At 39.0% G+C, this 60948-nt stretch overlaps 1 protein-coding gene across 3 annotated transcripts; it reads right to left on the bottom strand.

Moving 5' to 3' along the window:
* Positions 1–708: 708 nt before the first annotated feature.
* PKIA (cAMP-dependent protein kinase inhibitor alpha) lies at positions 709–45030 on the bottom strand. 3 transcript variants are annotated; one of them, XM_069004983.1, is made up of 3 exons: positions 44883–45030; positions 8303–8480; positions 709–3248 (listed from the first exon to the last, which is right to left on the bottom strand). In XM_069004983.1, the coding sequence occupies exons 2-3, from the start codon at positions 8451–8453 to the stop codon at positions 3169–3171; spliced, it is 231 nt and encodes a 76-aa protein (XP_068861084.1). In that variant the 5' UTR covers positions 8454–8480; positions 44883–45030; the 3' UTR covers positions 709–3168. The 3 variants fall into 3 exon arrangements, with proteins under 3 accessions (XP_068861084.1, XP_068861085.1, XP_068861083.1); XM_069004984.1 differs by lacking the exon at positions 44883–45030 and adding an exon at positions 44728–44793; XM_069004982.1 differs by lacking the exon at positions 44883–45030 and adding an exon at positions 44114–44468.
* Positions 45031–60948: the final 15918 nt, after the last annotated feature.

Raw genomic sequence — 60948 nt, 5'->3', positions numbered from 1 at the left:
GAGTGACAAGAACACTGAAAACATCCATCTAAAGAGACAGCAAAAGAAACTGCCAAAAATGAAACAACAAACCCACCACCATCCCATCAAAGCCAAACCTTTTAAGGATAAGGAGTATTCTATTATGCTGATATTTCAGTCCTGACTTCGTTATGTTTATATAGCTTTCTGGCAAGATCTTTTTAAGATAATCATGGATTAAACAGACATTTAACTCTCATGAACACAATAAAATATAAAGAAGATACTGGAACAGAAGCCAGAGAGTCAGGTTTGCTGAAAAAGTTAACAAAAGTAAAAAATAACCCAAACAAAGTCTGGTTCTACCATCAGTGTCCCTGCTATATGATGCAATTACACAGCAGTAAAGGTGTGAATATATTTAAAGTAGCTCTTCTGTAATTGCTTTGGTAACAATAATACTCAAGATACAGTGTTGTGATTTGGCACAGGTTTACATTATGAGGCCTGCTTACAGATGCTACAGAAATATCCAAAATTAAGACAGCAAGCATAGTTCAAGTGATAAAGCAAGCACTCACACACTTTTGGGGGAAGAGGAACATAAATAGCCTTTTACTCCACTAAAATTAACAACGTTATTTTCATCACAGAGAGATGTATTTCAAAAACCAGCAAAAGCCTCCATAATTTGTTGAAAAACTAGAGGAAAAAAAGAGGAGAAATAGAAGAAACAAGTACAAAATAGAGAGGAAAGGCTGAAATTAATTTTATTTAACAACACAAAAGAATTAAGAAGGAAAGTATACTGAAATAAAGAAAAGCACTGAAGGAAAATAAGGAAAACCATCACTTTAATATACTGTAAATACTTATTTCACTACTGTCTTTTTCTGCAACATTTTACTGATGATGTTTCATAGATCATCAATAAAGTAACACTATAAAAAAAATCTAGAATCCTATTTCCTTCTGGCATTTGTGCTAGACTGAGAGTAACTAGTCCATGACAAAGGGACAACCAGTTCAGCTTGAAGACTTGATGCAAGAGCAAAAGGGGGAGAAATAATTAAAAAAAAAAGGTCAATAATAATGTGTTAAGTTTGAAAGGAACACCAAGTGAAACAAATGAATAAAAACTGTTTAAGGATAACAGTATTTTCAAAGCAAATGGACTACTTCTCTTACCAAGAAGACAGGGCATTTGACAGCTAGTAAGACAGCAAGGCATTCAGCTTCCAAACACTAAAAGGTGAGAGTTAATATTACACGCATGAGCCACAAGCGTACGGCTGGCTTGTTTTTTATTAACACTAATAGATGATCTCATAATACTGATCAGAAGTGGTTTTTTTTCCTCCACATATCTCACAAAAGATTTTCAGGTGACAAGTACTATGATACATATGGTAGAAACAAACAGCTGTGGCCACAAAGATGTTTTGTTAACTGATGATTAATATATTCAGGAAGCTATCACACTATTCATTAGTAAAAGTTTACAAACATTAAAAAGTGCATAACATTTGAAACCAACAACACAAAAATATATATAATATATATATACTATATATAAAGTGACATCACCTCCTATTAATAAAAGAAAACAAATCTTCTGACCTTGTGATTGGTGCTTGTGTGATTGCCATGGTTTACTATCAGTCACTCTCTTCACTCACCTTAGTCACACAGAGGTGTGGCTGCCCCATTTTGCAGCATTCAGCCTCCTGTATGGCCTTGTCTATTGGGGCAGGATGAGGGGGGGAAAAAAAAAACCAGTCAGCAACAGCTACTGCAGAACAGGTTATTAATTTGTAGATATTTTAAGTAATGTCCTGGATGGACAAGCTATCCTGGTATTTTGATGAAGGCCCAGTTTGGACTGTCATTTTGGAATAGATGAAATGGGAAAAAAACTAGTCTTTGGGTGCTAGAGTCTCTCACTTCCCTTTCCAACTTGAAGCCAAAAGGCTGCTGTAGCAGATTTTAGCACTTGGCTGTTCTGGTGCATCTGTAACAGGTTACTGGCTGTGCAAACTCAACAGCCTGATCAACTGAGGCAAAGGCAAGGAATAGTAAAAATTGAACCCCTTGCTGGATCTAGACCAGGATCCATTCATTGGACTATACTGCATTCTAAAACTCATTCAGAATACATAATTGGCAATAACCTATGCCAGTTATTTTCCCATGTGTAAACAAGGCCTGTCTTTTGCAATGTGAATCAGGAAAACCTCTAGCACCATGGAATTAGTTTGAATTTTAACCCATATAAGGTTATAAATGTATTCTTAAAACTACCATAACAATAAAATACTTGGATCAACATTTTAAAAAAATATCTCAGAGAAAGATTAAGAAACTGGGACCAAAATTAGAAAAATGGGGAAGAATAACATAAAAGATTCAATTTGAGTCTCTGATATGCAACTAACTACAGGCGAGTGGCAAAACTGTACCAAGGACACAACACACGCTCAAGTATTCACATTAACAAATCGTTTTGAAGGCTCATCTAGTAACAAATTAGTGTTGCTGAGTCATTTAGGTTTAGGCATGATCAATTCAGCGGCTGACGTTTAGATCTATCATGTGCACATCACCACCTTATGCAAAAAACCAGCCCTTTCAAAACGTGTGGTAGAAAAATTCACAGTAACAGAAATATTCTTCATAAGCAGTTGAGAAGGGGCAGTGTGGAGCATCTAAGTTGTACAATACAAAAACCATTGTAAATAACAGAGCTGTAAAACAGATGCAAAGTTCTAAAAACAGTGCTTTCTTTACAGTTCTTATAATGGGCAAACACTTTGGCCAGAGAATTTTAAACTCTGAGGATCACACAAGCCTTTGCTTAAGATACACAATTAGATCCTCTGATGCTTCAAAGGCCATTTGCTACAAGATTTACCTGTTCTACTTTCTAAAAGTGTTCCCATCGAGTAGTCATTATGAAGGGATCCATCTGGTGACACTATCCCAAAAAATCAATACATGTTCAACCATTGCTAATGACAGAGGTAGAGAAAATTCTGTCTTCTGTCACAGCTTGTACCCAGATTTTTAGCATTGTGTTGAGTGGGTTCCAGCAGTGAAGACACATGCACTTTCTTTTCTACCAGCTTGCTCATGGAAACAAATTTGTTCCAGCACGCTCTTGTAGCCTGAAAACATCCAGCAGCTGCTCCACTCGGTCAAAGTCGGATGTCAGCTTTCTTGCTTTGCTGCCTCCCCTTGGGCCTCCCCGGTTTGCTCACTTGGATTTCGTTGTGCATCTCCTTCTCCTTCTATAACACAGGACAAAAGGATGAGTAATCCACCCTAATATAAAGAGGTCTTGCTACCAGAACCCTGACTGTTCATCCATCAGTTTCATAAACAAAGTAAAAAGAAATTGAAAGTGAAATATGAAACTCTTTACCACTAAGATAGCTATACTTTATTTTTGAAAGTCTTTTGAGATGCAAATTTCTACTACAACCAACAGTATCACTTTAAGTAAAGACAAAAGTAGCTAAAAAATAATGAATTTAACAAAAACAGCAGGGTATTTTTGAAAATGTATTCACTGTGATGCTGTAACAGTATAAGAGAAAAAACCTCATTGCGCCAATCTGAACAAAGTTTGCTATGAAGAGAAGCAACTTCAATAGAAGCAATTGTTTGTTAAAGCTGCTTCAGTTCTGTGCGTCTGTTTTCAGCACTGTGTCCATGGTATTCAGTCCAGCTGTCTCACTGCAAACCACAGAAGGACTCGAGGAACAGATCACATCCTACAGGGGCCCACTGAGCAGGCAACTCACAGTCTGCCTAAAGAAGGCTAAGAAAAGCATTGGCAAATGCTTTTAGTATCTATATGCAAAGTATTGTATTTTACGTAACAATCAAAGACCTCACAGGTTCAGGCAACAGGAAGGTAAGTGCAAGTGAGACACAAGTCCCTGAACACCAGACTGATCAGCTATAGATACATAACAATGAATAATGTTAAGACATACATTGTCTCTTGTACCTTGCAAGGATTCAGAGTAATTTGTACTGAACTGGCTTAATAAGTTAAGAGAAGAAAATTCCATGGCTAGTTGTAAGGAGGTCTAGACAGAGGTAGTAGTGTCTCTTATTTTAATCTACAGATCTTTAGAATAAAGGCAGGGTTCTCAGTGCAGATACTTATTGTTCCCTCATTTCAGATCACATGGTACATCTGCAGATTTATTTCTGTTTATAGAAATAAGCATCATAAACACCTTCTCTTTTCTGAGTAGAAGAAAGAGCACACTGGTAGTGGAAAAAAGTTCTTTGCCTTGCAAAGAACATTGCAAGCAGCTTAGACATGATAGCTGTGTTTTGTGAATGCACTGAGTATTTAGGCAGGCAAATACCTCAAAGGGTACTGTGAATTATCACATTCAACCTCTTAAAAACTTGCATGGAAAGCTGATTAGCCTATAAACAGTGAGGTTTGTTCTGTTCATTATGGGTTGAGTAATAAATACACAATTTTTTTGCAAGGCACTTTTTCAGAAAACTCTTCTTCAGTTTCATCTCTCAAATTAGAAAGGATTCCATCAGGATGGATCTACATGTGATTATTTACTATTGGACAGAAATCCCTTTTACCCCAGTTGTCCAAACACCTTCTACAAAACATCCCACATTTGTTCTGATACTGCAGAAGACCTGATGAGTGTAATCTCGGGGTTTTGTTACTTTTTTGCCCACTCTGCCCTCCATCTATTCTGACTACTACTGTGTGGGCAAGCCAAACTTTCCTGGTAGAAATCTTACTAAAAAAAAATATAGGAAAAAAACCCCCAAAACTGAAGAGCAAAAAACACTCTTGCAAGGTATTTGTTTTTAAAAGAAAATTCATTCCTGGACAAAAAGCCTAAGTATTTCACTACCTTAGTGTTAAACATAGAGCACAGAGGTTCAGGGAAAGAGCACTAAGGCTTTAATACACCACTTCTTGAAAGATTCTTCTCAACTTGCTGAAAAAATTCACTAATCTAAATCCATTTAATCTGTAATACACTATATGGTACCAACTTTTTCTTTCTGTTGGCAGAGCTCTCCTGCTAAAGGCTTTAAAATATATTTACAGAAATAAATTTGCCTTTAAGTTCTGAGAATCCCAAAACTGCTAAGCACATTGCTATTCTTCCTTTAAAACTTGATGGCTAGACTCTCTCAAGAGCAAGACTGTAATTCTTACACAGCATTTTGAAACCAGCAGGCAGTATTAAAAAAAGAAACAAAACCGAAAAATACCGTATTCCAAGCCACCATACAGTTGTGTGAGTTGGTCAGCTGGCTATAGTTACCAGTCCTGCTAATGTGCAGCTTTTATCTCATTTTTCTTCCTGTAACATTACTGACTTTACAGTGTCTATCACTATTCCCCCCACTTACACCCAAAACATTTCTACCGTGGACTAAAATCAATTTTTTTCAATCACTAATTTCTACAGCCAGTTCTTCATTCCAGTTCCGTATGACTTCAACACCCTATTACCCCCATTATTTGTAGATGCTTGGGCCCCTACAACTTTTATACAGAAACGTCCTTTTCACTCCTGTGTTCTCTAGCACCTAGAAAACCAGCAGTTTGTTTTAGAGATTAGATCTCCAGAGATTTGTTCTCATTCTTCAATGTACTTTCTCCTCACTACTTCATTTAGCTACAACCACCTGTAAGATGATCAAGTTTCTTGGATTGCACTGGTTACCTTGAGAGTGTTGAGCAGGAGAGACACCTGCTGATTTCCCTACTAAAAATCTTTCTTTTGCTTCTGTTTTATGATTTCTCTTCCAGTTTTCTATCTATCAGATGTACACAGTGTTACTTTTACTTAATTTAGGTAAAACGTGTTGACACAGTCCTTGGAATCTGTATTTTGGGGCTTGAAAAATATATCCATTCCACAGATAATAACAGGTTGTTAGCTTGTTATGGACAAAGAAAACTGGGACAGCTGTTTTGAAGGGAGAAGTATCATATGTTATTATACATAATTATGCAGTATTTATATGTTATTATACATAATTATGCAGTAAACTCTTGATTATTTGTCATTGGCTCATTAATGAGGGGATTAACCAACACTCACTTCAGGTATCAGTTACTGAGTAACAGAAAAATACATTGTCCTTGAATAAGCCTAGTGTTGTTAAAAGCTGTTCTGGTTTTTTACAGGAAATGTATCTGCAGGCTTTTCAAAGTGAATGTACTAAATATGCTTGGGTAGTTTAATTCACATATGTTTTATAACGACCTTTTTTTTCTTTAACATCTGCATTATCCTACTCTGCCATTACTCCACGCAGCTGAAACCAAACACACTTGCAGTTTTGCTAGAAAATACACACAGCTGTAATAAGAATAAAAGAAAAGGAAAGAATCAAAACTTGATGTCTGTATTTATATAATTAGGTTGTACTTAGCATAAATTGTTTGACACGCACCTTGAAAGAAATAAGATATAACCCCCAAACATGTGTTTTCTTCTTAATCCTGTCAGGTGTGATGCACTTACGCATCCTACAAGCACTAATATATTCTGAACTGGGATTTGACATGCAAAATAATTTTTAGCCTCTCTTGGTTTGGAAAGACATGACGTGATAATGCACTAATACCCACATGAATGCTAGGTAAGACAATGCCTTTTCCAGTATTTTTGGTTTGGAGGCTTTTACTTAGCCCCTAGTTGCACTAATAATACAGAATTTAAATGTATTTTCATTTTATCTAATGGAAACTGCATAACCTCCTGAAAAAGCATGCAGGCATTTCTGTGTTTCTACTATCCAAGGTAATTTTATGAGCAGCTCTGCATACTTTTCTGCATTGATGAAGTTACCCAGGCTGCAAAAGGGATCACCAAGAAGAACTAAAGAGACTCCTGAATTATGTATAAAAAATTAGCCTAACAGTTACCTAAACCATTCTCATCATTACACAGCTAACTGCACGTACAAAATGCGTATCAACATATGTTGCAGGCAGAGAGTCCCTTTTTTTTTATAGCTCACAAAAGAACACATTTCTGGCTTATAACTACTCCACTGTTTAACTTAAAATTTGGGATTCTTTTTATCTTCTAAATGGACAAGATCAAAGACAATTTTGAAAAGTGTAAATCTGAGACTGAAGAAAATTAAAGCATGAAGGAACATTGGCCTTATGCCTTTCAAACGTCACCTACTTTCCATTTATCCATTTTACACCTGTCCCCACTAAAATAAATAGACACACCTACACACATACTTATAAAGCATTTCTTTTTAAATAGAAATAAACTAAAGGTCCTGCCCAGATAGAATTCCATGCATCTAGAATCTATAGGTCCCCTACTGGCAACTGCAGAAAGAATGACTTAGGATGTACATTAGTCCAGAAGCCAAAAACAGAACCCCTCCTTCAAAACAGCACTACAACCACCTCAACACCATGCTGCCCACATCTGACTGTGCTGAGAAGAGACTCCCTCTCAGAACTCTCGTCTTTATCCCTGAGAAAAGTATGTGCACAAACAGGGCGGCTGCTTATCAGTGGTTTCTTCTTTGCTGCATTTGTTTTCTTCTGCTATTATTAAAATAAGCAAAATCACCTCTTCCCTGACATCTGAAAAGGGCTTTCTAATATCTGTAAGATCCATTCACCAGCTGCTACTCATGTAACATAAAAATAAATACCCAGTCATATTACTATTTTATTTCTTGTAGGGTCCACTCTCCCTCCTTCCTCTCAACTAAATATGCACAAGCATTTAAAAATTTTGGTAATATTAAAGATTTAGGATTGCATTAATGGTTATCACCTTAAAAGAAGGACAGGTATCAGCAGAAAGGAGAAACAAAGATCCAGGTAAAACAAACAACAGTGCATTCCTATTGCTCTTTCCTTTGGCAGCTGAAAAAAAGTTAACTTCAGAATAACCTTTCAGCAGACACATGGCTTCTCCTACAGGCTTCAAACCAGAGAGCTCCCATTAAAGGATATTATGAAGACTTGGGTTTTAATAAAGATTTTCTTCTTTTCTTCCTTATATTCTACTTTTTCACAAAATTTATCCTGATTTGGACCGTGCCACTAGGAACCCACTGCAGAACAACTTTTCTCAGTGATGTGTTGTACTTGCAAATAACCACCCTTCCCATTTATGAAATCTGTGGTTCTTATTGCAGGCAACCCATGTTGATTAGAAAATAAAATATTTCTGCTGCTGAGGGACAAGGGAATTATGTGGGCACATAAACCATGCTTTGTGTACTAGTTCTTCTCATTTTAGTTTTAAATAAATATAATAAATATAATAAAAGCCCAAAACATACTCACCTGTTTTGTTTATATCAAGTTCTGATAACTTTAAGGCTAGTTCACTAGAGTTCCCACCGGGAGAGGACACAAGGATGTCATGTAATGCATTTCTTCTACCTGTTCTTCCTGAAGCAATAAAGTCTGCATATGTAGATTCCACATCAGTCATTGCTAACAAATATCCACATAGCAGTACCTGGATGGGAGGAAAAAAAGAAAAACAAAAACCACCACTTAGACCACCAGAAAAACAGAGGACTTTATGGATTAGGAATATAACTGGAAGGAATATAACTGGATATATCCCCCATTGTGGGATATATATATATCCCCCATTGTGGGATAGATAAATCTTCTTTTACTGGTTAGCCAGTCTCAAAATTTGGAGAAATTAGAGAAGAAACAGAGAAGCAAGAAAAAACACTGTGTGTATTTTATGCCATCTGTATTCAACAGTATTTTAACCAATTTCATTTTCCATGCTTCATAAAGTGATAGTGAGTAATTTATAAAAGCAATGACCTCAGCAACATAATTTCTTTATAGAGTTGTCTCTGCTTTTAATATTAGCTGGGATGTAGGAGGTAGGTAGGGGGTGGAACAAAGTTCTTTTCTACAAAAAGCAGAGTGTAACGAGTAAGAAAGTACAAATCGATAATGTTTTGCATGCAGAACCCTGTGCTCATACACAGACACAGTTATGTTTAGTATATTTTCTTTTCTGTTAGTATTAGTCTTGGCATTGTATACAGTCCTCTTCAGGCTCAACTAATTTATTTTGGTGTGATAGTTTCCCTAAGGCAAATGCATTAACATCATGCTTCTGAAATGACTGCAGACCAGAGCAAGCAGAATAGCTAAACTATAATGTAGAGGTTTGAAAGCAGTGCTCTGTAAGCTAGGTATAAACTCAGAACTTCTTTTCCTTAGAAAACAATGATTTCATATGTCATTATGAAATAATGTGATGATATGCATTAATGCAAGATCTGACAAAGATACAAGGAATACAAGATAGTATTTCAATCTCAGTAAGAAAAAGATTTGCATCCCTGCTGCAATATATGCTATAGATCCAAGCTATTAGAATTTTATTTTCTTAATTTATAAAATGTTAAAGGGTATGGGGAGGAGCCCTTTCTCTTGCTGATCACATTGCTTTTACTGTAATTTCACGTGTACACTTCTAAGGTTTCCTGCAAAATGCTAGGCAACCATGCTTTCCTCATGTTTTATGTTTCCATGTCATAGGGGAATCAGGGAAGCTTTCTGCTAGAGGAGTACTCCAAAGAAAAGAAATGCTACAGAACTACTAAACCAAAGCAGCACCCCCATAGTTTTATGCTTCCTTCATTTCTAAGCAGAATTTCTCTGGTTTTGCCCACTGCAGACAGAGGACATGGCCATACAGGCAGCAACTCACAGCTGCCCACAGAGAGAAGCTTTAACTGTTATTACTAAATGTTGGGGTTTTTAAAGTAGCCAAAACTTCACATTTGCATAGAGTGCATGAATCTTTTTAATCAGTTCCTACTGCAGCTGCTGGACACAAACAGCTCTTGAAGTCATCACAAACATTAACAGCAGCAAAAGGTTCATCTTTTTCTCTTCAAATAAATCAAAAAACCCCTCAATTTTTATAAACACTTATTTTAAAAATAGATACAAAAAAGACAACAGCCAATCCTTCTCCACCCTCACTTCTGAATAACTTTACAAACCCTGTTTACTCTTCATCTTCATCCCCATTCCTCACCTCCCCAGATTCAGTCAGCTGTATGAGGGTGTACATATAATGTGTCTGAGAAGCCAAGAAAAGGGTTCTACACCATATTTTATTTAGTCTAAATATAACTGTATCAAGTATCATTGCAAGACTGAGTGACTTGAAAAGAAGTTCACTGCTATCAAACTGTGGTGTCCCATGCCAAACACTCAATGGCTGACAGGCTAATTTTACTCTTATGAACAGCCACGATAAAACAGGAAACTGCTTAAAAACCCCAAACTAACAAAGCAACAAAAACCCAAAAAAACCAACAACCAAAAGAAAACCACCCCAACCCACAAAACCTAACAACAACACCTAGGGAGGGAAAAGAGGTCAGCATTGACTAAAAGCCTGCCTGACACACATAAAATAGCACAGTGCCTCTGTTTAATAACAAAAGCTTTTATGAGAATGAGACCATGTGCACTTCTTCCAGTGAACTGCCCTCTTACTGAAACACTGCAAGAATATTGAAGCAAATGAAAAGTCTACCATTTGTTCTTTGCCCAAGGTGCAGACACTGCAACGCCAAATATATCAACCATGTAGTAATGCAGCATGTCACTTGCAAAGGTGAAGGGAAACAAGAAGGACAGTTTTTATAAGAAAAACAGCATAAGTTTTCAGACTTATCTGACCCATTCACTAAATAGCATTCACCAAAATCAGAGACTAAAAGATTTTAAGCAGAATTCACTTATATTTGTTCATGCCTTTTATTGCAACTGACTTCTAGAAAAGGAAGTGCAAACCATGAAAGCAATCAATATACAGGCTTGGATTCATATTAGTATAGACTAGTCCAAACTCACCATAGCTATCATCCCCATGAAGACATTCATTTATTTTTAGCACAGCAAAAACCACCACAGAGTTGTTTTTTCTTCTTTGAAAAGTGCATATGATTGCATCAGGCCCAGAATAATCAGAGAAGACTGTGACTGAGGTGGAACAAGGTGCAGGGCTGCAAGACTTGCAAAATAATCCAGGTTCTACTCCATGAGCAATTCCCTGGATATACAAACTACACTCCACAGAATATGCTTCTGTAAGATTATACTGCCTTGAAAAATTCCATAAAATATGGAGAACAGCAAGGGAAATCTCAAGCTTATTTAGTCTTAGCTATGAAACAAGCTATAAAGCCATAGAAAAATGTGCTTGTAGAGAACATGTTTTTAAATGTTCATTTTCTGTATGCTCAATATGGGATTACTAACATTCTGATCAAAAAAGAATGTTATCAAACATACATTTATGACACTTCCAAATTTTCCTGTCTGTGTCTCCTAAATATCAAATACCATTCTGTTTTGTATTGGCATTATCTTGAGACATTACTGCATAAATATGGAACTCCACTGACATCACCCAAGAGCTCCCCTTCCAATGAATGGCTCAGTGCCCAGCAGTTTGTACTTATTCACTGAACCAGTCATTAAGGAATTAACATTCACTTCAAAAAAATCTTTTTTCTTCCCCTTCAGTCTCTGTGGAAGGAGTGGAATTTGCTAATAACTCTGTGAAATATAATCTGAATTTCCTAAATAATTGCATTAACAGGTACTCCTGCATTAAAGATTGTGGTCACAGTCCCTCTAGTTCTACTAATTTAATTCTTTCAAAACATTGCAAAAACAGTACTCTGCTATGTGGTATTTAACTGAAACAAGAGGGCTGCAAACCTCATTGCTACTGCCAACTGAACCAGCAAACTGAAGAAAGAAGCTCTGTGAGAATAAGGATTAATGAAACCTGCTGTTGCAAGACTGGATTCCTTGGTAACTGATAAGATACTATCCCACCAGAAATCTCCCCCAGCTGTGCTTTACCTTTCCTCCCATGTAGAGTCACTATCCCAGATAACGGGTTAGAGTTTGCATTACAGCCCAGGGGATTTTCATACAGCATATTTCATCTCAGATTCTTAGTTTCATAAACTTCTAGAAATGTGGGTATCTTAGACTTCTGTCTCTTTCCCAACTCCTTCCTCACAAAAAGTTTAGCTGAAAATTATTTGTAAGTACTTGAAGAATTACAGAGGATGAGAATGGCAGATAGGCACAGTTGTTACCTTGGATTCTAGCCAGTGTATCAAGATATGCCTATATTGGTAATGAATATACCATACTGAACATAATGGGCAATTATCCAAGGAATGCAGAAGGAGAAAAGAAGGATACCAAGGATAGGTTCAACAAGGGAAGGTGATGGGTCCTGAATCTGCAGCAGAACAACATCATGCAATGCTACAGGCTGAAGGAAAAGAGGCTGGAAAGCTGCTCAGTGGAAAAGGACCTGGGGGTGCTGGTCAATAGCTGCTGAACATCCAGAGTGTACCCAGGTGGCGAAGAAGGCCAATGGCATCCTAGCCTGGATCAGAAATATTGTGGCCAGCAGGATCAGGGCAGTGATTGTCACCCTGTACTCAGCAGTGGTATGGCTGCACCCAAATCCTCTGTTCAGTTTTGGGCCCCTCATGGCAAGGACACTGAGGTGCTGGAGCATGTCCAGAGAAGGGCAATGGAGCTGGGGAAGAGTCTGGAGCACAAGTCCCGTGAGGAGTGGCTGAGGGAGCTGGGCATGTTTATCTTGCAGAAAAGGAGGCTCAGGGGGGACCTTATCACTTTAAACTGCCTGAAAGGAGGCTGTAGCCAGGTGGGGGTCAGTCTCTTCTCCCAAATAACAAGTGACAAGATGAGAGGAAATGTCTCAACTTACACCAGGAGCTGTTTAGATTGGATGTTAGGAATACTTTTTTCACTGAAAGGGTGGTCAGGCATTGGAACAGGCTGCCCAGGGAACTGGTCAATCACCATCCGTGGAAATTTTCAAAACACGTATAGATGTGGAACTTAGGGCCATGCTTTAGTGATGAATGTGGTGATGTTTGGTTAATGGTTCTACCTGATGATCTTAGAGGTCTTTTCCAGCCTTAATGATTCTATGATGAGAACAGCATAACTTAACAGATACAGAAAGAATCAGTATTTGTGTTTTCAGAAATTTACCAGAACACTCCTTTAACTCCATAATCCAAATTATGTGAAATTTTCCATTTCCACACTATATATAGCAAATATTATCCCACAAGGTTCTGAAGATAACTGTCAAATCTCTGTAACTGAAAAAAAAATCCTAAGAAGTTACTGATGAGTTCACAAATGCAATCCAAATTTGACTGCGTTCCATAATCAATCAGTGAAATCCAGTACTACACGGTGCCACTGTTCTCAAGGGTTTGGGAGGAAAAGTACAGAAATCATGTGGTATACCAGCATGACTTAAAAATCAGTGTCTCTGCTTATGGGCTAGAAGCACCTAGGGTTGTTGGATTTAGTCTGTTTAAGGGACTAGATACCTAAAAGAAGCCCAAGTGAATTTGAAGTACCTCTGCTAATTGGTATTCATGATTATTTTAAAAGGAAGACCGAACAAGAGCGGGTACTTGACATACATACGGCTTGTCCATGAATTTGGCACATGCTGCTGGAGAGCACCAGAGCTGCCATTTTCTTGGCAAACCTGCAGTGTAAGGCTAAGAGGTACAATCCTTCAATGTATACACCCGCTCTTTCTCCAACTATGCTTAATGGCAGCATCAAATAAGAGATTTTCAAATAAAACTCTCCCAGGCTTTGGCTGCTGTTGTATCACGATCAGCACATTATTTAAATGTAATTACCTATATTCAGCTTTCACAAGGGAACAAAAAAAAAAAAAAAGAAAAAGAGAATTTGTCATTTAATAGCATGTCTGATTTAGAGAAGGTGTATAATTATGCTTTTAAAATAAATTTTGGTTCCAAATCTAGCCTTAACTTAGAGACAGGGCTACAGGGCTCTTTCCAGTGAGGATATAGATCTATTCCACAGCAACCTGTACCTAGATTTAGGCATGGTCTTCTACGTTGAAAGCAAAACCAGAGGAACAATTTAACAAAAAGCATTTTTCTTCCACAGAGATTGTATCTATTCTGTTATACCATAGTGTGCTTTTGCAGATACAGATGAACAGGAAAACAGCATTAACTCTAGAAAGGCAATTAAAGAAAATATTAATAACAATGCAAGATACCAAGCTGGGCAGTATTTTAATCTGCACTTTGAAAATCCCTCATGTAGTTTTTTCTGTCTGATGTTTCTGGAGTGACCAGCCCCATAAAATAGTAATGCAGAACAGGTCACTTACCTTTGACAATTAGCATACTTTTAGGGTACACATTCTACACATAGCAATCCTAGTACTACTAAGATCTTAAAAGAAATTATTGGGCAATTCAACTGGTCAAACAACGAAACAGAACAAAGAAAATTACCACCTGAGATTTTCTTCAGAAAAAAACTAAGTTTGTTTAAATCTGCATTTTAAAAGCACTATGAAGTTAGATATCCTTCAGCTCACAACCTATACAAAAAAAATCATTCATAAAGACAGCTAATAGGTTTTCCTTCTATGTTATCTAAGCTGAAGTTTTCCTAAAGAGATCTACAGAGCTAAAAGCCAAATAATTACAATTCTTACCATATCCTTGCTCAGGCAAATTTCATTATGCCCATGACCATAAAATTTGGTCTCTCATCCACCACTTAATTTCCATTCACAAATTTAGTTTTAGATTCCACTGTTCCATAAAACTGGGCAGTGAAATAACAGCAGAAAATAATAATAAAAAAAAAGCAAACATAACCAATGAAGCAATACTACAGAGACCTTGGTTCTTTGGAAAGATACAGTGCAGATGATTATTGATGGTTTGGAGAGTAATTAAAAAATAACAATAAATGTTTTGATATTTTGAAATTAGCATCCTATGGAAGAATTTAAACATAATATTTAAATATCCACATGGGGACACTATGTTAGGGAGCAGAAGAGGGTGACCTAGAATCTACCATCACTGTTCACTGCCCAACCTAAAGAGAATACTGATGGCAAGCAACATGTGTTTGTGAGAAAAGGCATCCACTGCTGTGTGACTTTTTACTTGCAGTTTGTAAAGTCTTGGTTCGTGAAGGGAAGGAGCGAGTTACAGCACCACTGCTCTGATACTCTCTATGAACAGCTAAATCAATTGCAAGCACCTCATAACCATAGAGATAGATAAGGGCCTCAAGCCAGATGAGAGCATTTTAGCTCCTCACCTGACACACACTTGCTGAGCATCCTCACATCTATCTGAGATGTAGGGAGGTCAATGTTTTAAGGTTCTGGGAGGATGAGGCCAGGTATGCAGCACCTTAGAACGGTGTGTTGCTTCAAGCAGCACAGGTATAACACTATACTGAACAAATACAGTGTTTGTTCTAAAGGACTGCTTTCAGCCTTTGGAGAAAGACTGTTTATTGGGATCTTTATACGGCAATCCAGAAGCACTCATAGAACAGCGAGATGGAATAAGCCCATGAAGACTGTGACACAAAAGCCACCCCTCAACAACAAAAACGGGCTCTTCCTCAACTACTGGGTTACTGGAAAAGACCAGTCTATTGAGACTGACTGGCAGCTTGGAAATGCTCTGTACAGAAAAGACAAGACTTGCTGCAGAAACGTGAAGCTGGTGTCTGCTTAGCATCAGGATGTTTAGTAGAGGGGATGGGGATTAGGGGGGAGGGAAATTTGTGTGGGCTTTGCTCATGAAGCTCTGTATCTTCCTAACCTTGCCTTTAATTCAGGATTCATGCTGTAATCAAGTTTATTCTCTCAGACACTTCTGTCAGTAGTGCCAGCATTCACAGCCAGTGATTTAAAGGTATTGATCAATACAGGTCTCATTAGCTGAGACTGTGCCTTAGAGAACTTGATATAAGCACTGTAGTGACTGTTTTTGTAACAGCCATGTCTCCTTTAGACATTACTACATACAACAGCCCATATACGGCTTCATGGGAAAAAAGCCCCAAAACACTGAAGTCATGATCAGTGACCTGCAAATATTTTGGGCCAAATTGCTGTGAACCACTGTTTTCCTTACAGACAACTTTCCACTAAAAAAAATACACAGTGTTAGCAAACTTTTAACTGAAGGTCTGATAGCAAAACAGTTCTGTGAATTACCTGCAGACCGGTTTGAGCCTTCCAAACTACCAATGATACATAGGCAATAATGTGGAAGCCACTCAGATAAAGGATTTTCTATGAAACAGATTTCCAGTTTTTGGCAGAAGTTTAATGCTATGGAAGGGGCTAAGAAAGACATCTATTAGACCATGAGAACTGCATATGTTCAGCCTTGAGCAAAGAAGGTTTTAGGGGAGACCCTTATCACCATCTTTCAGTATCTAAAGGGTGGCTAGGATGAGAATGGAGACTCCCTTTTTACAAGGAGTCACACGGAAAAGATGAGGGGTGATGGTTACAAATTACTACTTGAGAGATTCCAATTGGACACAAGAGGAACATTATTCACAATTAGAACATTCATCCACTGGAATAATCTCTCCAGGCAAGTGGTGGATTCCTCAGTATTGGACACTTTACAAGATTCAGCTGAACAGGGTGCTGGGCCATCTTGTCTAGAGGTGCTTTTGCCAAGAGAGGTTAGACTAAATGATCCTTGAGGTCCCTTTCTAACCTGGTATCTTATGATTCCTCGAATCCTGCTCTAGAGGACCTAAAAGGATTCTGGTCCATTGAATTTTCTAATTCAGCATCCATTAAATGCTTATCATGTAAGATCTATTTCCGTCACTATCTTTTTTTATTTTTTAGTTTGCAGTTATACATCTTGCTAGATACTACTTTACTAGTACTATGGCGCAAAAAAACCAACCCAACAAAACCCTCAAAACCCCCCCCAGTCCTACCCCCCAATGAGAAGACTCTCATCAAAAGGAGAAAAGAACCAAAAAAACCAACAAACAAGAAGTGGTACACAGACCGTATGCAGTACATTGTGGTGCACTTTTCCATTTGGGAACCAGCTGTGTTTTCCAAAAAATAGCTCCATGGTGCAAGGCAGCCTCCATTTCTTTACAAGGGCTCAAATACTCAACTGAACTATAGCTTTGAATGGCTAAACATCCCTCAGTAATATTCATTATAGTTGTTGCAATTCCTAACAGCAAACCATGAAACTAACATGAAGATTCATGCTCTTTGTTACAAGCCAAGAAATGTAGCCCATGTCTTCTACATAAACATATGCCCAGTCTGACAAAATACACAGCTTTTTTATGCAAAGGGTAAGAGCTTGCTCTTGACTGTTTTAAAATATCAGTAAAGGTAATGGTTAGCAAGAAGATATTAGCTAGCACTGCCAGGACTTATCTATGCATGTGCTGGGCTAGAGGAATACGATTGCATTATAAAAACACAATATGGATGTTTCAGATTTCAGGTGGGGAGGTACCATCTAGAAAGGGTAATCTGTCTGCAGAACAAGATCAGAGAGGAAAAAAAAGCATATGGAGATGGGGAGAAAGCAGCAATTGCCTTAGATAATGCAAGAGTTCAGTTAGAGAAACCAATTTACAACCAAAAAGGAAGACAGTGGCAGACTCTTCCAGCTGCTCTACTAAAAAGCTCCCAGTGGGCTAACTTGACTCAAGGACTTCACACAGGGCCACTGATTTGAATGCAGGGCTTGGCTCCTTCACTGCAATGGGTTGCTCCCATTCCCAAGTTAACTAAAGTTTGCATTTTGTGATGTTCTGCATTCTGTCAATTTGACTGATATGTTTAGAGCATCTACAACAGCCGTTTGCAGGTAACAAAAGCCTTTGAAAGGGAAAGCATGCAGTTAGAACAGCAAAAAGAAAATGTCTAGATAACAGTATCATGACAGCATTTATAACTTAGCATTTATAACAGGACGATGCACCAGCATTTTCATAAGGTTTCTTCCTGACCTATTTGCTAGGATTCTTCAATGTTTCAGTACAGTGTGTAGTCTGGCTATCAAATATTCAAGACATCTAAATGCACCACAGTTTAGCTGTCCTTAAATTCTTCCTTATTCTTAAAACAAACAACTGTCCCCCCTCCAAGGCACTTTCCTCAAATCTTTAGGACAATGTAAGCTACTAAACAGAAGCAACATTTGTTGCATTACATATCTTTTCAGCAGTTTCTGGAGAAGTAGCTCAACCGTTTGCATGTGATTACCTTTTAAAATCATGCAGTCATGACTCATCATGAAAGTATGTGTTGCAGCATCCAAAACAGAAGAGCTTGAGCTTATTACTGTTTCTTCTTGGACAGTGGCAAACACTGTACTGAAAGGAAAGGATTTGCCTTTTTTTTGATAGCAGGATCAATCACAACCATATATTTTTAATTATTAAATATTGGTTCCTATTTGCTTTTAATAAAACCAATTACCTCTCACAAAAATAAAACTGCAATAGTATAATATGCTTCTGTTAAGATCTCACATTTCATGTGCAAGCTTGGAGTTTCCAAAAATACTAACAATGACATCACATATTTCAGTATTTGCAGAGATAAATACCACTGGGCTAGCCTGAAGACCTGCGAACATGAGACATCTAAAGTATATTTTCAATGCCCAGCACAGACAAAAAAATGGATGGAAAAGGCAATTTCTAAAATACTGATTAATGTATTGTGGCACAAAGATGTTCACATTCCTAGTTTATCTGGTCGGCTTTTGGTTTGTTAATAACAAATTGCCTTTTCCATCCTTTTTTTTTTTCTGTGGCAGGCATTTAAAACCTACTTTACATTTGAATTAGTTTTCTCAGCCATTAGACACTCTGCCTTTTAATTACTATCTAGAAGCTACAAAAAACCCCACACAATTTGGCTAACAGCATTTCAGGTTTTTTAACTTAAAAGCAGTTCAATTTATTATAACTCCCAAAATAAATTCACATTTTATACTGTGTATCATTTCACTTTGGTTTCTCCTATTCTCAGGCTTACATTTTTCAAGGTTTCCATCATTTTTGCATTCTGTTCCCATGTGTACACTGACTACTTTAGAGACTAAGGACTGCCTGGCTCTGTTGCTATGCAACAGCATAGCCTACTTAGGGCTTCCTGAAATAATTGTCTCAAATGTGCTTTTTTTAGACTTGTTTCCAGCAGGAATACTTTACAGATTCTTTATAATGGACCACTGATATTACCACTGTGTTAGATAGTGATCACCTGGGAAGTATTGGTAGCTACCTAGGATTAAAAAAAATGATGTTACAGCTTGCAAAACTCCGGACATACCTGCTGCATTTTCACAGGGAGGTAAATATCACAAATATTCCTATATTTTTGCCAGATGTTATTCCTGTGTATGAGAGCCACATATTATCAGAGGAAAAAAATATTCTTAATCGTTGTTTGTTTCACTCTATTTCATTCAAGGGAAAAGAAAAGTTCTCTATTTAGAGTATGTCACCACTCAGGAAAAATGAACCCTCTTTATATAAAATCTATTATAAATTTAATCATCTTAACAGAATGAACACATATGCAAATATTCTTTATTGCCATTCATTATCAAATAAGTTGATTTTAGAATTCTTTAGGACAAGGTTCCAAATTTTTAAAATCACACTACAGATACCACAAACTGGATATGTATTTGCTTTCTGAGGTATCTTCTAGCAGCCCCTGAGAAACTGTGCTGTGAAACCTTCAATCTTTCCAGCCTTCAACAGTATTTTTCTTGTTACAACCTTCCTAGTGCTGCTGCTTCAAGAGTGGAACAATAATGTTTTGTTTTCGTATAGCTGGGGTCATTGGGAATCTTAAGCTAATTAATCTCTGTAAAAATACATACAGCAATATAAACACAAGTCTCTTAATTAAGCATTGATTAATTCCAGAAGGCCAAATGCCCTACAATGCACCAGGCTGAGGGATCAAAGGAAGGAGGTCTAACAGTACAGAATATTTTAATGAAAGGAAATATTTTACCTCTTATTGTTTTCTCTGTCTTGTTCACCTTAGCATGTTCAGCAGCAGTTGCATCTACAGAGAGCAATGTGTCAGTCCAGAATTGAGGTAAAGAGAAAGATGTTTGTCAGAGCCAGAGAAAATAAGAGCAAGGTTTAAATTAAGGTCCCTGCAGAGGCAAGTCTACCTGCAGTCTTTTAAAGGAAGAGGGAGAAGAGAGCAGTAATTTCATACTGTTTGCAAGTCTTAAAGATGACTTTTTCTTAAATGGAGTGGACTGTGCTAGGCTTCTCAAAACCAAATGCAGGAGGTGGCTTAAAGGGGTAATTTTCCACATTCATATGCATAACCACATAAATGCATAATAGCCAAGCCATCCAAGAATATGATTCAGCAAGGTTTAGTGAGTGGGACTCTCCCAGAGTGATGCACTTCAAGTCTCTATTCTTTAAACCACATAAGCAGTACAGCTCAGACTCAAACCTGTAACAATATTGTTTTGAAAGCAAAGAGATCAAGTTCTGAAGAGCAGTAACACTTGGAAGGATCAACAGCCAGTTTGAAACCTCAAAAACGACCCAGAGTCAGGTGAAGAAAGCATTAATAAACAACTCTTTATCATGGTGAAATTGGTTATTATGTGCTATATGTGTTATTATGTGTTTTTGTATTTTATACTTTGCAGTATTTATGGACATTTGGAAGACAGGCCAAATAATTTCTAACCTAGCGAAGAAGTCCCTTATATTTGCTACAATATGCTTTAAGATCGGAACCTTATCAACCTCTTTTGCATGTCCACATTTAAAAAATAATCTAATTAAGCAGAGGAAAAAAGCAAAACAAACAACAACTCTCTTGATAAATAATCCTTTGTCACGTAGGAACATTTTGTACACTTTGTATTGAGAATTACGCACTATAGAGTACTTTCCTGACAAGTTTCCATGTGCCATGTGTTGGAACTAGATGGAAACGCAAAAAAAAAAAAAAAAAAAAGGACTTGCATATACTGATATTTAGTTAGCAATTGTGCTGAATTACACAATCTGTCCATGATACTCAGATTTAAGATGCATTTCTAGATGCAAATCCTGGTACTCTGACAAACACAATACCCAACCACAACTGAGTAACACACAAGTTCTGCAAACCACAGCTACTTAAAATCACTGTTAGTTACAGCTTTGAATCTGATTGTCAAATATTTCTCTTTGGTCCAATTTCAAGTGACATTAAAGCTCAAATACTTAATTCATATTCCTCTAATGTCCCAATTCTTCATCTACAAAAAGAAACTGCCAAATGGAGGTAACATTTTGGGCAATTTACAAGCCAGCGATGGAAGCATATAAATGAAATAGAATTTTCTGGACTCTCACAAAGCTCATTGATTTCAGCCAACCCTAACAAATTGCTCAATCACTTTAAAAGATGGCCTATTAAAAACCACATACAGTAGACATTTTATATTCATGCCAAAAAAAGTTATCCAAACAAACACATATTTCCTGCAGCTCACATTCTTAATTCTACCTTGCAACTCTCCTTTTCAAAGAAGTTGCTGAGCACTATGACGTTAGAAAAGCCTAAGAAGAATCTGAACATACAGTTCTTGACATATGCATAAACTCAATAAAATACAATAACGTGTAAGCCATGTTTTCTGGATACGAGCATAAACACACAGGAGAACTTACAGAAACCCTCACAGAATTCCTGAGAGGAATTCATGTTGTTAGACTACACAAATCCATCTGTATTTAAATAGCTTATCCGAGCTTCGAGGCCATGCAAATCACAGATTCCCTCCTTTTTACTACCTGCTGGTGGATAATGAAAGGAAGTACCAGCTGTCTGCTTACAGTAAGAATGCATATGTGGGCAGAATATTTCTTAAGACTTCCACTTCTTAAATCCTGGCACAGGGAAAAACCTCTCAAGAATAAGAATCACCCACAGATGTGAGTTCCTGGATACCATATTCCCCATAAAAGGCAAGCTGCAGGTACAAATTCAGAGGAAGAAGGTAAAAATATAAAAAAGTGCTGCTCAAAATCTGAAGTAATGAAACCCACATCTCATAGTCACTAAGGAAGTGCCTTGTTCAAGTAAAAGCTAAACTTTAGCAATAAAGACAATAATTAAGTAATTAGGAGCCATTGAAAAGACATATGGGCAGAGCACAGTAAGAAAGTGCATGAAAACAAACCCAAATGGACTCTCAGACTGAGCAAGAAGAAAATCAACTTGAAATGTCTCCTGACAGAGATGAGACTTATTTTATTTTTATTTATTTTATAGTTGTCATTCCTCCTGGCAAAAATCTTGGGATGCTGACAGCAATCTGTAAGCCTCTATCCCATCCCAAGTACAATTGTCCCCCTTTATACCTAGAAAAACATAAAGGACCATAACACCTGAGAAAACTGGTAGAAATCAGTAATGTTCCTATGCAACAGTTTGAGTGTTCAGGGTTAGAGAACTTTGAATATGGCTTTATCTACTCATGTAAATATATGTATGTATACCTGCTGAGGTGGGTATCATTAATTATTCACTCCATTTGCATAACTACTTTCATCTAGACATATTTAGCAGTAGAGTCTGTAGGCTTAGTAGATTTCCTATAAGCTGTAAGAGAACTGCCTTCATCCCAAACGTTTGTCTATTTATTTTTGAAATAATTAGCTTTAAAGAACCCCTTGTAGGTTGACCTTGGCTGATGTTCACTCTACTCTCTCAATCCTCCTCAACAGGACAAGGGAGATGATGGTAAGATGAAAGAACCAGTGGGCTGAGATAAAAACAGGGAGACGTTGTAGTAATTATCAGCACTAGCAAAACAGATTCGACTTGGGGAAAACTAACTTACTGCCAATTAAAATAGGTTTGGATAGTGAGAAAAAAAGACAAGTTAAAACAACACCTTTCCTCCACATCAGTCCCCTACTCTCCCTCACCCTGCCTTTGCCCAGGCTCACCTTTACTTCTTTAGTTTCTGACTGCTTATCCCCTCCCCATCACCCAGCAGCCCAAGGGGATGGGGAATGGGAATGTGCAGTCATATCACTCCATAACATTCCTCTCTGCTGCTCCTTCCTCCTCACACTTTTCCCCTGCTCCAGCATTGGTCCTTCTCATGGGCTGTTCCCACAGGTTCCAGTGTGGGCTGGAGTTCTTTCAGGAAACACCTGGTGTGGCACACACTGGCAGGCAAATACCTACTCCCATTCCACTGTGGTCTCCTCCACGGGCTGCAGTGGAATCTCTGCTCCAGTGCCTGGAGCAACACCTCCACTTCTTCCTTTCCCTTCAACCTTTGTGTTCCCTGTGCTGTGTCTCACTACCTTTTTTTGTTGCTCCTCTACCTGTTTGTTTTGGTATTTTTATTCCCTTGCTTAAATATTTTCCCAGAGTTTTCCCAGAGACACCACTGTCCTGGCTGAGGGGTTCAGCTGTATCCTGCAGTAAATCCATGGAGCTGACTTGATCCGTGTCCAGCATGGGCCAGCCCTGACCTTTCCTCACACAGGATGCCCCTAAAGCCACCTCACTGCCGACACCTACCCAACAACAAAATTCATATCTGTCAGAAGATACTCAGTGGCTATAAATGACCATAAGTACTTACTGTGCTTTCCAGCGTCTTCCTTAAACTCCACTAACTGCTGAGACTGCCCTCCTGTCACTTCATTTAAGACTTAGAAATCACAACACTGTGAGGATCTCAACCCTGGTGTCTCAGAGCTGATAGGAGGCAGCCTCTTTCCAAGCAAAGGCAATGTGGATAAGCACGTTAACGCCACGAGAGATGGACAGTAAGGCACTATTCTTTACTCACCAGCTTTTACCATCGCAGACCAAGAAAAACTCAGCGCTCGTGAGCACTGTAGCTGTGACTTTATTATAGATACCAGAATCAATGTGTTTTTCCCCAAGACTGTAGCCCTGTTTTACATGAGAAAGGACAATGAATCTTTTCTGTTATTTTAAAGAATATTAATACAAGATTAGCGCTGCCATTTTTAGGTTTCTGTACCAAGAAAGGTAAAAGAGGAGTATATACCAGCTTTTCAAACTTACAGGCTACTTCCCAGAAAGCATTCACTATAGAAACTAAATTACAAGTTTTCTTCAAGATCACACCATATTGTTCAATTGAACTAATGCCTCGCAGAAAAGCCAGAAATGCCAAGAATGCAAACACACTGCAAGAGGTAATGTTTGTTTGTGGGTCTACTCTAAGCATTGATTAGCTTGTTCATAAAGTAAACATTCTGAAAGAACAATAGGTAAAAAGAAAACACTTGCCCATATGCCAAGACTGGGTAAATAACTAGAGTATATAGAGACTCATATTCTCAGTTTCAGGTGACCAACATGAGGTATTACAAAGGACCTTATGCTTCAGACTTTAAAAAACATTAGGGGAAGAAATATGGGGGGCGGGAGAGAGAAGGCAAAGACATTTTTTTTTCTACTCCTAACCAATTAATGCCCAGATTTTCTAACATGGCTATTTACAACTGGATTAAAAGCTTCACTGAGCATGTACTCCACAGGTAACCTTTAGGTAAGTAAATTTTAACTTTTAGTGCAATATATTTGAAATTTGCTATCTCAACCACCAAGAATTATCTTCTCTACCCTTCCCTTAAACAAAATTTTCCATTGCTACTACACAGTTTATACCTACAGCCTCTTCGTGACCCAGCAGAAACACCGCCAGTATTTTCAAACAAATAGCACTGATATTTGCACAACAGATAACATTCCATATTTGTTTTCATCAGACTCCAATGAAATCAGAGCCAAGCTAAAAATGGAAAGACGATGTATCTTCAGTTCAGGAAAGCTTTTCAGCAGTCTGAACAAAATAACATTCTGATAAGACACATTTTAACTATACCATGCTCAGACTCAAAGTCTGTTTTAAATCTTTCTTCACAAAATGCTTCTACTCCCCCTAAGTAATTTGCTTGTTAACCCTCTGTTGGGAATATCTTTAAGGTATGATTTTTAGAACCAAGCAGTATTTTCTACCTCTTGTATTTTGCCACTTTTCTTGCTCAACACCCTATGAGGATTATTCAAACATTAGCACTCAAATATTAAAAATCAATGAAATTTTTTTAAAATTATGCTATTAATTATGAAATATAAAAGTTTAGACATGTCTTGACATATGTAACCTCCTTTCCACAGAGCTATTTTTCATGATGTCATTATAGGATTAACACATTTGTAACCAGACAGCAGTCATCTACATGTGACAAGATGTTTTTTGGGAATCACTACAAATCTTTCAGCCATTTGACTCATATGCCAAATGAAACAAACTTATCTGTAAAGTCAAATTTGGTTATTGCCTGAAACGCCACATGTATCACATTACATAACATGATGATTCTTAGGTTCATTAAAGCTATTTTTTGTAAGTTCTCCTCTTGTTCGGCCTACCTCAGGATGCTATTTAAGGGACTTCAAAAATTAATAGGTTCAACAGAAAGTAAAATCAAACTTCATCAAAATTTCCCTACAAAAAACAAAAACAACCCCACAAACCTGAAGGATTTTTTTCCTTTTCTTAAAAAAGATACAACTGGACTGCTGAGAACATGTAAACAGATTCTCCAAGCCTGACAATCGAAAGAGGATATTTATATGAAGACAAGGATAAAGTAAGTGCTACGCCATCCTCATGATAAAAACAGTATAACAGGAAAAGGCATTCACCATATTTGCTCTAGGAATATAAGCAGAAAGAAGAGGGTTGTTTATTGTTAAAAATCAAACCAACCTTCTATAATTCCATGAAACACAAGCACACCTCTTCCACTTATCACATACAAGACCAAACCACTGCTTCTTACCCAGTGCAGTTTAGTTGGAACAATTTCAGTTAACTTTCTGGTTAAATGACAACTTCAAGAAAAAATAACCCAGATAAACTAACAAAACAAGCCACCACCTGTAATTTGATTAAATACAGACTATGATTACACTGCCAACACAGGCAAACTGGTTTAGTTTGATTATTAAGCAGGTAATCAAAGATTCCACTGAGCTCTAATGTTACTGCATGAAGTTTTAATGAAGCAGCACAGCATTATGTCTTTCAGATGTTACAACAGTAACAACCAAGTCTTTTAAAGAAAAACCATACAAGACTCATAATTTTTGCTCTGTTCAGCTTCATATTATGTTCTTTTTTCTGCATTCTTCCTACTAATCTTGGGCACTCTAAAACAATAGAGCAGAGGAGATCCAGACACAGAACCATGCCTGATACTAGATAGGAAGGTTCTTAGAAACAAATCCTGATGAGGTACATCTTGAAGAGTAAGCACTTTAAGTCAGCTCACATGTTTCATTAAGAAAATTACTCTCATTATGCCATTATAAGGCTGAATATCTTTTTCCTTAAAACACACACAGCCAGAAACATGCTATGTCACAAGGGTATTTCTATTTGCTTTGAAGAAGACTGGAAAATATTGTGCTGATCATGGTTAACACCAAATAGATCAGGACAGAATTTAGAAGATACAATCCAATGATAGTTTCTAAGAAAGCAAGTAGGAAATAGGAAAAACTAAGTATAAAGTTACAAATAGGAAAAACAAAGTATAAAATATAATAGTGCAGCATGCATAAATAAAAAAAACCTGTGCTCTATACAAAGTGATTACTTCATGTTATGCCACTAGCAACATTACTACCAAATATATATATTTTTTTCTGGAAACAGAAAAGAAGTGTTTTCTCTATCCAGAAAGAATATTTTTCACTATCTTTCCTTAACAGGTTTGTACAGAAAGACTTTGGCAGTTGTTTAAAGTGAATACACTTCAGGAGAAGAAGCTACAGGGTCTCCTAGAATAATGCTGACAATATTCACAATTAAAAATTAAAAAATGAACCAAAAACCAAAACACACACACACAAAAAATAGTCTTGAAATTCTACACTCTTTAATGTATTTCTGCACTTTCTTGTGTCATTCCCCCCCCCAGTACAATATGAACGGTATACTGTTATTAATTTAAATAAATTTACTTCCCAGGGTTCTTTTATTTTCACAGATTTCAGCATGTGATGGAGCTTTTCTTGAATATCTTCTGCGTGGGTGGATTTTATAGAAGGATAAATTTAGTTTGCAAGGCCTGTTGTCACATATCTGTGGTTTTTCTGCACCAGAGTAAGGTGCGTGAAACAATGACAAAGTCATTAATACCTAAATATGGAATTACTTATTTTGTTCATATCTTATTGTCTCAGTAAGAATTTCACATGTGGCAGCAGCATATGAAAAAAAAAGTCATCTCTTCACAAAAAGACTGTGGTCACGTCTTGCAGGTTCAGGAGAAAAGCAGCTTGCCATCACTCTCTTCTACATATAGGAGTTTGAGACCCATTTCATCTTGGCACTTGAGCACTGCTCTGCTGCATTTGGACACTCTCAGGTGTAACTGAAGCTCTGTCTCTTGCATGATCTTACATCAGCTCATTCCTGTGAAATAAGCACCGTGTGATGGAAAAGCTTGTCTTAAGCATAACAATGGAAAAGCTTGTCTTAAGCATAACACCAAAAGCTAAGAGGACTTCCAGAACTGCTCACATATTTTACTCTAGAGACCATTAAAATCAATGCACTTAATCTAAGGAGCAGAAGTGGAGGTTTCCTAGTCTTCAGCACACAAATCATAAGACTAAAGAGTTAGGCATCCTTGTCTGCAAAAAGGCACAGGACCAGAAGGAAAACAATTGCAGTTGTAACTGATAAACCAACTTCAAAATACTTTTTTTACTGGAGGTTGTGTCCATGGGTTCCTTGAGACTGAGAACAGTCTGGATACCAAGTCTCCTCCTTCCTTAGAATGAAGATACTATGTGGAAGATGAGCAGTGAGATTCACTTCTTCCCTACCTCCACACAGGTTTTTGAATTAAACTCGGACCCTGAGTCAGGACTGATAGGTCTGTACAGGTACACCTAGTAAACCACCAGTCTTTGAATCACACAAAAACTTTGTAAGGGATATCTGGAGGCCATTGAGTCCAACAACCACTTGCTCACAGGCAGGCTAACCTCCAACTTCAGTCTGGTTGCTCAGGGACTTCAGATGAATTTGGAGTAGCTCCAAGGGTGGAGGTTCCCCAAGCATTTTGCCAAGCTGTACCAGTGCTAAACCATTTTTTAAGAGGAAGATTTTCCTTACATCTAGCTGGAATTTCTTGTATTGCAACTTGTGACTATTGCCACTTACCCTTTTGTTGCAGGGCTCCAAGAAAAGTCTAGAACATCTCCACCATGCCTCCTCAGGTAATGCTGTTAGACCTCCTTGTAGTGTCTTCCTCATGCTGGACAAACCCAGTTCCTGCAGTCCCTGCTTGTACATCGTGTGCTCCAGCCTCATGTTTTTTGTAGCCTCCACTAAACTTGAGTTAACACGTCAATATATCCCTTTTGTAGCATCTGTCTGAATGATTGTGATGGCACACTGGTGCCTCTTAGCAAGTTCAAGATCAGAGAGTCCTACTTACCAGATCTGAGGTGAGACAGATGGTATGCAAATACAAAGAGTCTGGCCAGCAGTTCTAGATTCTTAGTGTTTTTAAGTAAAATAGGAAAGATTAGAGTCTTGAATTCAGGCTCCTAAAGGCTGTATGTAGTTCCCAGATCCCTTCTTGGCTCAAGTGTCCAGTCTCATTAAAAGCACTGGAGAAGCGAAGGGTACAGGAACATTGATTAATCCATGATTAACGAGCTTAAAAAGTTATCACCATGTCATAGGTGAAATACAGCCCCCAACTTAGACACACAGCTGAGTCTTAGCAAGATGATTCCCTGACAATAGTACAGCCTGCTCTAGATTTGCCCATTCCTGACGTATAGTACAAGTAACTAAATATTTTCCATTTAATGACATATCTGCTCAGTTTGCAAAATCAGATTTTAGCTTTCTACTTACTGGAGCCCAGGTTTACACTGAAATTGATACTCCTTTGTATCCTGGTACAATGCGAAACAGTAACATTACAGGCCAAAGCCATTAATCTACAAAGGATTAAACTACAACATTAATACAAAAAGGATGAGAGTTCTAACTCTTCCCAAGAAATCTGTCCTCTCAGCTTGTGGTCTCAGGCAAAGACTACCTGAGTTTCTGCTTACAGGCCTGAGACTCCAGGAGGCTGCCTGCATGAACCAGGCACTGCAAGATCCAACTGTGAGACAAGACAGCATGTTTTAAATTACTGTCTGTGTAATTAGGCACAGTAAAGGCCACCTTCTCATCTGGAGAAAGACCTGTTAATTAGTTTGCTGCCTCCCTTCTGCTGCCATTTCTTGTCCTGAAGGACCAGATGCCCTTTTCCTCTTTCTCTGCCTTCTGCTCAGAATCTATTTCCCCTTTAGAAAAGGGGACCAATATCTACCTACCCCTCCTCTCCCACATACCAGCATTCAATTAGGAACATACCCCTTGATATTTTTAAGCCCCAAACAGTGCTATAGATGGAGTAACCCTTAAGATGTGATTACTTAAGGTTGCAGAAAGTAAAAGTATAATCTGGTACAAAATTAATGCAAAGTGTTCTCAGGGTACCAGCTTTAATTAACTTTACTGGAGAATTTTCACAGGCTGAATTCTCATCAGATTCTACCCATACAGTCAAAAAAATATAATATCTCAAGAGAAGCTGAGGATTTGCATACTTAACTCCTAAACTTGCAAGAATACACATTCTCTGGCCTTCATCTTGATGATAGCTTAAAGGCTGTTATGCATTTTGCTTTTAATGCATATACATATTCTATCTAATAAAGTCTTACATATATACTATACCTACAAGCTCAGTAGCAAAGTACAAGAGGCAGAACCATGATCTCCTTTATAAACTGGCCCACAAGCGAGCCTTTGGAACACAAAGGGCAAGCAGACATTGAAATAAGGTTTTCTTTTTAAAAGAATTTTTGAAGTAGTAAAATAAAAAAAAACTAGTAAGAAATTGTATCTGTTAACAGCATCTGGAAAAAATGACTTAATTATGCATTTTTGCAGAGAGGTTCCCTCATCCTAGGATTTTGTAAAGGAAGCTAGGAAAAAAAGCAGCAGGTGTATAGGAAAAATCAATCACTCACACATATGGTCTGAGCCCAGACCTGACCTTCATATTTGCTCTTTGAGAGAAAACAAGAAGAAGGGGGAGGGATACAAACACAGAGTGATCTGGAACTGCTAGAGGCTGAAAACAAAGGATTCTGCAAAAGGAACTCTCATATGGTGTTCCAACCACAGCACTGAAAAATAAGTATGTTCTAAAGTGGGAGGGTTTGGGGACTTTTTGTTTGGTGTTTGGGGTTTTTTTAGTACTTTTTGGTTTGTGTTGGTTTGTTTTTTTTTCTTAAGCTGCTTCTCAGAGACTTCTTGAAAGACCTTGTTCATTATAATTGGTGAGCTTTTTCTTTGCATTTCTTCATCTTGTGTCTCATGTGCCATTTTCAATAATTTGAAAGACCCAGCCAGCATCCTCTGACTGCAACAGATACAAGAGGTTCTCGTCATGGTACTAGGTAACATGCATGTGGCACAGCTGGCAGGCAGCTGTTTTCACAGCAGTCAAGATTTCACTGTATCTCCTGCAAGAGGAGTAGGGAAGATAGTGGGACATTAAACCACCCTCTTGATTTTTAGGCAACACACTGATGTCTGGAAGAATCTTACTCTGTTGTAGAGGGAACAAGGATCTGAAATGGAGAACAGCCTGTACCAAAGTTTGAAATGCAAAAACACAAATAAAACAGAGTTCTTATTGCCCAATACAAACAAAGTAGAAAGAACTAAGACACACAAAATAATGAGAAGAAATTAATGAGTTGTAAAACATTTAAATGAGGCAAACAAAGTGATGAGTCATATGGAAAGAAACAGAAATGTCCAGTTTTAGTGTTTCAACAGTTTCATAGTTTTACAGCAAGAAAGGGACCATTTTAGTGGATTTATTACATAAGTACGCAATGAACAGGATCACAGATGCATTAGATGTAGACAGACAAAATAGCACTTGCCATGCAGGTTTTTTAGATGGTCTGGTAGAACTCAGTCTGGTTTGTGCTGCCTTTGAATTCAGCTAACAAATATCCTTAGTGAGCCTTATGAAGAAGTATTTTTAAGATACCGTTGAGAAATTTGCTATACTTATATATTCTGAGTACCAACACTTTTTAACAAGTAAACTTAGTTTGCATTTCTTTGGTTTCAGAATTCTATTTCAAAAGAAAGATTTGTGTCAAGGTAAGTTATCAGTAAACAAATTTTTTCAACTGGTGCAAATCAGCTGTATGAAATCAGCTCTCCAGTTATTCACAGCTCTTTTGAATTCTGAATTCTGCTTCTATTCTCTGCTGTAGGAAAAACGTCCCTCTTGCTTTTATTTCTTAGTGGGGCGGGTGAGGGAGCAGGGTGGTAGTCAGGGAAGAGAGAAAGGTAAGGGAACACTTACAAATATTGCAAACCATTGCAGAGACAGAAGAAAAAAAGGGGAAAACAGGCATTTTCCTTCAAATAGATATTGGTATTTTCTGAGGAGGTAAGACTCTTAACTCCATCTTTTAGGAATCTTTTCACAGTGGACACAGGAGGAGCTGCTTACTGTCTGGGCCAGTACTGATCTAAACACCACTATGAACTACTTTTTGGGAAGTCATTCCTCACACATGGTACAAAAAAAGCTGCAGTGGGTAAGTCATAGGTATGAACTGAATACATCTGAATGCTGAACAGTGCTGAAACCACCACCGTGTTTGCCTGGAATATGGGAAATAGCCTCAACTTCAGTTTTCACCAAGTAAAATAGGCTTAATAGTGTATTTTCTGTAACCTCCAAAATATGTAAAGCCAGCATGTCAGAGTCTCTTTGACACGATCTTTTTTCATTAGCCATCAGTGATCTGCATGAATTATAATCCTGTCCTTCAATATACTTTATATTTACAGCTTTGCTTTTTCTATTATTTTGCCTAGGATTTATCAGCTCAACAGATCTTGGTAACTAAGTCACTATATTCACCTTTTTTTTGTAGAAGATCTTAGATTAGCTTTCTTTTGACTTCTGTCATTTCCTTGCTGTTCCAAAAAAACTGTAAGTGAAGAGTACAGAAGCATAGAAGAAGGAATGGTGAACAGTTAAATTTAAATTTGAGTGACGCTTGGGTTTTTTAAAGAAAGTTTATCCAACAATGTGGCACAAATAAATTCCACTCTTTTTGATAGCTTATATACACATAGTAAGAGAAAAAGACTAGAAAATTTGTCACAGATGCCATCTGAAGATGAGAAGAATACCACAAATGTTCCATAGAAATAAGTGGACTTCATCAAAAGCTTGTAGAAAATTCTCCCCTGAATATAAAAACTCTCTGGCCTATGTCTTTTCCCAGGAAGCTTGAGGAAGGAGTCAAAATAATTTCAGTTATTAGGTGAAGTATCTTTTCAAAAAGGCACTTTGAGTAGAGAAAACTACAAATAACAATTTGGTTAACAACTTTCTTTCTGAAATGGGTTACTTGAAGGAAAACAATTTTAGCTCCCTCAAAGCACCTGGTAGAAAGTTTGCACGTTGAGATAAGCCACATAAGTGTAAAACTTTCTATTCAGCTTCAGATAGATGGGAAAGCATCAAGTACGTCCTCTTCCAAGCAATTGTGGAAATAGAAACTACTTGCCAAAACAGGTATTTTCATGAGAAAACTAGGGCTAAACCATGCTTTCTGATAGATCCTACTGGACCCGCTCCAGCAAACAAAAGAGTTGAAGTATTACTCAGTGCAGGTAGCAGACTAGCTTTTGTAATTTTTTAAATTATAAGAATTTTTTTAAATAAAGAAGTCTACCTTCTTTTTTTAAAAGAAAATTGGCAGCAAAATGTGCCAGTCAGCGAGACAAAACATTAAAGTTGCATGTTTCACAATTACTTTGCAGACTTGTCATGATAAAATGTCAGGATGACACCTAGGCATTCCCATTCTCTGCACCATCATTCCAGTTTCCATGCAAAGACATGCACATGTGCACAGTCCAAGTAACTGTGCTGTGGATTACCCAAGTGCACATGGTGAAGCACTCAGTTGGAACTTTAGAGCTTATTCCAGTCTTTGTTTATTCCTCTTGTGTTCAGAGACAAAAGAATTTTTAGAGGATGACAAAGGATCCTTCAGGAGTAACTGGTTATTGTCAGATACAGTTGTGTGAAGATTTCCCAGGTGAAATCAAGCAAATGACTACAAAAGAGAGAATTATGTTTTCATCAAGTTTGACGTGAAGCTCTGGAAGCAATCAGTAAATAGGGAAGGAGAAATACAAAAAGAAAGTAACCAGTGTTCTACCTTGGCTTAGTTTTGAACAATCAAGCGCTTGAAGGAATAAAACTTGAATTAAACTTGTGAAGAGTTAGCCCTTTCAGTTAACAGACAAGCCAGCATTCAGCAAGGCCTTGCATGCAACCTTCTTTATTTATAGAACCACATGGATACTGACTTCATCTCTGTCTCACTCTCAGATATCATTCATGCCACCTTAAATAATTCTGGTCAAATGTGTCTAAAACCGTCCTCAAGGGTAGGAAAGAAGAGACTCTTTTCACACTCAGCTGATTTTGGGCAGGTATGTACCGGCACTTCAACAATTTTATTTTATCCCTAATAGGCTTCTTTTCTATCTCTCTTTAGACTTGATCACTTGTAAACCTAAGACCTCTGATTCAATGCTTTCAGTAGCTGAAAGGATTTGAAAAATTATTTCTTATGATTCCCATTTTACATTAACTTCCCACAATTAATGGCTCTTTCTTTAGCTTGCTTTTAGCTTTCAATGGCTGCTCCTGCATGGAATAAAATATGCTTTGCTATTTAATCCTACTGAATCTTTTCATGCTTCTCTGAATACTTTTTCCTTTAGTGATACATCAGCTGGGTTAGATATAAACAGCCATCAAGCCAAGCATAAGATTTTGGCTTTCAGTGAGCTGGCTAGTTGGAGAGAATAGTAGAAACCTATAAGAAAAACAAAATTAAAAAACCCAACACAGAAGTCTTTGTTCCTTAGCTTGTGTAAGAAGTCTTTATGCCCAAACTGTAAGACAGAAGCACGTAACTAATACCCAAATACATATAGATGCAGAAAAAGAAAAAGGAGAGGAAAAGTTTAGAGTGGAGATCACAGGTACCTTTAATTCAGGTTACTCAAATTGCTATTACTAATCTTCGTAAAAGGAACTACTCCTTCACTCATATTGGGCTGACACTTGTTAGTTCCAGAGATGGCACCTCATATGGAAGAAGAGAAAAAAAGTCAGCCACTGGACAAACAACTGACAATGTGTACCAACATGACTACATGTATACAATTGAGTTTTTAGATATTATATTTTTGACTCATCCAGAAGGACATGCACCAGATCCACCCTCCCACTCTTCTGGTGACATTTAACTCCTATTAACAACTTTTCAACCTGTCCACATTTATGTCCTTACTTACAAAAGGATCTCTTACAACAGAGGCATCTTGGTGACAAAGAAAAGTCTAATATTTTGGCCACTGTTACCAGAATGTTAATTACATTATAAATTAGAATAGGGATTATATAGGGATAATCCAGAAATTTAAGGTGCTAAATTATGATTTATCTTGGATTTTCACATCTCTCACAAAAAAACCCCCACACGTAGAAAGTAAAACTACTGAAAGTATCTACACCTCTTACTACGAAAACCACGATACTCCAAAATATTTCTGCTTTCCTTAAAAAGGCTTTTAAATATGCTCAAAAAGAGACACAAAGTAGAACACTTTACTGAAATTACTACTCTATGAGGAGAACAGGAATACTTCAGAAAGGGGGATGGGAATTTGAAGTTTCTTTCAACAGAACAAATAGCAGATATGATTAAGTGTTCAAGAAGAATGTCATAGAAGCAACATTAACTGAAAGACAGGTATCACAGGATGCATAGAAAGCTTCCACTGCTTTCAGCAGTTTGAACAGAGAAAAGCCAGACAAATTAGCTAAAAATGTGGCCTGCCTCAACAGCAGCCACATCAAAGGAGAGCCAGGAAAACTAAAAGGAGAATTTATTTTCTAAACAACATTCAAATCACCTGCTGGGAAATGCCATCTAACCCACAACAATTCCCAGAACAAGTTTTGCCTTCTTTGGAAGAACAAGTTGACATAAGTCAAAAATGCACAAAAAGCCTCGGCAACAGTTCAACAATCATGTATGAAACTGTCCTAGTCCTCAGCAGTACTCACAGACATTGTTTAACTGAAAGCAAAGATTGCAACTCTGATCCTGCTGACAGCCAGCCACAAAAAACCCCCCACCCAAACTCAGAAACTTCATACTTGCCACCAAAATTCATACAAGAATAGAATTATGAAAGATGACACTGAAGATGAGCCCTGAGAGTGTAATGAATCACTACTAAGCACAGAGACACAGGCAACTGCTCCTCTCAAGAGGAGCTGGATAGAAGAGCTTACTTGCCAGAAACATGCTTGGACAGCAAAATGAAGTGCTCAGGTGGTGCCTTAGGATCAAAAAATACACAATGTTCAGATTACACAGTCTGGAAAGCAGAGGAAACTAGGAATGTTTTCGCCACTTCTTTTTCTCCCATTGCTCCAGGAAATTAAAGCAGCATACCACCACAGGAAGATAGGCATTCATTTGGACACTGACCTCAGAACAGTGCTAAAGTTTTCTTCTTTCTAGAATTCTGCCTTGTAGTTGGCTTTAGAAATCATATGCAGTTATTTAACATATGCAACCTGTTAAGACTCCAAATAAACGTTCAAGACAGTAGTTAAGAAATATTGTGCTACCAAAAGGGACACAACTTGAAACTCAAAAATTTTACACTAAAAAATTCAGTGGAAAAATACACTTCCAAAACAAGTACCAGTCCCTGACTTTGCCAGACCAAGGATGCTAGAGGAGGATGGAGAAACAGAAATGCAAACAAAGAGTGGACTTGGAAGACCTAGAAAACTTACACAAAATATACGTGCATAGTGTGTTATCTCACTAGAAACTCTGCTTAACAAGCAGAGCAGCAGTCTTTAACGGATGAATGGTCTTCAAAAGTTGCTTCTATGAGGCACAAAAGCAAAAGGAAAGAGAATTTTCTGCCTGGAAGGAAATACCACAGTTCAGTGTGTTGCAGCAGTCATCAGAAATCAGTACCTTTTTCTGGAGATTTGCATAAGTAACTGATCTGCAGTCTTATTGGCTATACAACTGTGGGAAAACAATGTTTAAATAACAGCTTTCATCTCTTATTTCCAAATATTGTCAATGAAAATGGAAGTACTGAAAAGCATTTTGAGATCTTCCATGATGAAATGGGCTACATAAAGAATACATTTCGCCAGTATTCGAGAAAAAGAGGATAACAAAAATGTTTCTTCTTGCTCTTTGGTCTTTACAGCAATTCCCTAAGAGTGCAGAGTGTAAAGTTGAAAAGTATCTTCTAGAGTGACAATTGGCTACTGAATTATACCATGCAAAACACTTTCAATTCCTTCCTTAAATGCTAATGAAGTCATTCCCCATTATTAGCTAGTATTAAAAGCCTACTGTTACATGAACATGTAACAAATACTAAAGTATCAGCAAGGAAGTGATATTACATGCTTAAATTTCTTATACAGTATCTGTGTTCCTCTGGGTGCAGGCTATCATGTTCATCTTCTATAAATACTCATTCAAACTTTATCTGTTCTGGAGATGCTTTGTGCACGAGTTGGGGATGACTGAAGGCTTTGCACCTGTTTTTCACTATGTAGCAGGGATTTTGCTTTTGCAAAATTGAAGAGAATATTGCCATTGCCTCAGTCAGCCCCAAGTAGTACCACATTAGGTATAGACAGAAAAATTAGACTTTAAAAGGACATATAGCAGTGGTGGCATTATTTTTGCATATTGTCACTTAGAGTGAATGACACTGGCATCAATACAATTCTTACTATCGTATAATATTATAGCTGCCATTCAATAAATCAGCACCTGTATGCCCTGCAGGCAAATAAACACATAGGCAAAGGAGGTCTAAGGAAAAAAAAAAAAAAGAAAAAAAGTGTTCCATAAAGCCTCAAGCTATTCAGAATAACTTAAGAGAACTCCCTATTCAGGACAAATATTTTGCTTGGAAAAGGTTTTGGTGTTTGGAAACATTATTAGCTTGTATATAAACAAATATATGATAAAATGGGCTTATTTCACTGACAAAAAGCTGTAGTTCCCTTAGGCTTTAAAGGCATGTTGTAATCATTTTGATGAGCTATGTCTCGTTCTCAAGTCATACAGCTTCTATATTTATGCAGACTCCATTCACATCTCTTATCACGTTTTGACTCCATGAGACCTTACAAATAACAGTTACTTAAAATTCAGCAGACTATTTTTGGTTTTGTGTGGTTTGTTGTTTTTTTTTTTTAATAAAGTGTTTCACATTATGCCTGCCTTTTAGAGTATGAATTATTTTCACATGCTCCAGTTCTTATATGCATTAACAAATCCTATTCACTTATTTTCTGCTTCCCAGGTCTGAGCTCAAAAACATTAGCCCAACTCAGTAAAGCTGCCATCATCCAACTATTTTAAAACAACAGTAACACAAAACAAAGGAAGGGTTTATGACTGAATTTCTCTGTAAGGTTACACACTACAGTTTGTTCTTTCCTACATTTAAAATGCATTTTTGATATTCACCTATCAACTCTAATGTCTCCTGCTAATGGCACCAGTACCTTAAAGTCATGCAAACATATTATTGTATTGATCCTACAATGAAAAGGAACTTGTGTCCCTCATAGGGACATTCAAGTTCCAGCCCAATTGAAACGCAATTAGTAACTGGAAAAAATAAGCATAGTGAAAAAAAAAGGGAACGAAATGGGACATAAATATGAAATTATTGTTCTACTAAGTAGAGTTTCTGAATTCTGCACATCCGTAAAAATTTTCAGGAAGTATAAAAATAGCGTCAAAGAATAAAACAAATATGAAATAGAGTCCATATGTGCAGAAAGAGTACATATAGGAAGACAATTCTGTTCTTGAGGAAAAAGAGTGTGACAGAAAATCTTGACTTGTGAGAAACTGAAAAAAACCCAAGTGTTTAACATTACTCACATCATGTCAATTAAGAAGGCCCCCAATTAAACCATTAGGCAACAAATTTTAAGGGAAAACAAAGAGACTTTCTTCCTTACACTCCACATGCTCTGAATCATGCCAAAGGATACCGTGGAGCCTGTGAACAGAAATCAGATCAACGAACACATGCAGTGAGGACATGATGCCTCCTGCAATTAAATCGAATAGTGCAAACATTGCTTTATGCCCACAGAACTCCTAATCAATGCTGAGCACCAAACACTGGGAGACTGTATCAAAAGATGATTACTCCACCTAATTTATTCATTACTTCTCTAAGCATCCTTTACTGGAATTTTGCCAGCCATCTTATTTTAATAGCAGACTTCCATCTTATTTTAATAGCAGACTTATATTCTTACAAGCTACACTGTAATATGCCATGGAGTTTTTCTACTGAACAAGAAGAGGTTTTTGCCCATCCTGTATAATTGGAACTGGCATCTGACAGTCACTGTTTAGTGTGAACAACTATTTCTTTAATTTATTAGCAATACTAAACACAAACAATCAATGCCATCTGTCATGTACCACAGGAAAAAAAGTTTTCATATATATTTTTCATTAAAAAAAAAAAATCACAAAAAATCCAGAGCTACTCATCCTACTAGTTATGAGGAGTTTTTGCTAAACTTGAATGAGACCCATATTTCATTCCTTTTTCTGTTATGTATTTTTTTCAGTATATAAAAGTGTTTTCTTGGAATTCGCTAGCAACATACAAATATCAAGAGCTTTCTGTGCCTCAAGGAAGCACCTTGAGAAGGTTCAAAGTAGCTGAATTTGTTTAGCCTGACTGCACTTTCAAATATACATCTCAGCGAACTGACACTTAACATCAAGAATTTTTCTTGGTCTACTTGTGGATAGATGATTTCAAAGGAGAGATACATTTTTGACTTCTACTTTTACTGGGTTAGACAAAAAAAAAAAAAATCCAAAACAAATGTAGAGTTGTAGAAATGCAGACCAGAAATATTAAGAACTCTAGAAATTGTTTGAAAGCAAAACTGAGAATCCAAGTGACTCCTGAGATTGAACAAAAAAACCCAGGAGTTAATGGAATATTTATATACCTAAACTTAATTTAGTCAGTTTAGAAATGACTTTTCCGTGACAAAAAGATACATATACATTAGGCAACAGTCTTGGTCAAGGTTAAAGTTCTGCAATTATTTACTTTCCCTTGCTTTGAAGTGTGAAAGTGCTGTTGAGCTTGGCCTGAAGGAATTCATATCAGCTGAGCACAAGACTTATGAGTGTAGCCCATCTGTGTGCTCATGATTTTTGCAGATCTTGGGGTTGACTAGTTATCCAAAAGGATTCCATGACAGCTCACTCAATGAGCATCACAGCTTTGATTCTTCTGTGGAGTTTACCTCTCTCCTACCTACTAACGACCAACAAGTCAAGATGCTGAACAGGAATCAATTTAAGGCTGCTGCTGAAGTAATAATATCCTTTACCAACATGATCCACAGTATTTTAAGTGAGGTTTAACATGTACTATAAACAGTATCATGGAAGGACCATTAATAAGCATCTGTGCTATTTTAAAACAACAGGTGGTGAGATCGTTTCACCACAGTTATATGCTCACCATATGTGTAAGTGGAATTCTGTAGGAGGTAGAAGGCAAATGAGTGAATAGTTAGCAAATATATATATTATGTAATATATATAATTATATGGATATATTAAGATCTATATGATCTCATTAAAGCTGCAGCACATTTCATGGGCTAGCTAACAGCTGCCAAGATAACTTCGATATACCTTTGGATCTCTTGGAATAGTTGCTAGAACAAAAATGAGACCAAGAAAAAGCAGTCAGAGAAACTAAGACTGTATGCTGTCATTAGACCTATTCGCCCATTACATCTGATGAATCACTGGGACATGAGTGCAGAAAGGGATCCAGAGCTGTGCAGAGACCAGGCAGTTGCCATAAAGGCAGGTTAAATTCCCCATGAGTCCTGTAAAGGCAAAGAACAGCAATCTAGCCAATTTTAAAATTAATTTTAATAATGGTTAGAAAACAAACCAAATTCTGCTAGAGAGAACTACAACCCAGCTCATGACATGGAAATTCTTCTACTACAGCTCTTCCTCAGAGTTCATGTTTTATACTTGGTTCAGCCAGGGAAGAAGAGCAGAGATACCCTGGAATTGCTTTATAATCACAGAATATGACCAGCTCAGACATGCAGCGTGTCTTCAGTATGTTAGGAAAGACAAAACCCACTATCATATCTTATTGGTTCTACCATAAGAATTAAAGGAAAAAGAAATTTTTGATCTGGCATTTGGCTGGGACATTTGTACCAACTGTCCTATAAGAGTCCATTTTGTGTGACTTTCTCCTCTGATACAATTATAAGACTGAGCTATATACTGGAAACATACAGTTCCTGTATAATCAGATCCTTTCTTTTAAAATGTTTTTTCAATAAAGTGATTTTCTAAGAGTAGACAATACAGAGACTTTCTCAAAGCTAGTCTCTCAATACATCATGAAAGCAATACACATAAATAGATCCATGCTTGTGCTGCTGTTTACATGCAGTCCCCTTCAAGGGAAAGGCTTCAATCAGCTTTCTTTTGCAAGAAGCATACATGAACTCTGCATTTCTGTCTCCATATTTCATATTAAACTCAGGGGCTCATTATTTGGGTTGTGAAGTGCTGACTTACTTTACTGTGTCAAATTCAAAATTAAAAGATAATCAATACTTGTCTTGTTGCCACCACTAATATATAATAAATGGATAAAACTGTTAGTTCTCCTTAATGATTGCTACCTTTGCAGTTGACTGGGCACTCACATAAAGATCCCCTATTGACAATTAGTGCAGCATGAAATCCATTTGTGTAGTAGGAGACAAAGTTTCAGTTTGTGTCTGGCATTTATTTTTCAGAAATCATTTTTTTCTCTCCCAGAAATACGAGCTATTGCACATGAAGGACATGCATTTGGAAAGTGTGAATGCATTTGTTCTTCAAAATAAAAATGGTATCACTATTGTTGAAATACTCTTGATTGTTTGCACATGCTAAAGTACATAGTTTTAAGTTCATTGTGTAATATCTGTCCCCTTTTACCCTGTTCAAGCCTTTTTTTATAGAATTCTTAAATTGGAAAAAATAATCCAACTGAAAGCCTACTAACAACATAAGAGAAAAATGATCTGCTTGCTCTAAAACACGGTCATTTCAGTTAGTTCAAACAGCACTTGGAAACATCATTTTTAAAATTCTCATAATAATAGAAAATGTATTTAACTGTAGTGTTTCATCTCAGCCCTTGGAAAGGACCACAAGTGAAATCAAACCTCTGCAACTTCAAGTGCATTCAAGGTCACTGGGTTTTCCAGTGTGTTCTACTAAGGAAACAAGCCTTTTGCAAACATACCCATCTGGTCCCCACTAATAAAACTGGGTAAGTGAACCTGCTGGTTCAAAGGCTGACAGCAACCTAGAAACCTCAAAGATAATTAAGCTCTTGCAAATCTGAAGAACAAACCCAGATGAAGTGTTCCAAAATAGCAGAACCTCTGAGGAAAAGACAACTAAATCTCAGCTGCTACCCAGTCTGTCTGGCACCAACCAGCTGGCCAACTAGGCTGTTCTTCCAGTCAGTGGTGCTGTTGCCCCAATCAACCACAATAAAAACACTTTTCTTTGGTTGGCAGGAGCATGGAAGTTACAGTAACAGAAGGAGCAAGTAGAATTCTGGGAAAGAAATCTGTAGGAAGTGGATTTACACCAGTTACACCATTGAACTAAACTCACATTGATAATTAGATATACTTTTTTTGCTATGTAAGTGCACATTACACCATTTGCCTTTGGAGTACACAAGATAAAAACAGAAGTAATTCAAGTTTACAGTGGTGTTCTTGGTCAACCATTGCTTCATCTCTGCAACCGTATTGTTTTAAAAAAATGTTAACTAAGAGTCTTGAAATATTAGGTTTGCCAGGAAGCACAAAGAGTTAAATTTGCTGTGATAACATTGTGTCAACATTAGTGAGTACTCACACTGCCCTGTGCTTGCAACAACTGACTGGGAGGCCATTACTTGATTTCTTCACTTCAGTGAAGAAATTGACTTTATGTAGAATGGGTGCGCTAATATGTGAAGCATCTGGACTCAGCTACATGGTTTCTTTTTCCAATCAAATGCAACTAGAGAAGAAATCAGACAAACACTACAAACATTGCAACCTCTGAAACAGCCAGCCATGCTTAATTTTAGAAAAGAAAAACCAATAGAAATGTCCTAACCAATGCTTCCAAGTGTTTTACAGGAACAAAATAAATGTATGGTAGATGAAAGATACAGGTTTGACAAAATGAGACTTTTTTTTCTAATTTGAAATACATACATTGCATGTGCCATGACACGCTTAAAGCAACAAGCCTATACATTATCATAGTTAATAACTGTGTTTCAGAGAAAAGATTTGTCTGTTGAACTGATTTCTGACTCTGCAATTCATCACTCGCTCTTTGTTTCAGCCTTGTGAAGCCTCAATTGTTTTTTATACACATTTTCTGTCTCTGTAGCTGTCATTTGCCTTCTGCATACCCAGCAACAGTACTGACTGCATTTAAACATCTTCCCAGAAATAATGGCAACAAACAAAGCAACTGTCTGTTACCTCCCTAAGTATTACTTCTGTCATTCTAGCACCATGACCAGAGGCTTCAGCCACAACCAAGAATCCCTCAACTGTCTGAGCTTCTCTGTGAACACTTGGGAAACAGGATCCTTGAAGATGAATATACAGGTAAATAGACATTGAATAAAATAACCTTCAGCTTCCAGTAGTCTGCTTGCTTTTTCATTAAGAACAGGTTAATTCCCAATTCTTTACTTCCCAGAGACACAGTCATTGCTTCCATTTCCAAACCACATAGAGCCATTAACCATTACATACACAGTGCATATTCTAATGAGCTGCCTCTGCACACCCACCTCCTGTATTGCCATATCTGCTTCAGGGCAAGTTTTCTTTTTGAAAACAGAACAAAGTTACACAAAACATAAAAACCAACCAACAAAAAACCCTAACAAAACCCACCAGTGTATCAGGCACAGAAATAGGTCAGGCAGATTTTTTTCCTTCTTCTCAGTTCCAAAGCACTATTCATTTGATGTACATACCACGATGTGCAATGTCAACAGCCAAGCTACAATATGCATGCATTCTTGTTTTTTCCACTTCTACAGGTGATATGATGGAACAGCAACTCACTAATTCTTCCATTAACAAACAAAGCATTTGAATTCTGCTGCTATTTTGTTTGTTGCAAACCTTGGGCTAGATGATAAAAATTAATAAAAGGAAAAAACCACACAAGTCTTCGAAGAAGACGACAGAATCCATTTTGGCGTAAGGGCCTGTTCTCCAACTTCTACACTCTTTGGTTCCCTGGGAAGCGATGTCCAAATCCAGGAATGTGTAAGAGATGACATCTTTTTCTGCTTCTGTTCCCCTGAAGCCCTTCTGCCCCAAGATGTCTTCCCCGTCGCTTGAGGAACGCCATCGGACTGGGGGGAGCCCGGGCAGTCCGGGGCGCAATCCCGCACCTGTCGCAGCCCTCCCGCTCTCGCCCCCGTCCTGTGCTACGCCACTGACAGGGTGCCCCCGACTCGGGCACGGAGTGCAGCCCGGGCCGCCGAGCGGGGAGCAGGCACCGAGCCAGGGCACATCCTGGCCATGGAAGATAAAACGCAACACTGTGGCGCTTCAGAGAGGGCAGCCTTGCCGCTTTTGGAGGGAACCACGGCAGAAGGGAGGAGAAGGAAAGAGAAGGAAGCTACGAGCCCCAGCACCGCTCCAGACGCTGTCCGGGTGGGCAGCCGGCAGAGCCGAAGCGGGGGCTCGCAGCGGCAGCACCGCGTTCCCCCGGCCGGGCAGCGCCGCAGCGCTCGCCGCCCGCCCCCGCGCCCGGCAGCTCCTGCTCACCTTTCAGCGACCGGCTCAGCGCATCTTCCTTCCTCCCTCCCTCCCTCTCTCCCGCAGCGGCTGCTGGTGGCGGCCCAGAGCCCCTGGACTCGGCGGGTGCCCAGCGCTAGTCCTCCCTCAGCCGGCGGCAGCTCCCGCTGTCACTTCACCCCCACATCCCGCCGGCGGCGGCGGCGGCAGCTGCTGCTCCTAAATTCACGGCGCTCCGGCGGCATGAAGTCATCCTCCCCGCCCCCTCCGCGGGCCGCCGCACTCCGCTCCCGCCGCGGAGGGGGAGACGGCCCCGCCGCCCGGCCGCCCGAGCCCCGCGGGGCCCTGGCGCTCCACCCGCACCGGAGAGGCCGCCGCTCCCGCGGGAACACCCGTGCCCGGCTGCCTGGGAGCCTGCGAGGGGCGGCACCGTCTCCCGCGTGCGGTGGCGGCCCGGGGGACCCTCCCCAGGCACGGCGGCGGGATGGGCCGCTCCGCCCCGCGCCAGCCGGGCCCTCCCGGGAGTCCCCTCCGCGGCCGCGGGGAGCGCGGCGCTCTCGCCCGGCGGATGGGGCTGCGCGCCCCGCTCCGACCCCTGTGCCCGGCACCGCGCCCTCGCCGCCCGCCCGCCCGCCCGGCCGTACCGCGGAACGCGGGAGGGCAGCTCCCGCCGCGCTGCAAGGCCGGAGCCAAGGGGGAGCGTCCCCCGGGAGAGCTGTGTGCCTGGCTCTCGCCGTTTGAAGGAAAATCCGCTGTAATCGCTCGTGCTCGTGTGTGGGCTCCCTGTTCCCACTCTCACCTCCCGGCCTCAGGGCGCTCAAGCGCTCCTCAGCTCGTGCCCCTAAAAAATGCAGCGCTCCCTGGGATGGAGGAGAGCTTCTGTGGCAGTGGCTCCTGCTCTGTGCCTGGAAGGGGAGAGCAGAGGACAGGCACTGTGCTGTGCTCAAGGTCACCTGGGCGTGCTTCCCCCTTACCAAGGGCGTCCTGATATTTCTGAGATCCAGCAGTAGGCAACATGTCTATTTTTGTTGCTTACAGAGTGCTGTGCATATACTGAGTGCCCGACAGGCTCATAAAGAAGGCCGAATTCCTATCACAGTTTACAAACCCATGACCCATCCCATGTGCAGGACAAGCACAGTTATGTTGGTGCATAAATAACACCAACCAGTCTAGTTTGAGTTGATAATACGTGTCACTGGTGCATGTCAAATCATTGTAGTCTGAGAGCTCTTCCTATCTTAAGAGCAAGTCAGGGTCGTGTCTGGTCAAGAAAAGTCATGCTGGATGAGCTCCCAGAACAAACACGGGAGTTTCCAAGGTGCTGTGCCTGCTCAGTTGACCCGGTGGTCAAGTGGTGCCTCAGCAAGGTTTTGGAGTAGACCCGAGCTGGAAATGTTGATGATTTCCATTGTGGTAAGGTCTGAAACGTGAAGAGCTGCTTCAGTGCCCTGGGTATAGACAGGAAGATTGTCTGTAGTAGAAGAGGAAAGCAGCAAAGAGAAATCTCATTAAGGTAAAGTTCTTAGTCTCTCAGATGAAATACAAAATTCTGAACCTAAGTTCCCTTTTGGAAATCCATTGTGTTTATTTTTGTAGTGGTTATGGTACGGCTTTTCACCTGTGCAGTTCTGCAGTTGCTCTGTTTTGGGCTGCTCCTGTTTACTCCCTGCCTTGAACCTCTTCTGTTGATTGGAATTGCAGGCCTGAATGTGCAGCACTGGCAGCATCTCAACAGTGATATTTAAACTCAGTTGACTGTGTTAGGTTAGGTGATTTAAGGCACATCTCCACCTGCACAGAGGAGTTTAGGGGCACCTGGGCAGGTGGGGGAGCCAGGTCAGACAAAAAACATATCTAGCCCCTCCCAAGGAAGCCTCAGTTCCCGTGGAGGTGAGGGACACACCCAGCAGTCAACCAAAAAGCTCTGTGTGGGTTTTACTGCCTAGGGATACATATTATGGGATGTATAATAGAGCATTTTGGGGTTAAGACTTATCGGATGTTTAGGGGAAGAACCAAAGTCAGGGAAAGGAAGGGATGAAGGTGATACGGGATTGAGCAAGTGTGAGAAAATAGTGGGATGAGGAGGTAAATAGAGCTAGTCCTGTGTAAACAAACTGCTGGTCAGTCTGCTTGTCTTGCTATGCCCTGCACCTTATCAGTGCAGTCTCTCCTAGACTAGACTCTGTTTCTAAAACTTACTGTGTGAGAGGTCTCCCTGTGCTATATGTGTGTCTCTGCATGGGTGAAAGTGCCAGCAGCAAGAGTCACATCTCAGATTACAGGGACCCATACCAGAGAGGAGGACAGGGTTTCACCATTCATGCCATGTGTGTTTGATTGTTTCTGTCTATGTTGATCTGTGTGGTTTGCCTTGTGCTTATTTATCTATATCATCTATATATATCTATATCTATATCATCTATATCTATATCATTTATAGCTATATCTCTATTGTATATCTATTTGTGTGTACATACTTTCTATGTGTGTGTGCCTGTTAGGAATATGTGTTCAGACTTGCTACTGACTAGGCCTAGGAAAACGTTGCTATGGCAGCCTCTCTTCTATTGGGCTATATGGTTCAGCAACTCCTAATACAATTCACTAAATAATTAGCATACTAGAAAATCCTAGATCTGTGCAAAATTAGGAATTATTATTATTTGATTTTTATTATTTCTTTGGTAGCAATAAATTCCAGAGTCAAGAGAAGTAAATGCTCTTGGCCCAAGGGTTTTAATTAGTACTATCCAATATACATAATTGCAAAAACAAGGCAATGAGTGAGACACCTATAGGATTTTATTTCAGTAGAGAAAACAGATAGATATTTATAATTTAATAACATTCAAAAAGCCTGTTCTACTCACAGGATATAATCTTTGATTTAGTAATCAGTTCAATCACTTTAAATTGAATGTCAATATATATTGATTGTAATCTAAGCATTTTGGCTTTAAAAAGTATGCTGTGGGGAAAATAAAGAAATAGAAAGAAATAGTGAGATCTCTTGAACATCTGAATATGGGAAAAGTCTGGAAATTTCATTAGTAAGTGAGAAGAACATTGTATAAGGAAGACTGCTTATTTGCAAAGGGAGTGACTTCAAACAAGATAGCAGAAGTAGTACGAGGAGAAAGTTGTGTCTTAGAGGTTAGAAGTAGCAAGGGTGAGGTGAGATTTGCCAACATTCAAATTAAATTAGATTGTTAAAATAAATAATAAACAGCAAAAGTACATCACTTGTAAAAATGTAAAGAGATCCTGAAATGAAGAAGTTGAGCTCTTTTTTTTTAGTGAGGAAGGGGTGAAAATTCAAGGCTCTCTTACTCAAACTGAGTACTAGTTTTCCTGATAATTGCTGACTGGAGTAAAAGGTGAAGCAAAAGAAAAACAGTGAAGGGGAATAAATGAATGTATACAAAGGGATGTTACTGTTTTCACAGGGAAATTAAAATCAAGAGCATATTCAAGTCAGAGGAGAAAAGCTCCATCTAAATTTGTTAAATCAGAGGTGGTACCCTATTCCTGGAGATTGTCAGACAGTACCAGTATTTATGAAATGAAAAGAGTAAGAGTCCTAGGAATTTTAAGTTACATGACCTAGTTGGTGATACCATGCAACACTGAATTTCAGGGATGTTTTTACTATGGCACCCATTTGATAAACTGCAGAATACAGAGATAGGTGTACATGTAAGAGATTAGGAATATGAAGGATGGCAAAAAGTGGTCCTGTTAAGAGAAGATAGCATTCTAGAGAAAAGTTAGGGGTAGCATTTCAAAAAGTAATTTTGGATTTGATTTTTTTAATGTGTTTTCAGAAGTGGTCTCGGTAAGTAGCTATACATGAATTAAAATTGGATAAAACCCACAGGCAATATACAGAATGTTTGGAATAACATGCTAACCAGATAAAGAGTAAAATCATAGAGCTGAGATAAAGTTTTAATGAAAACAAAAAGCCAAAAATTTTGATTATACACTAGAGATTCATCATCTGGAAATCACAAAGGAAAAGAAAAAATTCTGAAGTATTATTAGATTGTTATAGAATGACTCTGAGCTAGCAGTGTCGTAAAGTTTTGAAAAAGGAAAATGTATTTTTACTACATACCAACCATGGCTAGTATAGGTATGGATTTCTGTTGACCTGGCTCTATCTCTGCTTACCTCTTCAAGTTTGCTTGGGTGACAGTTGTCAGTAAAAAGTGTTACAATTAACAAATAGTTTTACAGAAAACTCTTCCTTCTTTACAATTAACCACTGACTTGCTGACACTTAGATCAAGGGGTCAAATAGTGTGTGGCCAGCTAATTTGAAAAATGAGAACAAATGGCAAGAATCAAGTCTATCCAGAGAATAATTTGTAGGAAGTGTGTAAACAGGGAAAGTATGCAAGTATACCTGAGCTATGAATTGTAACAGGAAAATGGAGAAGATACCTTCATACATCACCTCTGGCTTTGACTTCAGTGTCTCTGTAGCTTAGAGAATGTGTGTATGTTTCCTGAGTTCTTGGTCTATGATCAAAGTTGGCCCTTTCGATTTGACCTAGGCATTTGATGCATCAAAAATCTATTCCACAGATTGTGTAGCAGTATTTAGTAGCTTACTGGACCTTTCTGAAGCTCTCCTGTTAGGAAATACTTAACCACAGTATTGCTCACATTTATGTAGAAATTTATATAAGACTTTTCATGAGCATTAGGACCTTCAGGAAATTCATAATAAAATGAAGTCTTCTGTAGCTGACTTGGCTTTTTTACAAGTTTGATTGGTAAAAATGTCATAACACATGAGGGTTGGTGGGAGTGGATCTGATTTACAAGACGTTTTACTAATGAAGGAATATGTTATATGGAGAATTGTTGTGGTTTAGACCAGTCAGCCACTTGCTCATGACCTCCTACAATGGGGTGGGGAAGAGAAGTGGAACAGTGGTAGGCAACTCGAGGGTTTAGATAAATACAGTAAAGCAAAAGTCACACACACCAGCAAAGCAAATCAAGGAATTCTTTCACGATTTCCCATCTGCAGGCAGGTGTTCAGCCATGTCCAGGAAAACAGGTCTCCATCACACAAAATGATTACTCAGGTAGACAAAAGCCATCACTCTAAATGTCCCCTTGTTCCATCTTTTTCCTCCAGCTTAATATGCCAAGCCTGATGCCATGGGATATAGAATATCCCTATTCAGGGTCAGCTGGGGTCAGCTCTCCCAGCTGTGCCCCCTGCCTGCTCTTTGCTCACCCCCAGCCTGGTTGCTGGTGGTATGAGAAGCAGAAAAGGCCTTTATGCTGTGTAAGAACTGCTAAGCAGTAATGAAAACATCCCTGTCTTATTAACACTGTTTTGATTACAAATCCAAACTTAACCCCATACACAGATGTTATGAAGAAAATTAACCACAGCCAGTAGTACAAGAATATAAGAAGAGACAAGGACCACTGCACACAGGCTTTTTAAAAGTTTGTACTCCTGAAACTAGTAAAGTTGGTTGTACTGGGTATAAAAAAGAACTCTGATCTTCCATCCACTTTTTTTTTTTTTTTCCTAAATAGACTACTTCTTATGGACCTGCTTATGTGGCAATTATTTATGGTAAGTTATTTTCATGTCTTCCAAAATTCAGATTATTTTGGAGTCTTTGCAGTGCAAGCCAATGTGCTGTTTCCTGAAGAGCAATAGATAATTCTGTTATAACCAGTTTATTTGTCATAGTTTGCCATAAGCTTTTTTTTTCCCTTTTAATTGTAAACTGAGTACTAATGTACACTTTAATAATGAGGTTTTTCTGGATATCCTCAGATTGCATTTAAATGAAAGCAAGACAATGGCTAAACAGTTCTTATGAATTTTTACCAATTTTTTTAACAGATGTGAGCAAAAATTTTACATAAACATTCAAAAAAATGACTGAAAAAAGCAATTGTCACCTGTCAACACCAGTGCAGTTTAAGATACTGAGAATTATTTTATGGTTCCCATGGAGAATATAGTAGAGTATAGTAGATTATAGTAGAGTACAGTAATATTCCTACTGGATATCTAAACAGTCTTACTGATGTTGAAATACAATGTAGGAATTCACCGTAAGAACGTTACACCCCTTAATAAGTTAATATCCAGCTGATCCATCTGGAACTGTTTATTTGAAGTAATTTCAGATCCTACAAATAAAATGATGCACAAAATAAAAATTGCTATAGGCTTTCTACTGAGAAAAGACAATATTTAAAAATGTTGATATTGCAAGTTTGTTTCTGCAGATATTTTTTAAAAGCAATTAGATTAAGATGTCTTTCCATGACCACTGTTTCACTTCCTTATTCTTCCTTTCTTTCTTTATTATTTCTTTCCATTATAGCTTTATAAACTGCTAATTAGGTAAATTAACACATTTTGTTCAATTGGTTGAGGTGTAATATATACACCAAAAAGCAGTGACTCAAAAGTGCTATGATGAAGAAGAACATTGCAGTGTTTCTCAGTATCCTCCTCTTAATGCTAGTTGCTTATTTTCTTAGACTGGGATACTCAAATTTTCAAGGCAGGGACTGTCAAAGATTCAGTTTGTACAACATTGTTAGGCATGAGCAAAATGCATTGATAATAATTTATGACACTTAACGATACAACAAAGTTTTGACTTTGATGCACAGGACTCAGCTGAACCCTAAGTTACAAGTTATTTCAGCCGATAGTAATGGTAGTTGTCTGTGCACAGGGGCAGAGCCTGGCTCTTAGCCTCCTTGATGTCAGTAGGAACAGATGTGTTCTCCTTTATTTTCTTTTGGGGCTTCCAACATTGTCTTATTACAAAGGAGTCTGATTTTCTTAACGCTTTAAATTGAAACCTGCTTGGGTTTTCTCATTTTCCACTGTCATCTTCATTGCTTGCTTATACATTTTCTAAACTTGCTAGGAATAATAGTCCCATCGTAGCATTTTCTATGCTTAAAAATACATTACTAGAATTGTAATATAAAGCATCCTTCCAAGTGGGAAAAATAACTTATAACAATATAATGTTGTTATAATGCATATGCCATACGGGAAGAAATTAAGACATTAAGCTATCTCAATTCTGGCATTAGCCATAATGTTTTCTGAGTTCTTGACTTGTCAGCCTCTGTTTTTTCACACTTTCCAAAGAAGCCTGTGAAATCTGTTACTTTTTAGAGAAAAAAAATACTGCCATGACAATTCTGATACCTACATAAGTCTTCAGTATGTTTACTTATGTGAATGGATATCTGGTGACCTAGCGTAAAGTTGTCCCTGCAGGGGGTTTGGATTAGGTGATATATAAAGGTCCATTCCAACCCAAACCATTCTATGATTCTATGATATTAAAGTGAGATGTAGTACTTTAGCTTTTGCTTCCATAACTATGTGTCAACAGTACAAAAAAAAAAAAAAAAAAAGGAAGAACTGACATTTGTTATTCATGCCTTCTTATAACTCTGTCTTTGCATCCTACTGGATTTTCAACCTAATTCCCATCTATAGGTTTCTTATACCAGCCTATTTCTTTGTCTGTCATTAATACAGATTTTAAATTCTATAAAGTTTTAATTCTGATTTCAGATTTCTTTTCTTACCCTGTTTGTTTTAGTGGAGAAATCCATTTAAGATGAGTCAGTGAGTCTAGGTGCTTATTGTTATGTAAAAGCCTTTAAAAAGAGATTTGTCCAAAAGATTGCCATCTCTTCATTTACAATGCACCAGAGAGCCTCTTGCAGCACAGATCTTTAATTAAAAAAAAGAAAAATAAGAAAAAGATTGCTACCAAAATTTGCAGTGCCTGACAAGGAAGAGAGAAGCAAAGACCATGAGAGCTGCCAAAACCCAGTGCCTTTGCAGATGCAGAAAATTTGACAGCAAAAATGTGTCACAGTGTTTCTGTATATTTTTGATTATTATTCACTGCCAAAACAATTAAAACCAGCCAAGAAACATGAGAATCCTGTCCATCGGACCAGAGAAAATATATATCTTCCTAATTCCAAATCTAGCACAACCAATTTCTCAATAATGTCTCAGCACCCCTAAAACTTAGTTTAAAGCAATTTCTAAAACTGAAGACTGAGTATTTGCATTCTGTATATTAGGTTTGCTTCCCATTTCCCTTTCTGTACCCCTTTCTGTTTAGTATACTTGGGCAAAAAAATTCAGTTCAGAATTAAATAAAAAGCCCAACAATTTTGGATGGTAACTAATCTTAGTTTTCTAAATAAAAGAAGCTTGTGGGTTGCTTGTAGTTTTTTAAGTGTTGGTGAGTAGGTGGCAGTTAAACATATCTAGTTCTCCTGGTTTTCAAGGCATTTACAGTTCTCAGTTGTTTCTTTGGGTACCATCTTTTGAAACTTTTGATTAGGTCCCTCCTCCTGCCTTTTCTTGTACAAGTGTAATTCTTCCTAACTGTAGTGCAGTCAGGACAGAACTGGACATATGGAATTGAGGTTGATTGATAGTCATCATTAGGAATATATTTTATCAGTTAAGACAGCTGCCTGTTTCCTGAGAAGTCCTTTATTTGTTGTACTGGTGTGTATATGTTGTAATTTTTTTTCTTCCCTACAGACTAAAAAGAAGCAAATTCATTATTAATAATTGCTGTGCCAAAAGCTGTTTAGTGATTTTGATTAAAGTGTTTGGGGGTTTGGGGCTTTCTGCTTAAAAGTAATTATTTCCCAAACCAAGTACTTTAGTGATTCTGTATCAATGCTAGTGAATATTCTTTTCCAAAACATAATTGTATAAAAATGAACTGACTTATAATTTGTTTTGGTTTAATTTTGCTCTTTCATTTCTGAGTGTATATTGGAAAATTCTGTAACTGCTGCTTGCACCTGCCCACTCACAAGCTTGATGCCTCCATAGGAATCCCACTTTCAAGTCACTCTTCTGTTGTGATTGTGGATTTATTTGAGTCTGTTTGTGTTCCTAGAGAAAACTGTGTCAGACATGAAACAGAAGAAACAATAGTCTTTTGGAGATGACTTTCTCAACAATAGGTTAGTGGGACATTATTTTGTGTTATGAGGGGGAAAAATGGATGGAAATGTAATGGAAATGGAAAAGTAGTACAAATTTCAGCAAGAGCTGCATGGAAGGTACAACTGTCACAAAATTCTTCTGCAAGGACATTTTTTTCCAGTCAAGAAAGAAAGTATTACCAAGGAACAATTTGTAAGAGATGTAGTAGGTGTTTTAATGAGCTCAGATATTATTATTGTGATAAACAGGGGAATAAAATTGTACTATCAGTGGAACATTGACATTTTATGTGGGCAATTTTATTGTACTTGTAGAGATATGAACACTCAGATAAAATTATATGAAATGAGCCTTGGATGTACAGGCAATATCTTCCAGAGGTAGTATCAATTTGCATGACAGTGGAGCAGGAGAGCATACTCCATCTGAGAAGTGCTGTTGGACAGTGTATGCCAGCTATCTCAAGCCAATAAAAGATTAATTAAGTGGATAAGTAGCTAACTAGCACAGACTTGTAATTTTCAATTTGTAGGCCAAATATATCTTCTATTTCTTTTTTTTTTAGTCTGACCTCTGACGCTGATGCCCAAAGTTCCAGTTTTATTCACTTCAGTTTTATGAGCAACAACAATTTTCATCATCCTTTGCATGTGAAACCACAGATATAGGAATGCACAGAAATGCATGCTGCAATCAAAGTTATGGGATAGAAAGCTCATTGTTGTAACGATGTTATGACTTTGTACAGGCAGGGCATGTGGCAAAGCCAAAAAAAAAAAGAAAAGGATATTGTGGTAATTAGTAAGAACATAAGTAAGATTTTTGGTTGCATAGAAAAATAGAAGAAAGAAACTCCAAGCATATTTTAGAAATGTTTTGAAGACAGACCATGGCTGAAATAAAATCTTAAAGGACAACAGAAGAGGAGTAAGGACAGAACTCTGAGAAGGCAAAGACAGGAGCTAAGAAAGCTACTTTGAAGGTCCCTCTAAAAGGAGTGGGAAGAGACCAAGGACACTGTTTCACAGAAGAAAAGAAAAGAAAAGAAAAGAAAAGAAAAGAAAAGAAAAGAAAAGAAAAGAAAAGAAAAGAAAAGAAAAGAAAAGAAAAGAAAAGAAAAGAAAAGAAAAGAAAAGAAAAGAAAAGAAAAGAAAAGAAAAGAAAAGAAAAGAAAAGAAAAGAAAAGAAAAAAGAAAAGAAAAGAAAAGAAAAGAAAAGAAAAGAAAAGAAAAGAAAAGAAAAGAAAAGAAAAAAGAAAAGATCCCACAGTCAGCAGGTTAAAAATCAATGGGAAGTAGGAAGTACTCCTGTTTCTGAGATTTTGGTAGAGAGGTGGGAGGACAGAGAAGAAGCTTGTTTTTTCTTGCTTTTCCTTTCCTTCTTCACCCCCCCACCAAAATTTCCCTTCCTTTGGTTTCTTAAAACAGCTACTGCATAAATCAATAATGCTGCTCATTTTTTAGTTTACTCTAGAATATGATTTTTCAGGGATTTAGTGGATATATTGCTCTATATTGAAGGGCTTTTCAGCTGAAAGTTGCCCTTAGATGGGGAATAGAATCTCAATTTTTCCAGTTATTTTATTTCAAATACCTCTAAGAGACTTTGGATTATGATCTTCCATTTAATTATTGTAGAAAGTATTTTCTAAATGAAAACTACATCCAAAATGGAACATATCTTTGTAGTATGGGCTGGGCAATAATTATGAAATGTCAAAGAAAATTATTAGGCAATCAGACATTAAAGAAAATCCTTTTACGAACAGCAACAGCAACATTTCTCTGTCTTAAGGGTTTGATGCTGATTATCTCTGAGTGTTTTGCACAGATAATGTCCTTTTGTTAACTTTGCAGCTACAAGAATCTTCATTAAGCTAGCTGATTAATTTTAGTTTTTATTTTAAAAGAGACAAAGTTAATAGACTTGTCTATCAACTTGTTTATTCATAAATTCGTCATTATTGCTGCATCTTCATTGAGAAGGAACTCTGCTGGGCAACTGGGATATACTGTCTAAAACTCTGAGTAGGCAATGTGACTAGTGAATCTATGGAAACAAAACTAATAATTACATTCTCTGGTGTGCAATAAAGTTCTCAGAGGAAGTCTGCACCCCACAATTTTTTGGATGGCGTACATACACTTAATGATAAAAATCCATGTCATCTAGACCCAAGACACTGAGATTCTGCCTTGCCTTGACTCTCGGTACCTAAGTTTTGCTTAAGTCCAAGTTGGAGTGGTGTGGATATAAAAATGCTGCTAGCAAGGATTTTCTTGCTATTTTCTAAGTCTGTGAGAGACTTTTCTCTCTCACAGAAGAGGTAGCAGAGTTATGTAAACAATGAAACACCTGCAGCCTTAAAACTTGTTTACAGTATAGCAGAAAAAATATTTTGACAATGAATGTTTTAGGATTCTAGCCAATCACCCCCAAGGGGTGGCTGATCCTTTGTCCAATTAGACTATGAAGAAAAAAGTCTATAAACGAGTTTGTAAAATAATTAAATAAATCAATCTTGCTGCACAATTCCTGCCTGCTGGATCTTCTCCTCCCTGTGGCTGCAGCACACGGTAATATACCCTAGGGTTTTTATTTTTTAATATTTGGTGACCCCGACGTGATCTGCACTCTCTGACGTGCCCTGCTGCTGCGAGCCAAGGTGAATTCCTCTAGAGGTACGCTGTTCCCCTTCCCCCCCCCCCGGGACTGGGAGGTCCGACGGGACTGAGAAAATGGCGAACAGCGGCTCACAAATCGACGCTGTGGTAACGGTCTGGAAAGGTGTTTTCAGTATAATGCACACCTCCATTCCTGAAAACTCACTTTGGGAATTATTAACTTGGGCTGCCTTGAGAGGGATTCCCATGGACAGAGACACTGCCCTGGACTTTGGCTCATGGCAGGAACTTGGCTGTGCTGTCCGGCACAAACTCCCATTTGGGGACCCAGCAGTGTTAGAATTATACTGAACCTGGTGTTCGTTATTTATGCTGCTGACAGACCTTGACTGTGGCAGCAGAGCTGGCTCACCTATTTCGGTGATGAGTGATGGAGGGATGTCCAAACAGGACCCTGCTGACTGGGCTTCGGGGGTGTGTGGTGCTGGATCCGAAAAAAGTCCCCCGGCTTCATGGGCAGAGCCTGCGCCGGCTCACCCTGCACAGTCGCAGGACTCTGCAGCCCCCCAGGGACCCCATGCTGGCAGAGGCGGGGGTGTTGGGGCAGCGGGAAGCCACACAGCCTGCCTTGCCACTCGGCTTGGCGGCGGTCACGGCTTATCCAGGGCCACGAATTAGCGGCTTAGCGAATTGGACCATGGCGGCTCCTAGCCCGTTTGCGTATGCATCGGCTGCGCCAGGAATGCCCGGATCTACCTTCTTGGCCAGTGTAGCCCCAGGTATGACTGCACCGAGACTGCCTGGGTGTGGTCCATTGCCCTCCATGGCGCTGGATTGTTCTGCACAGCTGCAGAACTGAGCCATCAACCTTTTAATACGGTATCTGCCTTTGCTGACAGACTTACCGAACATATCATGGCAGCTGGAGGAACTGCTCAGGTTGCAAAAGCAGCTGCTCCAGATGCCACAGGCACCCCGCTGCACGGGGTGCGCTGGGCCCGCGCTACCCACACCACCTGCGCCGCCCATGGGAGATGTGGCTCTGAACCAGGAAGCGGCGTGGCCAGCGGTGAACCTGGAAGTAGCACTGCCGTGGGAAAACTTGGAAGCGGTGGCGGCGGCGGCTGTGCCCTGGCCGGCGGTGGTGCCAAATGCTGCTGCAGAGCAAGGGCCAGCAGCGGCACCAGGCGCCAGCGCGGTGGAAGAGATGAGTGCCGCGCTGAGCGCGGCTGCAGTGCAGGGGCCAGCGACGGTGCCGAACGCTGCCGTGGAGCAAGAGATGAGCGTGGCGCAGGGCACGGCTGCAGCCCCGGAGACGGCTGCAGCAGCTCCAGTACCAGTTCAGTCGGAACCGGCCGAGATGGCATCCTGTAAAGAGGCTGCTGTTCAAACTGCAGCACAACCAGCTGTAGTCTGTGCTGTTTGTTCTGCCTCTAGCCAACCTAGCCAAAGTGCCCCTCTCCGTCCACCTCTGTTCGCTCACAGTGTCTCAGAGTTGCCTTTGCCTGATAATTCCTTGTCAGGAAGTGAGGCAAATGAGGTTCTGGCCCCGGGGCGCAAAGCTGCCATAGCCAGGCGGCGGAGGAAAAGGCTGCTCCGGTCTCGCCCCTGGACCTTTCAGGACTGCATGGTAAAAGTGTGTCTGACCCACTACAATTGCTTCTTACAGTCAGTTAAAATGTGAGCATTGGAGGAGGGTTACTGGAAATTATTGGAAACACTTGGAATGCCAAATAGATTTGAGGATTCTGGGAGTAATCGGGAAGCTGTTACATTCCATCCACACGCTGTGCCAGAAGTTCAGGATGGTAGTGACTCCCCAAAAGGGGAGATCCAAGCTTTCCCAGTGTATAAGGCTCTGCCAAATTCAGGGGAGCATGACAAGCATGAGGTAATTGCTTGGAAGGTTGCACAGGATGTGCAGTCCAAGGTGGCACAACATGGGCTGGGTTCTGCTGAGGTTATGCAGATAATAAGGGTGATAAATACAGATTTGCTTGCTCCATTTGATATTAGACACTTAGGTCAAATTCTATTTCAACCTATACAATTTACAGTTTTTGAGAAAACCTGGAGAAAGCTGGCTGACAAGGCTGCATTAGGGAATATGCAGCTCCCTGCTGCCGATCCTAGATGGACAGCAGGAATGGATGCTCTTATGGGGACTGGTCCCTTCTTCAATCCCAGCCTACAGGGTACTTTGTCCTCTAGTGTCTTGCAGCAAACTCAACAGGTCGGCATGGCTGCCCTGTTGAAAACCATAGAGTTGTCTGCCCCTAGAAAGCGATATACTGAAATATTCAAGGGAAATCAGAGTCATTCCTCTCTTTTGTAGAGAAAGTCGCTGCTTCTCTCGAGAAGCAGGTTGAGGATGACGGGTTAAGGCAGTTGTTGTTAAGGCAGTTAGTGAGAGATAACGCAAATGAAGAGTGCAGAAAAATCATAGATGCCTTACCAGGGGACCCTGAGGTAACAGACATGGTTGAAGCCTGTGCTAAGGTGGGATCTGGGAACCAGAGAAGGTCTGCTTTGGCTGCGTTCCTGCAGCCTGTTCACACATCTTCTGGTTGTGAACCAAAGCAACCAAAACAGGTGAAAAAACGGAAGCGGCCTAAGCCGAGACAAAAAGAGAACACACCGATCCCCCAGTGCAAGAGGTGTGGCAGGCCAGGGCATTGCTCGGACTATTGTAGATCCCAGACTCATGCTGATGGTCGGCCTTTGTCGGGAAACTTCCGCCGGGGTGCAAGGAGGGGGAATTGCTCTCCGATGCAGTCGCTCCCCCAGAGAGTGGCACAGGTACAGGCACAGGCCTACCCAGCCACCCTAGAGACGGCACCCAGGGATCAGATGGTTTTGACGTCCACACCGCAGCCGCAGTCGTCTTAGACTCTAGCGGTATTTATAAGGTTCCCTTGGTTGCATATGGACCCCTAGCCCAGGGATCCAGTGCAATGCTGGTGGGAAAACCTGATGTTGCCCATCAAGGAATTTTAGTGCACTCAGGAGTTATTGACGTTGACTTTAAAGGTCAGATTTGCGCTATGGTCTCCATGCAAAGCCCCCCTGTAACTATTCCTGAAAAACCTTCCTTGCTAAATTAGTGGCTTTTAAGTCTTGTGTCCCCAGGATAGAACAACAAACTCACAAAGATAACGGCAGTGGATCTACGGGACTTCCTCAGGCCTTTTGGACTGCAGACATCTCTGACCAAAGGCCACAGATGACATGTACCCCGATCCTGCCGAACGCCCGTCCGCCCCGGACTCAGCTTTGAGGTTTGATTGATACTGGTGCTGATGTAACTATTATCTCCTTCTCTGCGTGGCCTCCCTCATGGCCTTTAGCCCCAGTGGGATCAGCCATCGCAGGATTAGGAGGAACCACAGGGAGCTATTTAAGTGAACAGCCTGTGGTGGTGAAGGACTCAGAGGGGCACACAGCTACAATTAGGCCTTATGTTACTACCACTTCCCTTAACCTTTGGGGACGGGACGTGTTGGCAGCTTGGGGGGTATGGATTGGGACAAATTTTTAGCAGGGGTCACTGTGCGTAAGGGCGCACAGTATCCTACACTACCTTTATGGTGGTTCATTAACACACCAATCTGAGTCAGGCTCTGCTTAGTTGAATTAAGGGCTGTTATCATGGCCTTTCAATGATTCTCACAGGAACCTTTGAGTTTGGTTACCGAAGCTGACTAGAAAAAGCTTTGTATAGAATTGATCACCTTACAGTACCACAAAATTCAAATAATCCTGTTATTCTGAATCATTTTCTCTCATTGCAGTCTTCAGGTGAGACACAACTGCCCGGGCAAAAGTCTGGGTACAGAATTTACGTACTAACCAGTGGGAAGAATTTACTTACTAACCAGTGGGACCCCTTATTGTTTGGGGTCGTGGGTATGCCGGCATTTCCACAGATACTGGGGTATGGTGGCTACCTTCAAAATGTGTTCACCCTGACCTACAGCACCAGAGGCAGAACAGGCAACCTCCAAATGATGACCAGAACACGAACCATCCAAATGGTGACCAGAATGTAGATCATCAGCCTAATGACTCTTCTGATGATGACCAAGATGTCAACCATCAGGCAGATGGTCCTTCCACAAGCAGAGACTGAACTTTAAATTTCTTGTTATGGAGTCAGATAGTTAAAGCCTTAAGGACATATTTAGAATTAATAACGGATGTAAATTTCTATTTAGGATTAATAGTAGAGTTGTTATCAAACAAAAAGGGGGAATTGTGGATATAAAAATGCTGTTAGCAAGGATTTTCTTGCTATTTTCCAAGTCTGTGAGAGACTTTTCTCTCTCACAGAAGAGGTAGCAGAGTATGTAAACAATGAAACACCTGCAGCCTTGAAAAGTCTTGTTTACAGTACAGTAGAAAAATATTTTGACAATGAATGTTTTAGGATTCTAGCCAATCACCCCCAAGGGGTGGCTGATCCTTTGTCTAATTAGACTATGAAGAAAAAAGTCTATAAAAGAGTTTGTAAAATAATTAAATAAATCAGTCTTGCTGCACAATTCCTGCCTGCTGGATCTTCTCTCTTCCTCCCTTTGGCTGTGGGACACAATAATATATCTTAGGTCATTTTTTATAATAGAGTAGCTCTCCAGAGAATACTTATTCTCTTTGACTGTCCTTAAAATTCATTGTATACCTAAAACTAGAGTATGGATATACTGAGGAAAACCCCTGGCTGAGCACAGAAATCCTTGCCTTTTGCCTAAGCCCTCTGCAGTCTACAGTTTGTGTCTGCTTACTTAAGCCCTAGAGTAATTCTGCCTTACAGCCTGGAGAGCAGTTACCTGGTGCTGACAGCACTGGCGTCACTAAAAAGTAGCATGGTACTCACCTCGTGCAGCTCTACAAAGGGATTAGTGCATATGTGGTGTATATAGAGGTGTGTATCTCAGATATCTTATAGTTTGAATCATTAATTCACAGAGGGGTAGAAGACAGAGAGAAGGAATCTCTCATTTCTGCTTTACAAATGGAGAAATGGAGCACATTAAAATTTGAGTATGGTTTGGAATCTGCTGAAAAAGTCTGCTTCTGCTTGCCATTCTGGGTAGGTATGATGTCTGCATGAGAATTTAAAGCTTTTCCTGATGTTTTCTCAAAGCTTCACCAAATAGAAAATAATGACAGTGCCAAAATTTACCCATGTGTGCCTGTCCCTGACAGGCCACTATTGACTTTTCATTATT

Source organism: Aphelocoma coerulescens, chromosome 2, assembly GCF_041296385.1.
Source record: "Aphelocoma coerulescens isolate FSJ_1873_10779 chromosome 2, UR_Acoe_1.0, whole genome shotgun sequence".
NCBI classification, from domain to species: Eukaryota; Metazoa; Chordata; class Aves; order Passeriformes; family Corvidae; genus Aphelocoma; species Aphelocoma coerulescens.
Note: the sequence above shows the minus strand (reverse complement) of the source record. Positions and strands in the feature narration are given on the sequence as shown.

Coding starts and splice junctions, on each gene's coding strand:
- PKIA (XM_069004983.1), bottom strand. CDS start 8,453: ATGACTGATGTGGAATCTACATATGCAGACTTTATTGCTTCAGGAAGA. Junction 3,249..8,302: donor ACTTGATATAAACAAAACAG/GTGAGTATGTTT, acceptor CCTGTGTTATAG/AAGGAGAAGGAGATGCACAA.